This window comes from Sphaeramia orbicularis, chromosome 18 (assembly GCF_902148855.1).
Source record: "Sphaeramia orbicularis chromosome 18, fSphaOr1.1, whole genome shotgun sequence".
Classification (NCBI taxonomy): domain Eukaryota; kingdom Metazoa; phylum Chordata; class Actinopteri; order Kurtiformes; family Apogonidae; genus Sphaeramia; species Sphaeramia orbicularis.
In genome coordinates, this window is record NC_043974.1 from 15018174 (window position 1) to 15090262 (window position 72089).

The window sequence follows — 72089 nt, forward strand, 5'->3', positions numbered from 1 at the left end:
ATGTTTTTTTTTCCATAATTTCTCTCAACACTGATTTTTTTTTTTTTATCCATGACTGATTTTAAATGTCCTACCTCTAAATTTCTAAAATATTTTTCATGCTCTGACTGTAAATAATAATTTTCTACCACATCTAACCATCTACTTTCTTCACGTCTCACTGAGGAAGAAAAATCTCTAGGGATGTCCGATAATATCGGCCCACCGATATTATCGGCCTGATATTGGCATAAAAATGTAATATCGGTGAACATCGTTATCAGTTTTTTTGCCTATCATTAAAACCGATAAAATAATGCCTTGATTTCACCGGCATTTACCGACGTATAAATGAAGCATTGTTTGTAGCTGAAAGAAATGTGCAGTTTTCAAAATTGTACAGTAGAGTTGCCAAAGTGTAATAGACTCATGGAGCGAGGGAGAGAAAATAAATAAATATGGCATTTTTTCCACAACTTCAGTTGAAGTATGTATTCTTTGCACAGACAGTGTTTAAATTTTAAAAGCCTTGTTGCATTTGAGAATGCATCCAATGGGGCATCACAATAAAATGAGGCATGATGTGTTAATTCCATGACAGGAGATATGTGATGTTACCTAAAATTATTTTAATATCCCACATATATCGGCAGCGGTATCGGTAGATATCGGAATCGGAAATTAAGCATTGGATAATATCGGCATATCAGTTTTTGGCAAAAAAAGCCAATATCAGACATCCCTAAAAATCTCCCATTAAACTTTAAGGAAATATTGATGTTTATAAACTATATGGACAAAAATAATGGGACACATCATGGCTACAGCTGTAAGACAGAGATATAAACATCTTTTTTTTTTTTTTATGACTTGCATTTTTCGTTAAATTTTTCCAAACATGTCACATCACACATCAAACACTAACATTAAAGCATTGGTAAATTACCCACCTGTAACCAGAAGAGGTAAGTCAGTATTTTTCAACCTTGGGGTCAGGACCCCACATGGGGTCACCTGGAATTCAAATGGGATCGCCTGAAATTTGTAGTAATTGATGAAAAAAAAAAAAAAAATTACCAATAAAAGATATTTTTTACTGATTCAATATATATATTTCATTATAATTAAAACACCACACTCTTTTCTTGATAAAAATCCAGTTCAAATAAAATGCAGGATATAATATCTGAGAGGGCATATCTTCATTGACCCGATCATGTGACCACGTGTGTTACTACGCTTCAACCTGCCCAGACACAGTCGCAGTCAGAAAACCAGACCGAACAAAGAATAGAAAGATGTCCAAGAGAAACTGAGAAGCAGACACCAAAAAGGTGCATTATATACTGTACATTAGCGGCATTGTACCATTGCCATTGTGTGTGAAAAGTGCCTATACATTATTGTAAATGGACACAGCAAGAGCAGCAGCAATTTTGTAAAAAAACTGTCGTGATGTTATTTGTTCACATTATTGAGGAGTGGATATTTAAGGAATATTTTGAAGACACAATTATGCATTTAGGCAGTTTGCTTATTTCAGTACCATCAGTTTATAGTATTTCATGAATGGCAGCATAACCGCTTCCGAAAATGGAGTATGGCAGCAGAGATGAAGAATTCAAAGTAAAGAGAGGCAAAAATCGCCCAGCATACCTGACAACATTTGAATATGGACATAGTCAGGTAACACTGGTCTACAATTTTTTTGAAATGATTTGCTTCAGACATTGAATGTGCTAAATGTTACGTATTTTAATAAGATTAATTGGAAAATAAATGACAAAAGTGCCGGTTTGCTCATGTTTTCAAGGTATATGATCAAGTGTTATTACACATATATACTGGTTTATGTACATTTATATAATAGTTTTATAAATCTTCCACTAAATAGAACCTGTAAAGTGAATGTATTCTAATGTGCAGACAGTGTTTTGAAGTAGATCTTGTAGCTCTGAGACAAATATTCCTTTTGAGTCAAACCCATTCTCTTGTTAATTCTTGAATTTCACATTTTGACCCAAGGCTGTATCTTGGAAACTTCAGCTAACCAGCATTTTTGACTTGATTTTTCTTTATCAGTGACTCTCATGTGGTAAAATTTCATTACTTTTATTCTGGAAGCATTTTCCTTATAGACCAGTGTAATGTTTCTATTCATTTGGCGAGTTTTGCGGCGATCGGGCCTGTGAAGGCTGAGGAAAATCCATACAAACGCCGTCCTGTGCTTCAACATCAATCGATCGGACATAGAACATGCATTATATAGTAGGATTATATAGCCAAAATGTTGTCTAAAATTAAGATTTATTGCAACATAGTATAGCAAACTAGTACATGATCAAAAATAAATTAAGTTTAGCAAAAAATTTGTCTCCGTTTTGAATGTCTGGGGTCACCAGAAATTTGTGATGTTAAAATGGGGTCATGAGCCAAAAAAGGTTGGGAACCACTGGGGTAAATACTTAAGTTGAGCACTTAATTAATCTAATCCTGTTCTTCCTATACTACCCCCAGGTCTAAACATCAATATTAACCCTCCGGTATCCAGGTGCACCTTTTAGGCACACTTTGCACTTCATGTTAAAAAACTTCATATTATTTTTCACAATTTAAATAAGATTAGAATTCAAAAGTTGTTCATTTTTGCATGATCTTTAAAATTCTGGCCACCAACTAAAATGTGCACATTGTAAACAAAAGAAAATTACCAGACTAGCATCGATCTCCCAAGTGTGCCTAAAACGCACTATTTCTTCCATTTGATATGTATGATCAGGGCTGACCTGGATTTACAAAAGTAAAATCAAATTAGAGCAGAAAAATAAATCAATATATAATATTTAATAGTTTGATTTATAGGTGTGCATTTTACCCACACTTGGTGACAGATGCTAGTATTTTTTGAACATTTGACCTAGCGCCAAAAATAATAATGCAAATTAACCAGTGTTGGAGTTAATCATTGACATATGCCAGGCAGCAAAAATCAAATAATAAGTGATCCACTTTTTATGTAGTATATTGAAAAAAACATAATAATTTTTTTGTTTTTTGCATCCAAAAAAATGGTTTGCTTACATTACAAACACGGCATTTAAAGGGTTAAAAAATGTGACAATTATTGAGTATTTGGTATTTTTATTTACGGCTCAAGTTGATGAAATAGAAAAAAGTGTAAAAGAATTAAAAACAAACTATGAAATTTTTTTTGATATTATGGTGCTTAGTAAGGGCCTTGCTGGACAGTATACCGGAGGGTTAATAATCAATATATTTATCACAATATAAAACTATTGTTTTGTATCCCAGACCCCTGTTAGAAAAGAAACACCTGAATTCAACGTGTCCCAATACTTTTGTCCATTTGTGTATGGCTAATGACATAAGGTTATTTGCGAACATTAGCTGCAGTAATAAATCGCACACTTGCTTCTTCACATTTCACATAGATCACTTTGTTTTACGATTGTGTAATGTTGTTCACTCCCGCCTTCTTTTGTGGGATACGCTGAACGAAACGATCCATTAAATCTATCTGATGCAACAACCGAGTCCTGTCGTAATTCCCTCAGTTGCCCTTTCTCAGCTCCCTGGTTTTCTGCCCCCCCCACCCCACCTCCTCCGACCTTTCCACAGCAGACGTTGTGGCTTGTTAATGCAGGCAGATCCAGGTTCTATGGGTAATGTTAACAATGGCTGGGTTCCACTTAGTTGGACATTCCAATGGACCGCCACGCACAATTCCAAGGCCTCAGACTGACACACCTAAATGGAACGCAGCCACTATTCATCGTACCACTTACATCAGGGGGTTTTGGCCTTAACAAGTCAAAATGTCTGCTGTGAAAAGGTCTGTTTCATTCCCATCGTCATTTTCTACTTTCCTAGGCTCTGCTCTAAAGTCTACCTTTGGATCCTCCACTACTAACAATCACTACATCCATAACACGCCCATTGTTTTTATTTAATAATTTGACTTTTCTTCTTATTTAACAAGTCTAATTAAACAACCGGCACAAGCTGCAAACCACACAAACCATTACAAACTTAACCCATAAAAAAACAAACATCCACTGGTGACCAAAATTACTTGCGGATATAAAAAGGTCAAAACCTGTTGATCCTAAACTAATTTCTCTTTTGTTCCAGATGGACCTTTATGGTAATTTTTCTGCCTGGTTTTTGAAAATTCATAAAAAAAATTCAAAACGACTCTGATTAGCCTCCAATTCGATCCACCTGTAGCTTAGAACAATATCTTGTATCTGGCACAAAATTGTCCCCATCCACTGTGGAATGTGGACTCTGTGGACAGTTACATTTAACACTGAAAATCCCATTTACCACACATTTTTCATTTACATATGTTTCTGTCTGGTTTATATATGTTTCTATGTGGTTACCTCCACCAAGGAGGTTATGTTTTTGCCAGGGTTTGTTTGTTTGTTTGTTTGTTTGTGTGTTAGCAAGATAACTCAAAAAGTTAAGGATGGATTTTCATGAAATTTTCAGGAAATATTGATACTGGCACAAGGACCAAATAATTAAAGTTTGGTGGTAACTGGGTGGGGGGTGGGGGTGGGGGTGCAGATCTGTCTTGGTGGAGGTCTGCATTCTCCAAGTGCTTTTCTAGTCTTTCTTTGTTTCTTAACACTCCAGCAGCAAAACTATTTATTGAATTCATACCAAATTGGGGTTATAGATTGCCAGTGACCCAGAATAGATGTGGTTATATTTTGGGAAAAGTCGGTCAAAATTCAAAAAAATTTATGAATTTAAAAAAAAAAAAAAATTCTCCCATTTATTTATAATGGGCAAATTTCAAATGTCTATAATAATATCAATTTAGTTTCAATTTACTTTAAACTTGGCACATATATAGAGGCAGTTGATATGTTGACATCAGCACATGCATAGACATGATGACATCAGCTGGATCGATGCCAAAATAAGCTACAATACGTGTGAGGGGCGGGGTTTGTTGTGAATGGCACCACTTGTTTTAAAGCTACAATTTGTCTGGTTCAGATCCAAATTTGATTTATAGTTTGCCACTGACCCAGAATAGACGTCATTACATTTTTGGAAGTGTAGGACAAAGTTTACATTTTTCATGACATTTTTTAAAAATCTTTTTTCTTCTCCCATTTGCTTATAATGGGCAAAATTTCAGATGTCTATAAAAACATCAATTTAGTTTCAATTTACTTTAAACTTGGCACATATGTAGAGGCAGTTGATATGCTGACATCAGCACATGCATAGACATGATGACATCAGCTGGATTGACGCCAAAATAAGATACAATACATGCGAGAGGCGGGGTTTGTTGTGAATGGCACCACTTGTTTTAAAGCTACAATTTGTCTGGTTCAGATCTGAACTGGGTTTATAGATTGCCAGTGACCTAGAATAGATGTGGTTACATTTTGGGAAAAGTCAGTCAAAATTTTAAAAAATGTATGAATTTAAAAAAATATAATTAAAAATTTCTCCCATTCACTAATAATGGGGCAAAATTTCAAATGTCTTTTAAAAACATCAATTTTGTTTCAATTTACTTGAAACTTGGCATATATAGAGGACATTGACATGCTAACATCAGTACACACATAGACATGATGACATCAGCTGGATCGATGCCAAAATAAGCTACAATACATGCGAGGGGCGGGGTTTGTTGTGCCTGGAACCACTTGTTTTATTTACTTCTTTTTTTTGTTTGTTTGTTATTTTTCGCCACTTATGGGTAATAAACCAAATATGGTAACATCATTAACCTGGATTTTCTTGAATCTTCTTGTTTGTTGTGCCTTTAGTTTAGTTTCATGCACAGACGACAGATGAAATGCATCAAATATGATCTTTTAAAACTTCACTGAATCGACCTGTCATATGCACGTCAAATTAAATAACGGCACAGTGAAACCAAAGCTAATTTTCCCTTGTGTTTCATTGCTCTTTGAAGTTTCCATTTACTTTTCTTGCTCATAAAACCTGTTCTATATTTCATTCGTTTAAACACCTAGTTTTCACTAAGTACAATAAGCCTGGTTTGAAGTTAAATCCCATGTGATTTAGTGGAATTCACACATGGTAAATAAACAATAAAATATGGCCACCAGCTGTATGCACATCCAAAACTCTGTTTATTTAACCTTGACTTTCAGCAGAAGCACAAAGACTCCCACAAACCATCACTGACAAATAAGTTCATTGTAAAGTTTCTTTCCTCCATTGTTGTCGTCTTTGTGCTCATTTTTTATGCAAAATATAAAACAAACCTTCCTCTCCTTCCAGCCTGGGATTTACACCGTGCAGAGGTCTTTGTTATTATGGAAGGTTAAAGCACCAGTACAAATGCTGAAGCAGGCGTACTAATAAAGCCAGACAGGGAAAAGAGTGTGAGAGTGAATACATTTAAATAATATTTCTGCGCCGCCGATTTTTGAGGCTTAGTTTGTGGAGCCCTTAGGTAGAAGTTTCAGATTTATGACCGCAGCAAAACATCTGTTACTGCTCTTTTCCCATTCATTTACTGTTATTAATAACGTCTTACAAGAAGAGACGCAGCAAGCCAGACAGCAAGAGGAAGTGAAAAGGATAAAATAATACACTGGGACACAATTCAATACAGAAAGTTTGAAAATGAGTGTATGCGTCAAGATAACATGAGGATTTAACAGCAGTTGTTCGCAGATGTCTGCCTGTTTATGGTCTGTGACTCCAGTGGGAGAACAAACCCAGCAGTGGGTCCTTATCTTTAGCAGACGTTTCCACCGCACTGAAGAATTCCAAAAGATGTGTTTGCACGTGGGATTTTAAGGAGAACAGGTAGTCAGCCACGGTCCAGTCTAGGGATGGGAATCAATAAGAATTTAACAATTCTGATTCCGTTATTGATTTTGCTTATTTGCTGATTCTCTTATTGATTCTCATTGGGTGAAGGAATAAAAGAGTACAAACGGGTGTGTTTGCATTAACTGTCTTTTATATTTACATCTCTGCACAGAAAATCTAACATATACAGTATGTACAAATAATAAGAACAGATGACACCGGGGGGGCGTACAGTGAAAGTGAAACTGTTTCCTTTCCCCTACCTTCGGAAACTTGTATTTGAGGGGGTACGATGTTTGTTGCCCGCACCAGAACCAGAACTGGGCCCAGATGACGGCCTGGTGTTCACTCTGATGCTGCATTCACAAGCGCCGCTAAGTAGCATATCAAATACGTGACATTCCTGTAAATCACAGGTGTCAAACATGCGGCCCGGGGGCCAAATCCGGCCCGCCAAAGGGTCCAATCTGGCCCACAGGATGAATTTGTGAAATGCAAAAATTACACTGAAGATATTAACAATCAATGGTGTCAAAATCATTTTAATTCAGGTTCCATAAAGACACATATAAACCAGTTAGATCTCAATTCGGTCAGACCAGAAAAACACTATCATAGTAACCTGTAAATAATGACAACTGCAAATTTTATCTTTTTTTTTTTAGTGTAAAAAAGTGAAATTACATGAAAATGTTTATATTAACAAACTATCCTTTTACAAAAAATGTGAATAACCTGAACAAAAATAAACAACATGAAATGTACTGAGAAAAATAAATGCAATTTTGTGAATATTATACCTGTTACTAAATGTTTTGTGTATTTGTAATTGTAATAGAAGTTGTAACACACATGTGTAAATGATAAACTGATAAACTGAGGTAGAATATTGTTAAAATTGCACTTATTTTTCTTAAGACATTTCAAGTTGTTCACATTTTTCAGATTTTTAACTAAACGTTGTAGATATAAACATGATCATAAAGTAATTTTACTTATTTCACTGGTATTATTTTACTGGTCCAGCCCACTTGAGATCATATTAGGGTTAATGTGGCCCCTGAATTAAAATGAGTTTGACACCCCTGCTGTAAATGAGTCACATGCTGTGGACAAATGTTTGAACAGATTGGAGGGATTCCACCCTTTGGAAGAAATAGAAGCTTTGACAGTGTTTTTGACAGTGTTCCAGTGGACCTGGTGTCGTCCTTGGTGTCGGCTGATATTGGCGATACCGATCCGATACTATGTACAAATACACTTATTGTCTGGAGAAAAAATAAAATAAAATAGTGTATTTCAAATCATAACTTTATAAAGAATACAAGACATGAGAGTAATTGTTTAATTATTAAGAACTATTATCAAAATGAAAGCTTGCGTATTAATTCATGTTACATGAACGTGTTAACATGAAAATACTGAACATATAACACTTCAACAAAAGCATCCTCTAATAGTGGCTTTTCCATTGGACATCTGTACAAAACTTGACCGATATTTACTAAATGTCAAAAAAACAGAGGTGCGTAGTGTCGGTTTTTCCATAAAATCACAAATGCGATGATTTGTTTATTATCACGAGAAAACTGAATGCTAAAACCTGATGTTGAACTTTTTACTGATTATGTCATGCAAAATATCTCATATTGCACATCACAGTCATGCCAACTTTCATTTAAAAAATACTTATCTATCTATCTATCTATCTATCTATCTATCTATCTATCTATCTATCTATCTATCTATCTATCTATCTATCTATCTATCTATCTATCTATCTATCTATCTATCTATCTATCTATCTATCTATCTATCGTAAAATACCTGATTTTTACTGAAAAAAGCTAAATACAGTGGATAATATTAGAATAAATTGTGATAAATAGCTTAAAAAGGTTAAAATAGAGAAAAAAATATATGTGGGAACTGCCACAAAAGAAGTACTGGGCCTTTATGGGTACGTTTTTAACATATTTTAGTATATAGCACATCCATAATTAATTATAGGAAAATACATGATTTACACTGAAAAAGCTCAAACTAAAGAGGATAATATTACAATAAATGGTGATAAATCACTTAAGTAAGGTTAAATAAAGACAGTTTCCTTTAGCCCTTGAGCTCTGTGATGAACTGGTGACATGTCCAGGGTGTACCCCGCCTTCGCCCATAAGTCGCTGGGATAGGCTCCAGTGACCTCTGTGACCCTAGTGAGGATAAAGCAGGTTCCGAAAATGAATGAATGAAAGTTTCATTTAGCAACTGCCACAAAAGTAGCACTGAGTCTTTATGGGCTCGGATTATGAAGCTCACATCCCAAACTCCTGGGGAAAAACACATTTTTATTTTATGAAACAGAAGGGAACACTAGTTTTGAACAGAGTAGCCCCACAGTCGAACACATGATGTCACTTTGGCGTCTGCAGGGTGGATCTCCTCCCTTCTCAGAGTGCAGGTCCTGAGGGGGGACGTTTGGATTTAGCTTTAAAGTCAGTTCCACAGTATCCTCAGGTGGAAAACAACTGCATTCCTGTTGAATGGGACTGGGATCTGGGACTAAGAACCCAAAGTGCTGACAGAAGAGGGGATCTGATTGACTTATTTTTTTAACCCATAAAGACCCAGTGCTACTTTTATGGCAGTTCTCAAATGAATTTTTCTTTCTATTTAATCTTTCTTAAGTGATTTAACACCATTTATTATAATATTATTGTTAGAACTCCTTGACATATGAAATGGAGGACTCAAATGTACGACTCACAAAAAGTTAAGATTTTAACAAAAGTATTTTCATAATAAAAAGTGATTAACAAAAAGGATACAAAAAACGACAAACAAATTACTATGAAAAACTCTTTACAGAAAAACTTGAAACATAAAACTGACAAACATGGAAAAACCTGGTAGATAACTTGACATAAAACACCATGATGGAATCAGACGAACTGGCACAAGACAAAGAGAGACACGACTATTTATACTATTTATACATGAGGTAGGGCCGAACTGGACCTTTTGGCGGGCCGCATTTGGCCCCTGGGCCGCATGTTTGACACCCCTTTAATGTAGAAGATGACGGTGTTTCCACGGTAACTACGGAGCCTCTGAACGTCCAAATGGATCATATTTGATGACCACGAATAATGACAAACTGTATTTTACACTAGTTATTTACATGTATTAATAGCATTAGTGGATCAACAGGTATTCAACAGTTTAGATCAGTAGATTTTTTGGTCACCAGTAGATGTTTGGGTCTTTTTGGGTTAATCTTCACTTTTATCTCTGCCCTTCTGCAATCTGTTACTTTCTCTTTTATTCGGACACTGCGTTTTTTGGCTTATTCCCACAGTTCTTTTATGTCCTCCACTCACTTTTCTCTCGTCTAAGCATAAAGTAAGTCCAAGGTTAGTGTGAATGGGAGTGATACTGTAACACTGTGCTGTAGCTATTTCACCTCCCCACCCACCAAATATGATCACAGTCTGAGAGCTCTCTTCTTATTCTTCAGATTTTTATTTTTTTTCCCATGCATAAGGCAAGGTCGATGCCAGTGAAGCATTCGCCATCTCACTCACACATGAGAGTGATATTTTACTTTGTGCTGTAGCCAAGGTTACCATGCACACATACAGCACATGCTTTCACACATACCGCTGAATATTCCATAGTCAGATCCACCCTGATATAAGCTTTCACAAAATGCAACTCCACACTCTCGTAAAATCGTGGCTCCCAGAGGGCCGAGCCTGTACTGAGGAATGTAAAAGAATGTGCCGCTACGTACGGTTAGGAAGACCCCGAATAAGTAATGATAATAATGACTGAATGAATAGGAAATGTTCTAATAAAAGGAGCGTGTGCACGTGGCGGAGACAGAAAAGCTCCGACTGTACATCTGGCTTGGTAATCAGCTGTGAACCAGATCACTGCTCTTTGTCTTCATCTCTGGGGGAGGACTAGACTCATCTTCTCATCCTCTGTGTTTTCATTCAATATATCAAATGCATAAAGACAGCAACAGTGATTTTTTTCTTCTTCTTCGCTTCGCTTTTTTTTTTTTCGTTTTTTAAAATCGGAGCGCAGCAGTAGGTTTGGTTTCAGATGTTGGGTGGAGACAAGTAGTGAAGGATTGAAAGAAACTGTGCTGTTTCTTCTATACATTTGTATCAAGTCCAAGGCATGTCCTGATGTAGACTAGGTCAAATTCTGCAGTATTAATGCACTAAACCCCCTAGATTTGTGCAGATTTTAACAAGTTAATCTTTAACCCTTCAATGGCAGATCCAGAAACAACTGGGGGGGGTGAAGGGGTGAATTGGGATTGGGCCTTAATTATTATTATTATTATTATTATTATTACCTCCGCCAAGGAGGTTATGTTTTTGCCAGGGTTTGTTTGTCTGTTTGTCTGTCTGTTTGTCTGTCCGTTAGTGTGCAACATAACTCAAAAAGTTATGGACAAATTTGGATGAAATTTTCAGGGTTTGTTGGAAATGGGATAAGGAAGAAATGATTAAATTTTGGTGGTGATCGGGGGTGGGGGGGCCCACGGGGGGGGCACAGACCAGAAAATTTCATCAAAATCTGTCCATAACTTTTTGAGTTATGTTGCACACTAATGGACAGACAAACAGACAGACAGACAAACAAACAAACAAACCCTGGCAAAAACATAACTTCCTTGGCGTGGGGGGGCCCACGGGGGGGGCCACTGATCAGCCTTGGTGGAGGTCTGCACTCTCCGAGTGCTTTTCTAGTTATTATTATTATTATTATTATTATTATTATTATTATTATTATTATTATTATTATTATTATTACCTCCGCCAAGGAGGTTATGTTTTTGCCAGGGTTTGTTTGTCTGTCTGTTTGTCTGTCTGTTTGTCTGTCTGTTTGTCTGTCTGTTTGTCTGTCCGTTAGTGTGCAACATAACTCAAAAAGTTATGGACAGATTTGGATGAAATTTTCAGGGTTTGTTGGAAATGGGATAAGGAAGAAATGATTAAATTTTGGTGGTGATCGGGGGTTGGGGGGCCCACGGGGGGGGCCACTGATCAACCTTGGCGGAGGTCTGCGCTCTCTGAGTGCTTCTAGTTATCTCTTTTTTTGTCGGTGTTGGTTTGTCTGTGTGTAAGATAACTCAAAACATTATGGACGGATTTGGATAAAAATTTCAGGAAATGTTGATACTGGCACAACGAACAAATGATTAAATTTTGGTGTTGATTGGGGTTGGGGGGGGGGGGGGGGGGGGCACTGATCTGCCTTGGCGGAGGTCTGCGCTCTACGAGTGCTTTTCTACAAAAGAGAGTGCAGACCTCTGCCAAGGCAGATCAGTGCCCCCCCCCCAACCCCAGTCAACACCAAAATTTAATCAGCACTAGTGCTGGGCAGCGATTAAAAATTTTAATTGCAATTAATCGAGTGGATTTCTGAAATTGATCACGATTAATTGCATAGTTATACTGGGGAGGTGGGGGGTTGCCGGCATCAACAGTGTGTATTACCTTTCAGTGATATTTCAGACTTGAAGTACTCCGGTGATAAAAAATAATTCCACATTGCAGTGCTTCCAAACAACTGTGTCCTTCTCAACCCCACCATGTGAAGACATTCATTCATTCATTCATTCATTTTCTGAACCGCTTTATCCTCACTAGGGTCACGGGGGTCGCTTGGAGCCTATCCCAGCTACATAGGGGCGAAGGCGGGATACACCCTGGACAAGTCGCCAGTTCATCGCAGGGCTGAACATATAGAGACAAACAGTCACTCTCACATTCACACCTATGGGCAATTTAGATTAACCGATTAACCTATTAGTGCATGTGTTTGGATGGTGGGAGGAAGCCGGAGTACCCGGAGAGAACCCACGCAGACACAGGGAGAACATGCAAACTCCACACAGAAAGGTCCCACCCCCCGTCGACTGGTGTTGGAATCGAACCCAGGACCTTCTTGCTGTGAGGCACGAGTGCTAACCACTGCACCACTGTGTCGCCCCATCTGAAGACATTTAAAATGAAAATGTCCATGGAGCAGACCAGTACTTTTACACATGTTTATGTCCCCACCGGTTTATTTCTGCTTGTGAGTGATTGACAGGAGTCTTAAGCCCACTTATAAGTACTAATACTAATAAGCCCAATAACATGTGATGTTCAGTTGTTAAAAGCAAGCAAAGGGGGCCCTCTAGTGGTCGGAATAAGTTGCACTAACGTATGTTTTGTCCTTTCGGTGTTACCGTAGTTAGTTCGGACATAGGAAGGAACTAACAGACACGTTTCTTTCACTCTGTTTGTATGGCCCCAAAAACGTTTGCCTGTGAGTATTTTATGTTCAGTTGTTGTAAGAATGAATAGTATAAAATATCTCTGATGTGAACTTTTGTTGCTGGATAAAAAGACGTTGTAAATCTTAAGTTAATCTGGAAATGCTAATTGTTAGCGTGTCTATGGATTTTCCCATTCAAGTTAGCATTGAGCTAATCACATCGTAAATAAGTAAAGGTTAGTTCAAAGGCTGGCATATTATACCTAAACACAACCAATGAATTTACATAAACTTAACATGAGCCTGCATAAAGAATTAGCATCCCATCTCCGACTGCTAGCATAAACGAATTAGCTTAACCCTTTCATGCACATGGGTCACTACAGTGGACAGCTATTCTACAGCTGTTCTCTTGTATATTCATGGATTTTGTTGTTCTTTTCGTTGTGGTTATTGTTGTTTAACACAAATCTTTATTAAAGTTTTAAGACACTACATATCTTTTCTGGCATTAATTGGTAACATTATGTCGATCTCTCCTGAGCATAAACCCCCAGAATCACAAGCCCTCCCCATAGTTTTCCACACAATTTATCAGTAAATACATGTTTCTGTGTGTCAAAAATTAAACCTGTGGTGTCCAGCTGAGTGGACATTTTTGCAACTTCATGAAAAATAGGTTCATAAGAATTTTTTTTTTTTTTCATTATTATTTTTTTATGTATTTAAAAAAAAAATTAAATTATTATTGTTATTATTATTATTTTTTTATTATTATTTTCATTTATTTTTCAGAAGAAAATTTTTAATCGCATTGTTTTTTTTTTCCATGCCTAAAGAGGAATAAAAACACTCAGGAAAAAATTTTGATTAAGGCTCTCGTAATTCGTGCATGAAAGGGTTAAACATGTTAATAACACATTCTAATAAACACATCCAAAATAACGTCATAAACATGTTTCTAACGGCACGTTTACATGTGAAATTATTCAGTAAACAACAGAATGACTGAAACATACAGGCGTTGCTTCTGCAGGAGTTACACAAAGTTTGATTCAGCATTTCTCAAAAGTTCGCTCACTTTTCTCCTCTCTCAGCTACGTGCACTGTTCACACAGCACCGGCGTATGGTGCGTGTGGAGAGCCAAAATAAAAGCATGAGTTTCAAAATAAGAGTCCGTATTTATAAATGAACTAAGACTTGCTTGAAAGGCAGAACGGCATTAACGAGAGATAAAAAAAAATTGTCGGCATTATTTAATGAATGCGTTCACGTGGTAATAACATGTTAACTTGCCCAGCCCTAATCAGCACATATTATCCAAACATAGAAAAACAGCACATACAGTCTAATCACACATAATACAACAGCACAGAATCACACTGAATGTGTTCAGTGTCATTTCAGCATTTTACAAGTTCATCCCATGGCCGGATTGGACCCTTTGGTGGGCTGGTTTTGGCCTGTGGGCCCCATGTTGGACACCCCTGCTCTAATACTTCTGCCCTGTCCACACTAACACACTAAACGCCTTCACACACTAGGGAACATCGAATTTCAGACAGATGTTTAAGTCATGAGTACTTTAGCATAGGATGTAAATATTATGCAGTAAAAACAGCAATGATTTAATTTTTTTCTATGTGAATAAATGTATCAGCCAGTCCTTTAGTGTGAAACATGTCATGTGACACAACAGTGATGGAGCCAGTCCTACTGATTTCCAGACTCTAAAGGATGGGGAGGAGTTTCTGTGATGTGAATGTCATATGAATCAAGTACAATTTACAGCATGTGTCTGTTTTTATGCAGGACCAGAGGACACTGGATCAGACAGACTGGAGACACAGGCTCCAGTCGATGTCAAAAACATTACTATTCCTTTTATTGAACAAATGTCGTGACGTGAACTTCGATTGTCTGGACGTGAAATATTAACCAGTGAATATTTTACACTTTCATACTGTTCTTTTTGTTATGTTTGGGTCACGTTGTCTACATTTAAAGACCATTTCACACCTTCCAAAGCAAAGACTCTTACAAATGCTGGTGTGTGTGTGTGTGTGTGTGTGTGTGTGTGTGTGTGTGTGTTATGTGTGTGACCTTGTTGTAAATGACGAGATTATACAATAAATGACATCACACTCCAAGTCAGGCTCATTCATAGTTTCTTTGTCTAATGATCATGCTAAAAAAAAAACAAATATAAATCATATACAGTACTTTTAGTTTTGCTGTTTTTTCAGGGTTGAAATAAAATTTATTCGTTTATCATTCTCTTTTCTTCAGATACAAGAAAATACCGGAAATATGTGCACAACCTTAAAAGACACAAAAAACTGAACTAAATGGGTTTGAAAAGTTAAAGTTTGTTTGTTTATTCCAAATTTAAAACTAAAAACAGCAAAGACTAGAAAAGCACTTGGAGAGTGCAGACCTCCGCCAAGGCAGATCAGTGACCCCCTGATCACCACCAAAATTTAATCATTTGTTCCTTATGCCAGTATCAACATTTCATCCAAATCCGTCCATAACTTTTTGAGTTATCTTGCACACAGACAGACAGACAAACCAACGCTGTCAAAAACATCACCTCCTTGGTGGAGGTAAAAAACAAAAGAAAAAGACAAAATAACATTCGAAATGGAGCGGGATGAAGTGCAACTTATATACTCCCGCCCCCTTACCCCATCTTTGTCTACTGACTGCACAGTCAGACTGTTATATTATTTATGTCATATTAGAAACACAGTGTTTAAAATTCATAAATGAATACATTTTCATTTACCATGATTCAGAATCGATTTAAAATGTCCAAAAATTGATTTTAAAGAACAAAACAAATCCACCAGCAGTCTGCACGCCATTAGCACAATTAGCAGCTGGCATGATTAGCAGTTATGGTTAGTGATTAGCATGATTATCAGCTAGCTCAATTAGTGGTTAGAGTTAGGTTTAGAGTTAGCAATTAGCGTGACTAGCAGGTAGCATGATTAGCAGTTAGGGTTAGCAATTAGCAGCTAGCGCAATTAGCCATTAGGTTTAGGGTTAGCAATTAGCAGCTAGTGCAATTAGCAGTTAGAGTTGGGTTTAGGGTTAGCGATTAGTGCGATTAGCGGCTAGTGCAATTAGCGGTTAGGGTTAGGTTTAGGGTTAGCGATTAGAGCAATTAGCGGCTAGTGCATTGACATGCTATCAAATGGCGTTAAATAACACGCGAAACAATGAAAACACATACGAATAGCATGCCTAATGCAATAAACTGGCGTCACATACAACGCGATTTCCTGAGCTCAGTCTGTCAGCTGCATCACCCACAGCTGAAGGACACGGTGCAGAGTCAGCCACCAGCAGCAAACCAACACACACTGCTGTGCCTCACCAAACTCCTGCCAAACATGGATAAATGTTTACAACTGAATAATGTGAAAAAGACATTTGAATGTCTGCATTTGTCATCCTGTCTTGTAAAGCAGACTGGAGTAGATCATGAGGATCCTTTTTACACCTATAGATTGAAGCAGAAATCATTATGAATCAAATTGTTTTGAATCAAAAATCGTTTTGAATCGAAAATCGTTTTCGAATCGAATCATAGCCCCAAAAATCGGAACTGAATTGAATTGTGAGACAGTAAAACATTCCCACCCCTAAGTAAGATAAGAGAGTACGTCTGTCAGACTCTGATGCTGCTTTTAAAGCTTTTAATGCTGTGAAGGCAATATAAGACACAGATGAACCAATAACCATTAAACCATTCTAATGATAGTTACTGCACTTCACTAGTCCAGGCTAAAAGGTCTCGAGTGGGTGCTTATTAACTTTAGAGAAATGTATTTAATTTTCATACATTCTTTGATTTTATTTTAATGTCCGTTAATAGACACAACAACATGAGCTCTCAGAGTGGTGGAAAAACACAACCCCCTCCAGGTTTCTGCATTCGGGTCCTTATTCCTCTGTACATGTGCATGAATTATAAAAAATGTTCATTACAAAAAAACACTTAAAAATAATTCTTAAAGAAAAGGTTTCAGAAAGGAAACATCAGCATCAGATAACCCTTTAACAATGGCAGTCTCTCCGGTGCTACATTTTGAACTTTACAGCGTTCAAATTACTGTAACTCCTGAACTGTTTGCACTATCTACAAAATTCAAATGCATGGGAAAGCTGAGATCCTGACCTTTCTGACACTATATAACACTTTACAGCAGCAATGTGGGACTCTACTAAAAGGAGAAATTAACAGAGACGTCCACACAGGCTGAAAAACAGCTGGAAATAACCAAAAATATGAATGTTCAAAACCAAAAAACATGTCTGAGCAGATGTAAAATAGTTGACAGTTTATTTTTAATCTCAAAAAGTCTTGTTATGGACATTTACAGTTGTTTCTGATAATGAATATGCTAAAAACTTACCCATAAAGACTCAGTGCTACTTTTGTGGCAGTTCCCAAATACATTTTTGAATTAAGCCAAAAAAAAATCTTCAATTAAGTTAAAAAAAAAAAAAATCTTGAAGTAAGCCAAAAAAAAAAAAAAAAAATCAATTAAATAGAAAAAATCTTGAATTGAGCAAAAAATAAATAAAAAAAAAATCTCCAATTAAGTAAAAAAAAATCTTGAATTAAGCCAAAACAAAAACATCAGTTAAGTTAAAAAAAAATCTTGAATTAAGCCAAAAAAAAAAAAAAAAAAAAAAAAATCTTCAATTAAGCCAAAAAAAACCCATCTTTAATTAAGTTAAAAAAAAAAAAAAAATCCTCAATTAAGCCAAAAAAAATCTCAAATTTGGCAAAAAATATTGAATTAAGCCAAAAAAGTCTTCAATTAAGTAAAAGAAAATCTTGAATTAAGAAAAAAAAAAAAAAAAATCTTCAATTAAGCCAAAAAAGCCATCCTCATTTAAGTAAAAAAAAAAAAAAAAAAAGAAAAAAATCTTCAATTAAGCAAAAAATCTTCAATTAAGTAAAAAAAACTCTTCAATTAAGCAAAAAAAGAAATCTAGAATTAACAACTTAAATTTTTTTCTTTGTTTTAGTGCAACAAATAACACTAAATTATGAAAATGTTTACATTTACAAACTATCCTGTAACAATTCAATCTGAATAACCTGAACAAATATGAACAACCTGAAATGTCTAAAGAAAATTAAACGCAATTTTAACCATTTTCTGCCTGTTACTAATTGTTTAGTGTCTTTGTAGATCTGATCCATAATGCGCATGTAGAAATGGTAAATTGAGGCAGAATATTGTTAAAATTGCACTAAATTTTCTTACGTTTTTTTTTTACTTAAATTTCAGTTTTTTCAGTTTTTTTTTTTTTTTTTAATAGTTTATAAAAGTAAGTATTTTCATAATTCAATGTTGTTGTTTTTTTACACTTAAACAAAGATATAGGTTATTATGTTATTATTTTTCTGGTCCGGCCCACTGCAGATCAAATTTAACTGAATGTGGCCCTTGAACTAAAATGAGTTTGACACCCCTGGTTTAGTTCTTTCTAAAAACAAAGGTGGAAAAGAATTGGCAAAAAGACGTTTATTGACACTTTTATTACAAAGAGAACATGAAGACACCTCGGCGGCCTGTTATAATGGCAGTCTGAAAAGGGTTAAAGACAAAAAATACAGGCCCAACCCCCAAAGTTTGACCACGTCTTAGGATCTGCAGAATAAATTACTTGACAGTTTTACGACCAACTCTGGTATTTACACTTTTTGAGTTAAGGCACCCACTGGAATCGAAATTCCCATCCCATTTTCTCTGCTTTAAAAGAGCAGTATCAAATCTCCAGGAGCTGGTGTGAGTGCTTCATGTCCTGATCTTCAAAGCAATAAGGTGGCAGCACTTTGAGTCAGTTTAGTGTCCTCCCTCCCTCCATCCATCCGTCCATCCACCACACATCCTGTACTGTACCATCACCCAAATCTGATTTAACAGAATACATGAATATCTGATCTGTGCAAGTATCCACTTAGGCTTGTCAATCACCCAAAACACCAAGAAGTCGGAGCATATTTCACTCTCATAGACTTTTCCAGACTTTTCGCTAGTGTTCCAACCTGCAGAGGAATCAGCAGATATATTACTTTTTATCCTGTCAGTCGATTTGAAAAAATGCATTAAAAATGACAGATCGTGGAATTTACTTTGGCTCTTTTTTCATTAGACAGTCTGCTATTTATACGTACAGAGTGGAGAATTCTAAAACCTGGATGAAAATGTGTAGTTTAGAGGCTTTATTAACTGTTAAACCCGTGCAAACATACCATGTTAGTTTCCATCGTTGCTATGGTACAGAAAAGAAAAAAAGGGAAGAAATGCAGGTTATTTGAAACAGTGAAACATTGTAGTTCACAGGTGTCAAACATGTGGTCCAGGGACCAAATCTGGCCCGCCAAAGGTTCCAATCCGGCCCTGCAGGATGAAAGTGCAAAAATAAACCTGAACAGTCCAGGTTGTCCAAATGATTTTGCTTCAGGTTCCACATACAGACTAATGTGATCTACAGTAAAAATAACAACACAATAACCCATAAATAATGACAACAACAAATTTTCTTTGTGAAAAATCTAAGTGAAAAAAATGAGATTACACAGTGAAAATATTTACATTTACAAAATTATTTTTTCTCAATAAAATACAAATAAATACATAAATAAAAAAAAAAAAAAAGATGAACAACCTGAAATGTGCAATTTGAACAATATTCTGCTGTTACTAAATGTTTGGTGCATTTATGGATCCACTGTGATCTGTAGCTGTGTTAAGAATAAGAGATGGAATATTGTAGAAATTGTTCACATTTTAGTTCCAAACTCCAAAATTTTAACAATATTATACCTGTTACCAAATGTTTATGGAACACTGTGTCTAATGTACATGTGTAAATAATAAGTCGAGGCCTAATATTGTTAAAATTGCGCTAATGTTTCAAATGAAATTTCTGTTTTTTCAGGTTATTCACATCTTTTTTGTAAAATGTAAATATTTTCATAATTCAATTGGGGTTTTTTGTACTAAAACAAAATGAAAAACTTGGATTTGTCATTATTTATAGGTTATTAAGTCATTATTTTACTGGTCTGGCCCACTTGAGATCAATTTGGGCTAAATATGGCCCCTGAACCAAAATGAGTTTGACACCCCTGTTGTAGTTCTATGCCACTGGTTCTGTGTTTTTACAGTAGTAATCCTGCTCAGTATGAGTCGAACTGCAGGTTTAGACATTAGTTCAGACCTGGCCATTGTACGGCCCATGGACCACATGCAGCCCGATAGCTGACCCTAACTGGGCCGCATGAGGTTATTGGCAAATTAAAAGTCAATGCAAATATATATAATTGTAATAGATGCAACTATTACAATGCCACTGCTTTTATTTTGAAGGATGTGCTAAATTAACATTTTTTCACATGTACTTTCTATCCTTAACATAAGGCCTATGCACTGATCGGTTAGTTCACAGGTGTCAAACATGCGGCCCAGGGGCCAAATCTGGCCTGCCACAGGTTCCATTCTGACCCTTGGGATGAAAGTGTAAAAATGAACCTGATCAGTCCAGGTTGTCCAAACCCTTTTGGTTCAGGTTCCACATACAGACCAATGTGATCTACAGTAAAAATAACAACACAATAACCCATAAATAATGACAACGACAAATTTTCTGTGTGAAAAATTGTGTGGAAAAAATTTAAGTGAAAAAAATAACATTACACTGTGAAAATATTAACATTTACAAAACTATTCTTCCACAATAAAATGCAAATAAATCCATAAATAAAAACAAAGATGAACAACCCGAAATGTGCAATTTGAACAATATTCTGCTGTTACTAAATGTTTGGTGCATTTATGGATCCACTGTGATCTGTAGTTGTGTTAATAATAACAGATGTAATATTGTAGAAATTGTTCAAATTTTAGTTCCAAACTCCAAAATTTTAACAATATTCTGCCTGTTACCAAATGTTTATGTAACATCGTATGTAAATGTACATGTATAAATAATAAGTTGAGGTATAATTTTGTTAAAATTGCACTAATTTTTCAAATGAAATTTCTGTTTTTCCAGGTTATTCACATCTTTTCTGTAAAATATAAATATTTTCATAATTTAATTGGGGTTTTTTGTACTAAAACAAAAATAAAAACTTGGATTTGTCATTATTTATAGGTTATTAAGTCATTATTTTACTGGTCTGGCCCGCTTGAGATCAAATTGGGCTAAATATGGCCCCTGAACCCAAATGAGTTTGACAGCCCTGGGTTAGTTGGTCAGTTTCAGCCCATGACGATGTCAGCTAATGCCCAAAATAGAAAGACTGATACAGAATGCAGAGTTTTTAACAAGACATGGACTTCTAAGTATTTCTTTTCTTCAGCCTTCACAGGCCCGATCACCGCCAAACTCACCAAATGAATAGAAACATTACCTGACTATCTACTAGGCACAATTTTATGTACATAATCAAATGTTGGTAGGTATTCTGGGTGATTTTGTCCATCCTGGCTCGCTCAGTCAGGCACGAGAGATGTGACGTTTGTGGATGACTTGAGTCTTTTGAACGTCTCTTTTCAGTGAACGATAAGAACCGATTCGTTGCGAGCCGTTTGTTTACGAGCCGTTCTTATATTCAAATTGTCCACACTGCCTTCATGCTTCACCTGTGTGTCCATGAGTCTGAGTTGTCCACGCTGCCTTCACCTGAACGACTAATGACATCTGCGAGTTTCAGTTGTCCCAGCACACCCCATGCACTTGAACGCAGCTAAGCGCGCAGTTTAATTTAGGGGAGGAGTTATCAGTGAGTCTGACTGACTGGACTGAAGACATTTACAGCTGGATCAGGGAGGAGCGACTGAAAAAAGTGGAGATGTGGGATTAACTGGAGGAGCATCTTCTTCCTATAAATGCACATATGCACTTATGTGGTGGAAAAGCTGAGCCCTAGTGGACCCCAGCCGGGCCCTGGTGGACCCCAGCCGGGCCCTGGTGGACCCCAGCCAGGCCCTGGTGGACCCCGGCCTCACCACAGTCATGGTATTCAGTACCTGTCTGCTGTTCTACTCTATGCAACGGGCCGTGAAACACACTCCAAAATCTGTTTCCTTTTACATTTTTGAAGGTTTTTCAAAAAAGTAACGCAATAATTACTTTCCCTGGTAACTAATTACATTTATGAAGGAGTTATTCCATTACTAATTCGATTACTTTTTTTGACAAGTAATTAGTAACTATAAATGATTACTTTTCAACGTAATTTGCCCAACACTTGTGGTTATGCTGCCGTTCATGACATTTCTACTGCTAGCTGATGATGCTACAATGTGAAGGCTACAGTTCACTGCTGCTGTATGAATGTAATCATGCCTGACAGGCCAAACACATACATGCTCTTCCCTTCATGCCTCACATGTTGGCTCAAATTATTACCTGCACAATGCATGATTAAATGGTCGTTTACAAATGGATAGTGGTGGCAGACAAGTTCTACTTATCATGCTATCATACAATGGCACCACGGGTACAATACCGCTAGTGTCTATAAAACATAAATTTTGTTTCAATTTACTTCAAACTTGGCACATATACAGAGGCAGTTGATATGTTGACATCAGCTGGATCGATGCCAAAATAAGATACAATATGTGCGAGGGGCAGGTTTTTTTGTGCCTGGAACCACTTTGTTGAAATTGTTGAAGGTGTTTAATAAAAACCTTAAGTGTATAAATATTCCCTTCTTTCTTGAGTCTGTTTGCTCATGCAAAATGAAACGCGATTAATATAGATTAAAAATTAATGATATTTAAATATGATTCATCAAAATTAATCCACAGCAACCTTGTGAATAATCTAATTAAAAGTTTTAATCGTTTTACAGCCCTACAGATTACTTGTTACTGTTATTTAAAAGTAATTTCTTACATTACAATATTACTGTCTAAGAACTGTAATGCGTTACATGACACCTGTGTTATTATTGCACAGTAGAACCCAAACCTTAAGTCAATTAAGAGAGTCTTGGGATGCATTAATTTACAGCCCAAAGTACATGTGGATGGATGTCCAAATAAATAAATAGATCCAAGATTCAAGAAATGTATTTTCCATTTGTGCATATACACATAAGAACTGTTGTGTGGTCATTCAGAGTCAGATAAAAGACATACACACACACACACACACACACACACACACACACACACACACACACACACACACACACACACATATATATATATATATATATATATATATATATATATATATATATATGTATATATGTACACATTATACACACATACACATCCATTATATTGCACTATACCCAAATTATTTTTGCATTGGCCCAGAGCCTCACTGTGAGGGAAGAAGCTGTTGAAGTGTGTTCTGTGTGTGATGATGCTGTCCGCTCGTTTGTGTGAGGTCATGTGTGCAGTGTGTGTGTTTGTGCAGTGAGCTGCTTGTGTGTCTCTGATGATCGTCTCTGCTCTTTTTTGGCAGCGCTGTGTGTAGATTATGTTCATGGAGGGAAGTTCAGTTCAAATAAACAGTTACAGAAAGCCATCACCTGATATGGGCTTCATCCCAGTGCTATTTTTGTGGCAGTTCCCACATTTTTCTCTATTTTTAACTTTTCTTAAGTGATTTATCAACATTTATTTGAATATTATCCTCTATATTTAGTTTTTTGTGTGAAAATCAAGTATTAACCTATATTTAATTCACTGATCATGTCCTATGTTCATAAAAGCTAAGATTAAAGTTAAAGGTTATTATATCAGAGACAGAGAAAACTGAAGAAAAACTGACTTTTTTAACAAAATATATCATTAAATGAACATAAAGTAAGCATTTCCATTCACTGTCATTGATCCAACTCCATGGGTTTTACTAGTAAATCAACAGTCACTTTTCCATTGGATGTCTGTGCAAAACTTTACTGATATTTACTAAATGTCGAAAAAACAGAAGTGCATAATGTAGGTTTTTTCCATTAAATAACAAATGCGATGAGTTATTTATTTATTATAGCGAGATGACATGACATTATGATGAACATAAATATGGTATTGATTTCCAGATATATTCATTATTAATATATATGACCCCTCTATCTCGTACTAAATTAAAAAATGATTTAGTTTCCTGGTGTGTCCACGCATACTGTGACATGTTTCTTTTTAAACTCTTCTTCTTCTTCGCTTGTTGTAACGTCCGTCAACATTCGTTTTTTTTTATTCTCATGACTCTAGTTACGAAAAAGATCTTTCCATTGCAGTTTTGCGTGATATACCATTTGTGCTACACCCAAAAAACCACCTCTTGCCAGCGTGAAAACTTACTTGAAAAACAAGAGTTTTGGCAAAATTGTTGTTTTTTCCATTAGGTAAATTTTTATGCAGAAGTTATATTTGTGCAATTTCAGCATCAATGGAAAAGTGACTAATGTTGTATAACACAGGTGTCAAACATGTGGCCTGGGGGCCAAATCTGGCCTGCCAAAGGGTCCAGTCCGGCCCCTGGGATGAATTTGTGAAATGTAAAAATTACACTGAAGATACTGATCATTTTAGTTCAGATTCCACATTCAGACCAATTTAATCTCAAGTGGGTCGGATCAGTAAACTACTATCATAATAACCTATAAATACTCACAACTCCAAATGTTTCTCTTCTAAATGTAAATATTTTTGTGTCATTTTACTGTATTTACACTAAAACAAATAATCATTTCACAAAAAAAACACGAATAACCTGAACAAATATGACAAATTTTAAATATCTGAAGTGTAAGTTTACCAATATTCTGCCTCTTTATTAAATATTTTGTGTTTGTTGATCCACTGTGATCTGTAAGTTGTAATTTACATGTGTAAATGATAAACTGAGACATAATATTGTTGAAACTGCACTTAGTTTTCTCAAGAATTTCAGTTTGTTCATGTTATTCACATAGATAGTTGGTAGATGCAAATATTGTCATTGCATAATTTTACTTTTTTCGCTCTAAAACATTGTAGAAAATTTGGAGTTGACATTATTTATATATTATTATGTTATTATTTCACTGGTCCGGCCCACTTCAGATCAAATTTGTCTTAATGTGGCCCCTGAACTAAAATAAGTTTGACACCCCTGTTGTAGAAGATGACGGTGTTTCCATAGTAACTACAGAGCCTCTAAATGTGCAAATGGGTCATATCTGATGACCATGAAAAGATGAAAAACTGTATTTTACATCAATTATTTCCATGTATTGATAGGATTAGTGGATCAACATGTATTGAATACTTTATAACAGTAGATGGTTTTGGTCGACAGTGGTTGTTTGGGTCTTTATGGGTTAAAATTGGCTGTGAATCTGAGACAGAAAAAATGCAGTCAGTTCCTTTATGCTAATTATTTCAATTCTTCGTGTATTTTACAGTGAACTCAGGCCTTTGAGGCTAAATCGTATAAATATAAATGTAAAATATCCCCCTTTGTCAGACCGGGCATTCACATTCCTTTTGCCTTTCAGTAAATATTTATATGAGACAGGCTTTTTTATTGTGACACACTTTGAATCCTCCTCTGTGTGTCTGCCTCTCACACATCCCACATGATTCCATCTCATTATTTCACACAAGAAAATCTCCCCCTGACGATAAGAGGAATATTTATTTTGGTCATTAACCGCTGACAGTGGCATAAGACATAGTTACATCCCAGTTTTTTACTTGACTCCTTTTTTGTCTTGCCATATGTTTTATTTATTTTGGAAGGTGAATCTCAGAAATTTACAGATAATGAACAAATGAAGGTACAAAAGGTTATGAGCCTATGCTATAAACTAGTGTGAAGACTAAGTCCATCCTCCTCATCTGGTTTCAGATCCAGTGTTTGGGATGATACGGAGATTAAAAGATTTGTGTGTTATGTTTTAACATAAAATCCATATATGTACATAGAAAACACATTCTGACGTTATACTCAGGTTTTTTCTTTCACATTCAAAGTCTGTAATCTAGGTTTAATTTTAGTGTTTTTCAGTGTTTTATGAAGAAAAACACAAAAATGGAATTAGATTTTTGATTTTTTCTACATTTTAGAATAGACTAGAATAGAATAGCCTTAATTGTCATTGTGCTACTCCAGTCAGTGCAGTAATATTGACAAAACACCAGTATTTCAGAAAATAAGAATAGAGCGAATAAAAATGACAAAAATTAAAAAAAAAAAAAATAGAATGTGAATTTTTATAATTTTACAAAGTAACATAAGACCAGAGCTAAGCAGAATAAAAAAGAAAAATGGACAAAACATGAATAGATGCAGATTTACAGTATTAACAGTACATGACAATATGTATATCTATTAACAATATTAGCAATATATATTACCCATGAAAACAGTATGTATATCTATGAACAATATTAACAATATATATTGCCTATGAGAACAGTATGTATATATATATTTTGATAAATACTGAATAAATACTGCATTTTTATTGTGGAGCAGAATATTTAAATCAGGGGTGTCAAACATGTGGCCCGGGGGCCAGATGCAGCCCGCCACAGGGTCCAGTTCGGCCCCTGGGATATTTTTGCCAAGTGCAAAAATTCCATAGTCTTGAATTGAATTAAGCAAAAAAAAAAAAAAAAAAAAAAAAAAAAAAAAAAAAAAAAAAAAAAAAGCTTGAATTTGTAACAGGCTAAGTACAAAGGCTGAACCCAAAAGCAAGACCACGAAAAACCAGTAAGGTTTAGTGTTTTTATTAAACACTTTAACAGGGATAGATATACAACACAGAGATAATATAACTTCTGTGAAGCCACCGGATCCGGGGATAAACGTCTGGGCTGCGGGTGAATACGGCAGACGACCGGCTTGGCCGAGCCAGGAAAACCCCAACAGAATCCCCACTAGGGACAAACAGAGGATGGTCAAAAAACAAGCCAAGTCATACACGGAAAAGCAGTCACACAAGCAACGGTACATGGGGGACAGGCAGACTCACGGTAGTAATCCAGGTGAATGGTCGAAGTACAGGTAAACGGTGGAGGCTGAGGTAACAAGGGGAACAGGCAGAATCAGAGTCGGGTACACGAACCAGGTCGTAGACGAAAAGGCAGAACAGGAACAGGCAGAATCAGAGTCGGGTACACGAACCAGGTCGTAGACGAAAAGGCAGAACAGGAACGGGCAGAATCGGTGGTCGAAGGATGAAACGGGTCGAAACGGGCAGACAGACTGACAGGATCCAAAACGCTGGTGAGTGAGCACAACAAGTTGTAGAACACAAACTGGCAACTAAACAGGGGAAGACTGAGGGTTTAAATACACAGGAGGGCGGGAAGACAATTGGACACAGGTGGAGAAAATCAGGGAGGAGTCAGGTAATCAGGGAAAAGGTGAACACGATCAGGGAGAGGAAGTAAAGACAACAGACAAGACACATGAGGAAAACTTAACAAAATAAAACAGGAAATGACAGACAAAACAGAAAAGACAGACAGACTGGGAGCAGACATGACAGAATTAAGGAAAAAAAATCTTGAATTAAGCCAAAATAAAAAAAATCTTCAATTAAGTAGAAAAAAAAAATCAGTTAAGTAAAAAAATAAATAAATTTGGCAAAAAAAAAAATCTTGAATTAAGCAAAAAAAATCTTCAATTAAGCAAAAAAAATAATAATAATAAATCTAGAATTAACAACTTAAATTTTTTTTCTTTCTTTTAGTGCAACAAATAACATTAAATTATGAAAATATTTACATTTACAAACTATCCTGTAACACTAAAATCCGAATAACCTGAACAAATATGAACAACCTTAAATGTCTAAAGAAAATTCAGCACAATTTTAACTATTTTTCTGCCTGTTCCTCAGTGTTTAGTGTCTTTGTAGATCTGATCCATAATGCACATGAAGAAATGATAAGTTGAGGAATAATATTGTTAAAATTGCACTACATTTTCTTACATTTTTTAAATTTAAATTTCAGTTTTGTTTTTTTTTTGTTTTTTTTTTTTTTTGATAATTTATAAAAGTAAGTATTTTCATAATTTAATGTTTTGTTTTGTTTTTACACTAAAACAAAGACAAAAGTTTGGAGTTGTCATTATTTATAGTTTATTATGTTATTATTTTTCTGGTCTGGCCCACTTCAGATCAAATTTAGCTGAATATGGAACTGAACTAAAATGAGTTTGACACCCCTGATTTAAACTGTTATTACAGTGTTAAAACATGCAGTAAATTGTAAGTGACTGCTAGATATCAAAAGTTCTAAGTGTTGTGGATAAATAGGTAAAAGGACTTACTCAAAGCCTATTTTCAAAACTTTATATGGTTAAAATAAGAAAAAAAATAGTCCAGGCGGACCATTTTAGACTTAGGTGTTAAAGGGTTAAAAAAGAAAACAGAACAGAGGAGGACAGGAGGATGTTGCCAGATGACATGTATGTATTTTTCATCCTGCCCCCCCCCCCCCATGTCAGAGGGTTGTTGAAGTCAGAGGTGCAGACACTTGAGGGGTTTGTTTGGTAAAGTCTCCTCACTCTTCAGACGGTGTGACTGCAGCTGGTCCAGTACAGACCACAGTCACAAAGGAGGTCATTAGGTCCACACATCAAACAGGAGTGGGACTGAGCTCTTATCTTCTCCACGGGTGGGATTGTGTGAGCTTCTGGATCCACTCACATTCAAAGACATCTGGCCTTTTCACTGTGATTCTGCATTATTACCCCTCCTGTTCTGTTCATTCCCCTGGAAGTTGTAAGGAACCTCAGCACCAGCGTCATTTATGACAGCGTATTCAACATTCAGTGCACTGGGCTCCAACATTTCTTACATTATAGGACCAATCACTTGTCTTTTTTGCACCAAATATGTCTTCGAACTGCTTTTTAAGTACATTATAAAGAAAAAAATACATTTGTTTTACTGCATTATTGTTGTTTTTGACACTGGAAACAGCTCTAAATGAAAACTAGAAGCACTCGGAGAGCGCAGACCTCCGCCAAGGCTGATCAGTGGCCCCCCCCGTGGGCCCCCCACCCCCGATCACCACCAAAATTTAATCATTTCTTCCTTATCCCATTTCCAACAAACCCTGAAAATTTCATCCAAATCTGTCCATAACTTTTTGAGTTATGTTGCACACTAACGAACAGACAAACAAACAAACCCTGGCAAAAACATAACCTCCTTGGCGGAGGTAACAATGGAGTTTGATGTTATATTCTCCAGAGACTGAGGAAAGTGAAATTTTGCTTTTTTACATGAACAGTTGTCCTGAGTGGAAACTGCATAATGCAACAGTTTTTTAGACACATTTTAAACTAGAAGCACTCGGAGAGCGCAGACCTCCGCCAAGGCTGATCAGTGCCCCCCCCCCCCGTGGGCCCCCCCACGCCAAGGAGGTTATGTTTTTGCCAGGGTTTGTTTGTTTGTTTGTCTGTCTGTCTGTCTGTCTGTCCATTAGTGTGCAACATAACTCAAAAAGTTATGGACAGATTTTGATGAAATTTTCTGGTCTGCGCCCCCCCCGTGGGCCCCCCCACCCCCGATCACCACCAAAATTTAATAATTTCTTCCTTATCCCATTTCCAACAATCCCTGAAAATTTCATCCAAATCTGTCCATAACTTTTTGAGTTATGTTGCACACTAACGGACAAACAAACAGACAAACAAACAAACAGACAAACCCTGGCAAAAACATAACCTCCTTGGCGGAGGTAAAAATTATTTGTATTTATTTTTTAATGGAATGTCCTTTGCAATGGACAGCATTTTTTTTAAGTAAAACTGTAAAACTGAGGATATCACAGTGTTTCTTCTACATGACTGAGTTTGATTATGAATTTCATGAAAGTATAAAGTTATTATCTGATGTTATGTTGAATCTGTGACAGTTCTGATCTTGTTTAAATGAGTCCAAACACATCTTTAGTGCAGCTATTGAAAACAAAAACAGAGGTAATTGCCGACTCTAAGATTCTCTCTCTCTTTTTTTTTTTTTTTTTTAACATTAAGATTCTTTATTTGTCAGTATTAGGGCTGCATGATATTGGAAAAAACTGACATTGCCATTTTTTTAACTCTGCGACATATATATATATATATATATATATATATATATATATATATATATATATATATATATATATATATATATATATATATATACATATATATATATATATATATGGTGCGAAAAAAATACTCAGGAGGATAGAATAGCTGTGTGGTGCCAATGTAAATGGTCAAACAAATTAGTTGTGTTTTCTCTTGTTGTGGCAACTGGTGCAAGACACTGTCGACACAGAACACGTGTTTCAGTATCATCCTTCTTATAACTGAAATAATTCCAGATAAGATGTTGCTTTTCTTTGTGGCACCAAGTCTTCATTTACAGTGATAATCTCTTGTTTGTTGCTCATTACCTTCGCCAAGGAGGTTATGTTTTTATCGGCATCGGTTTGTCTCTCTGTCTGTGTACAAGATAACTCAAAAAGTTAAGGACGGATTTGGATGAAAATTTCAGGAAATGTTGATACTGGCACAAGGAACAAATGATTAAATTTTGGTGGTGATCGGGGTGGGGGGGCCCACTGATCTGCCTTGGCAGAGGTCTGCGCTCTTCGAGTGCTTTTCTAGAAAAGACAGCGCAGACCTCTGCCAAGGACCCTTTGGCGGGCTGGATTTGGCCCCCGGGCCACATGTTTCACACCTGTGATGTAGTGGAAACGAGGCATTAGTAGATCCAGCCCTGAGTGTAAGACAGTCTACTCTCGTTATACCGCCAACTTCCGTTCACGGCCAAATTGGCAGTATAGCGAAAATGGCGTTACAACAGGTTGCGTCCATAATGTGCATGTCTTTACTATATGATGTCTATGCTGCCTCCGTTAACCCGTTCTAATTGCGTTTCTAGATAAATCTTGATTCTGTTATGTTGTAAGGGATCATTTAAAGTGGGGAAACATTTTAAGCGTTATTATACCGTGTTGGGAAATGACACCCCATCATCTTGAGGCTTTGGCTTAATCCCACGTCCTCTTCCCGACATCCTGACCTACTGAGTGTTCTGCGATAAATGAACGGTGGCCGTTCCGTAGACCTACTCGTAGCTTGTCGCGATCAGCGTCTGGCGCGTTTGTTTCAGTGCATTGTTAAACTTTATGTGTACTCGATGGCAATCACGCTGGCGGTATAACGGTCGGGAAATCAATGGTATAAGTGTTGTTTGTGCATGGAACTGGGCTGGCGGATGGCGATAGGCGGAAATGGCGGTAGCTAATGGAATAATGCATTGGGGATTTTTGTGCAATGGTTTTGGTCGGCGGTGAGCGAAAATGGCGGTATAACGGCGGGCGGTTTAACGAGAGTAGACTGTAACATCATCTCTATCAGTAAGATGGACTGTTGTTGTGTTTCTGTAATTCATGGTTACAGTGATAATCCTGAGCCTGTTTTCATGCCCCATCCAGCACTCAGTGACTTCTGCACAGATTGTACAGCACATAATGGGAGCAATTACACTTTACAGCTACTCGCTTTTGTCATAAACTCCATGCTTTACACTTATCGTAGTAGTCATACATGTCATCCAACAGCTATCACCCTCTTGGACACGTCCTCCCTTTGCCAGTGCTGTAACTTAAACCAAACTACGGTGGTTTTCCCCCAACATAAGTCATGTATATAAATGACTGACCCTGCAAAATGTAAGATCTGACTCAAGGGCTTCAACTCCCAGTTACATCACCGACTAAAAACTCTGTAGGCTTAGCGAGAAGATAAATAGGAAAGGCAGCAGGTCAAATATGGAGACGCGCTTTAATGTGCCATTGATAAAACAGAGGTCTTGGCTTCGGTAAGGTCGTCCTCCATCACTGAGAGAAGATGGAGATAAGAGTTATCGGAGTTTTTCCCACAGTCCCCGAGCATAAGTTTATCCTTTCTGCCCGCCTCAGCTAGTCTGCAGTTCAAATCCAACCGTTTACATTCAGTCATTTCTAAGCGGTGAAAATACCCACAGACCACACACACCATTTACTTTGAGAAAAGATGGATAACCGGACTGTGCAGCTACTTACGACTAAAAGAAACACTGAGCAGAGCTACTGCACAGGCCTCCTCCACTGTGGACGATTGTTTCTTTCACAGTTGAACGGTGATGTGTGATTATGTTGTTATGTGAGGCCGGCCTGGTCACACCGGCTTCTCGTGGGAATGAGTGTGTGTGTGTGTGTGTAGTCGTTAAGTTGTCTGTCAAATCTCAGGCCTGCCTAAAGTCTGGTCACTGTTGTGTTTAGACTACCAAACCTCAGAACGTTCCCTGAAGAACTGAAACAGCATGAAGGAACAAGTGCGCTCTTTGTGTTTATGGCAAAAGAAAAACCTTGATTAAACGGTTCTATCGTCACATCAACAAAGTACGACGGCACAACAATAAATCACAAAGAATACAAGAGAAAACAACAAATCGTAAAGAACGTGAGAAAAAGAAAAGCACAACAAATCGCAGATCCATTTCAGAATACTACCGACTTTACAGTACCTGGACGTTATAGCGATGCGGCGCGTTACTTCCGTGTCGTCTGCTCAGAGTTGCTGATAAACTCGCTCGTTACGTGTTGACTCTAGTTATAAAAGCATGAACATCTGTAGAAGTACATTTAACCCCTAGCGGTGAGTGTGGTGTACAGGGGTTGGACAAAATAATGGAAAACCCTTCACCTCAAGATGATAATGCCCCAATCCATACAGCTAGAATTGTTAAAGAATGGCATGAGGAACATTCTAATGAAGTTGAGCATCTCGTATGGCCGGCACAGTCCCCAGACCTCAACATTATTGAGCATTTATGGTCAGTTTTAGAGATTCAAGTAAGACGTCGATTTCCACCGCCATCGTCTCTAAAAGAGTTGGAGGGTATTCTAACTGAAGAATGGCTTAAAATTCCTTTGGAAACAATTCACAAGTTGTATGAATCAATACCTCGGAGAATTGAGGCTGTAATTGCCGCAAAAGGTGGACCTACACCATATTAAATTATATTTTGTTGATTTTTTAAGGTGTTTCCATTATTTTGTCCAACCCCTGTACATGACTATATAGAGCAAAGGTCAAATTAAGTCGGCAGCTCAGATCTGTTTGTTGTTGTAAATTCATCACCGATTTAGATCAGGATCAGCTCAGGATTTCCCCTGACTGACCCCAGTAAATCTTTTTGATATTAATCTGTAACTGTCCACAGCATCCACAAGAAGGTCAGTGATTTATATGTGGCTTTAATTGCATATTTTCAACACAAAGCCGACAATGTTTTTTTATATTAAATTGAAGCCTCTAGAATAGGGGTGTCAAACTCATTTTAGTTCAGGGGCCAGATTCAGCTAAATTTGATCTGAAATGGGCCGAACCAGCAAAATAATAACATAATAATATATAAATAATGTCAACTCCAAACTTTTCTCTATGTCGCAAAAAAAGTTAATTTACATTTTGAACAGGTTTACATCTACAAACTATCCTTTCAAAAGATATGACTAACATGAACAAACTGAAAAAATAAGTGTAATTTTAACAATATTATGCCTCAGTTTATCATTTACACATGTACATTATAATTGACAGATCACAGTGGATCTACAAATACACAAAACATTGACTAACAGGCAGAATATTGTTAAAATTGTACTTGCTTCTCTTAAGACATTTCAGGTTATTCACATTTTTTGCAAAACTATACTTTGTTTTAGTGTAAATACATGAAAATATTTGCATTTACAAAGAGAAACATTTGGAGTTGTCATTATTTATATGTTATTATGATTGTATTTTACTGGTCCTGCCCACTTGAAATTGAATTGGTCTGAATGTGGAACCTGAACTAAAAGGATTGTTAATATCTTAGTGTAATTTGTGCATTTCACAAATTCATCCCAAGGGCCGGAGTGGACCCTTTGGCGGGTCGGATTTGGCCCCCGGGCCGCATGTTTGACACCTGTGCTCTAGAATGTTTTCAGTACAGCAGGGGTGTCAAACTCATTTTAGTTCAGGGGCCACATTCAGCTACATTTGATCTGCAGTGGGCCGAACCAGTAAAATAATAACATAATAATATATAAATAATGTCAACTCCAAACTTTTCTCAATGTTTTAGAGCGAAAAAAGTAAATTTACGTTATGAAAAGGTTTACATCTGCAAACTATCTTTTCAAAAACTGTGAATATCATCAACAAACTGAAAAAATAAGTGTAATTTTAACAATATTATGCCTCAGTTTATCATTTACATACTGTACATTATATTTCATTACATTTACATTATAACTTACAGATCACAGTGGATCTACAAATAGGGCCACGTATCGGCAAGAATCTGGTGATATGATACAAATCACAAAACCAGGATCTCAGTACGATATATCACGATACTGTTGAAAAAAGCAATTTTTTGTTTGTTTCTTTTTTAAAAATGATTATTTCCTGGAAGAACTGAATTACACCAGAAATCTGCACAAATACTAAACACATTTTTATTTGATCCCAACAGGATCTAATGTTATATCACAAAATTTTCCTGTGTTAAAACTTAAATTATGTTTTATAGACATTACAGTTTAAGATATATAACATTAAAATAATAATAAATAAGTTATAAAAAAAAATAAATAAATACAACCAAAAAACAAAAATGAACTTCTGTCATATCTGCATTTGAATAAATACCTAAAAATATCGATACAGTACTTTTTAATATCGATACAGTATTGTGAAATGAACTATCGCGATATATTGCAGAACTGATATTTTCTAACAGCCCTATCTACAAATACACAAAACATTTAGTAACAGGTGGAATATTGTTAAAATTGTACTTCTCTTAAGACATTTCAGGTTGTTTATATTTGTTCAGGTTATTCACTTTTTTTTTTTTTTTTTTTGCAAAACTATACTTTGTTTTAGTGTAAATACATGAAAATATTTACATTTACATAGAGAAAAATTTGGAGTTGTCATTATTTATATGTTATTATGATTGTATTTTACTGGTCCTGCCCACTTGAAATTGAATTGGTCTGAATGTGGAACCTGAACTAAAAGGATTGTTAATATCTTAGTGTAATTTGTGCATTTCACAAATTCATCCCAAGGGCCGGACTGGACCCTTTGGCGGGCCAGATTTGGCCCCCGGGCCGCATGTTTGACACCTGTGCAGTACAGTGTGCTCATGCTGAATTTTTGCGTCGGCCACCAAAGACTGAACCTCCTCGACGGACCTTGGTGTAGTTTTCAGCTTTCAGTGATACCAAAAAACTAGTACCGGGATTCCAGGTCCTTTTTCGTAATGGAAACTCAAAAAGGCAGAGTCGAGTCGAGTTGAGCCGGTACCACGTAGGAAACGCGGTATCAGAATACCAATCAGGTGGAATTGGATAATCTTCCATGACACACTTGATGATTTCTCATGGCACACTTATATGCTGTGGCACAGTTGGGAAACACTTGTGGTGGAAAAATTTACTTTTTATATTTTATACTCTTTATATTTCATTCATTCATTCATTTTCTGAACCCGCTTTATCCTCACTAGGGTCACGGGGGTCGCTTGGAGCCTATCCCAGCTACATAGGGGCGAAGGCGGGGTACACCCTGGACAAGTCGCCAGTTCATCGCAGGGCTGACATATAGAGACAAACAATCACTCTCACATTCACACCTATGGGCAATTTAGATTAACCAGTTAACCTATCAGTGCATGTCTTTGGATGGTGGGAGGAAGCCGGAGTACCCGGAGAGAACCCACCTACTTTTAATATTTTATACTGTTAGTACATCTTCTTTTAATGCTGAGTCATTCTTCATGCATATGCTTATGTGTGATGGTTACCACTCTGTAACACCCCCGACTCGGGAACGGAGTTCTTACCTTGAGTTAAAACCCAAACACCTAAATGCTTGGATATGTGATGGCGCCTGCATGCTAGATATTATTTAAACAAGGTAAGGGGGAAGGAACCGGAAGGACTGGTATGGAGTGGTATGATTAACATATGGGGTTGTCATTGGGGTGTCACCATTGGGGGGTTGGATTTTTGGTCTATATAATCTTTAATATTTTCATGGTTAATCAGACTTCACTTACAGAGTTTCTCTGTGATTGACTTCTCAATAAATGCATTTATCTATTTTAACTCTAACTTTCTCTCCTCCTCTTTGTGTGTGTTTTATCAGTTGAACATTTCTACAGCACACTACATTAAACAGCACTTACCCAGCCGTGCAAGTGCAGTTGGTCTGTCAGTACAGAGTTGGTTGACTTGTCAATTATCGCCCACATCTTGTAAAACTGTATTTTATGTACTTGTCGCTGACTAGGCAGCATGTCAGTCCTCAACACACGGAAACTATCAGACAAATCTCGGTATTCGATATCCTGGACATGACTGCAAAGTACAAAGTTAGAGGCACGGAGGGGTTTGTCTGCCTGGAGCTTTTCTTTTTTTTTTTGTTTTGTTTTTTAATTAGTGATAGTTAACAAGACAATGTGGACAGTAAAAGAAAAACAACAACACATAAACAAAAGGAAAATCAAACAAATAAACAAACAAACCAAAAACAACTACAACGACAGAGTATTGACAAACAACGACAACATTGTATTACAATGAAAAAGATCGTAAATGTAAATAGCAACTAAACAATATAGCTTGGTTAGCCTTGAGCTTCTCTTTTGTGTAAACACTGGGTAAACAGACGTCAGTCCACTGTAGCTTGGTCCATTTGGAAAGAGAGAATGGATCAGGAAACCTCACCTCGCTGCTAATGGTCAACTTATCTTTGTAAGACACCTCGTCTCTCATTGACAGACCATTGAAATAATCGGAGAAGGCCTCTGTATCTTCCATTACTCTGTTTCGGTCCTGATTTTCATGCTCCTGACACCAGTGTCCATGTACTGTTGACACCACAACTGTCACATTATGCCACCAGTTAAGCCCCGCCCACAAAATACATCATCACTGTTTACCAACATCGAAATGGCCTAGTAATAAACTTTATTATTATTATTATTATTATTATTATTATTATTATTATTATTATTATTATTATTATTATTGTGTCCACACTAATGTCAGGTTTAATCTCAGAATATCCAGTGTTGCATTGTAATGACATTCACCGCCTGAATGTATCTTCAGTCTGATTTGTTGAGCCTCTTTCACATCAATAATGACTAAATTACAAGTGATTCTTTTGGGTTTTTTTCTGTATCTGTCTGCAGTCGTGGTGCAGTAAAGTTCTGTTTTTATCATGATGCTACTGTTAATATCCAGTGGTGTTGTAAATCCTTAAGATTGATTGAATGAATGAATGAATGAATGAATGAATGAATGAAATCTTTATTTCGAGCATGTAGACAGTGAAAAAAAAAACAAAAGCAAAAATCAACCAGCAAAATATAAGTCCTGGTACATAAATAGTTGATAAGCAAACAAACCACAAACAAACAAACAAACAAACAATAAATAATAATAATAATAATAATAATAATAATAATAATAATAATAATAATAATAATAATAATAATAAAATAAATGAAATGGAATTATACATGCTCGAAAAGGCGTAGGAAGAAGTAAAAACTTATGTACTCCTACCCCCAATTTCTATTCCTTATGATTACTATATAGCAATTATTATTTTGTATGAATATCAATATAATAATAATAATAATAATAATAATAATAATAATAATAATAATAATAATAATAATATCACACTTCCTTTTTCCTATATACACTAATATGATAATACCAATTTACTACTTATCCTACCAGATATTAATAAGAACTAAAAAAACAAAACAGAAACAGACAAAACAAACAAAAACACATATACATATATAATATAAATACATATAATTTTCTATATTGTCCTATATAGTAATATAGTAATACTATATTCATATATCCATATTTAAACTAGATATTATCAGCACATATTGTCATATCAGTACTTGGACTCTTGTATGTTTTGTCTGTCTTGTGTGTCATTTCCTGTTTTATTTTGTTAATCCTCCTCTTGTGTCATGTCTGGTGTCTTTGCTTCCTCTCCCTGATTGTTTCACCTGTGTTGATTACCTGTCTCCGCCCTGATTTGTTCCACCTGTGTCTCATTGTCTTCCCTCCCTTCTGTGTATATAAGCCCTGTGTTTTCCCCTGTCCTGTGCCAGTTCGTATTCCTTCCTTGTGTTGTGTATACTTACCAGCGATTCTCTGAACCTGTTCGTCTGCCTGTCTGTTCGTTCCTGACCCAGTTTTTTCCTCATCTTCTGAGCCTGCCTGATCCCTGCCTGTACCTGCCTCACTGGTTTTCGACTTTTGCCTGGACTCACGGTTAGTGCTTTGCTTTATCCCCATGTACCATTGCCTGTTTTCTGGATCCTCTGTGTATGACCTGGTCTGTCCCCTGACTCTCCTCTGTTTCCTCCTAGTCGGGTTACTCTCGTGTGCTCCCGACCCGGGCAGAGAGTTTCCCTTGCTGGTCTCGGACGCCGTGACGAATTCACACAGTCTGACCTGCGAAGACTCCTTAACGAAACCTTTTTGTGAACTGTTAATTTTGTCCGTGTTTAATAAACACTCTTTAACTTTATTCCTGTCTGTTGGTTGTGCATTTGGGTCCAAGTCTTGTGTCACTGGTTCTAACACATATGTGTCAAAGCCCCACTAGGAAAAACAACCAGATTCCCCCTCAGGCCCTTTCCTCTCTGTATTTAGTAAAAATCATTTGTTTGTATTTGTTTTTAAACTGTCTGATGTTTGGACATTGTTTCAGCTCCACACTTGTTCTATAGTCTTACACTATTATTTGATAAACAGAATCTTTTTGTCATGGTTCAACATCTTTGTATCTTAAAATTTGTCATTTCCCTTAATTTATGCCCTCCCTGTCAAGACTGTGTGAAATGCGTTTCCATCGTGTTAGAACTGAGATTATTTCTAGAACTTTGCAAAGTCGTAGTTTGAATTTTAAAATAATGGAGCTGTCCGTAGAGTAACTGAGTGGAAGTTCACCATCCTGATGATCAAACAGAACTGTCATTTTGATTCATTTATTCAGTCTGCTGTTGCATGTTTTTTTTTTTTTTTTTTTTTTACTAACAATCTGTTTCGGCCAGTTTTGTTAAATGTTTGTTGTGCAAACATCAGATTGGTAGTGGACATAAGGTGTGGTGGATACTCTTTGGAGTAAACATTTGTAGGTGTTATTTCTGTAAATCGGCTGTGACTGTACAGCTGCACTGATATTGTACCACCCTTTTTCTGTTAGTCTCTCGTGAGACTTAGACTATGTAAAAAGATAATAATCTCTTTTTTTTCCACAGCTATTGGCCTGGACAACTGTGTATGTCTGGAAGGAGATGTTTTTACATCATCAAATGTATCAACATCCAGGTTTACAAATTTCTCTAACTCATCTGCTACGAAAATATACGGTGTGATGACTGCAGTCGTATATCCAAAAAACCATATGCGATCACTTTCAGTCTCTGGGGACACTGTAAATGTGGAATGTGAAATTGGAGGGAGGGAAGGAGGGATCTGGAAGATGAAACCGATTATGGGTCCACTGGAAATCACCAAAGGGGTCTGGTGGGTTTGGTTTGAGGTTTTTCAGGACCTCGGGGTGGAGCTAAGCTCTGGGGACGGACTGCACCAGGCTCTGGCTGTGATAAGGTCGTCTAAAAGAACCCTGTTTTCAGTACTTTGTAAATGGCTGATAAGTGAAAGCTGGGTGCAGGCCATTTCCAACTTATCCATTAAACAAGATTAAACTGATAAACAGGCTAAAGATATTCACTAATGATGTTATTAACCCAAAAAGACCCAGTATTATAATATTATCCTCCGTTTTTAAGTGCATATCAGGTATTTTCTGATATTTAATTCACTCATCATGTTGATGTTCATTAAAACTCAGATTAAAGTTGAAGGTTATTATGTCAGAAGCAGAGAAAACTGAAGAAAAAAGTGACTTTTTCAGCAAAATCTGTCATTAACTGAACATAAAAGCCAGTGTGTCCATCCACTGTCATTGATCCAACTCCATGGGTTTTACTGATGAATCAATATTGTAGAAGATGACGGTGTTTCCATGGTAACTACAAAGCTTCTGAACGTCCAAATGGGTCATATCTGATGACCATGAAAACAAGACAAACTGTATTTTACACCAATTATTCAACCGATATTACACAGTAGATGATTTTGATCAGTGATTGATGTTTGGGTCTTTATGGGTTAAACTGATAAACAGGCGAAGGAATGATGTTATTAACTCATGAGGACTCAGTGCTATTTTTATATTAATTCCTAAATGAACTTTTCTCTTTAATTAACCGTTCTTAAGTGATTTATCACCATTTATTATAATATTATCCTCTGTGTTAAAGTGTATATCAAGTATTTTCCTATATTTAATTCACTCATCATGTTGATGTTCGTTAAAACTCAGATTAAAGTTAAGGGTTATTATATCAGAAGCAGAGAAAACTGAAGAAAAAGTGACTTTTTCAGCAAAGGTATTAATAACTAAATGTAAAAACAAGCATCTCCATCTACTGCCATTGATCCAACTCCATGGGTTTTACTGTTGAATCAATGTTGTAGAAGATGACAGTGTTGCCATGGTAACTACAAAGCCTCTGAACACCTAAATGGGTCATATCTGATGACTATGAACAGATGAAAAACTGCATTTTACACCAATTATTTACATGTATTGATAGGATTAGTGGATCAATAGGAATTAAACGGTTTAGATCAGTAGGTGGTTTTAGTCGTCGGTGGCTGTTTGGGTCTTTATGGGTTAAATACGAGGGCCTGATTGCCCACATTTCTGAAGTTAACACGGCGATAACCTTAACTTATCTGAAGTCATGTATATGCTAGATAAGCTTCAACTTCAAGAAGCTGCCTCTTGGTTTTAGAACACTTCAGCCCAGATATGGACACCCTTTGTAAATCTAAGCCCAGGTCATCCTGCTCATGTTTTATCCCTGCTCCTTTGAGACAACAAGTCTGCTCTTGGAAATGATGTTCAGCCAATGATGAAGGTTATGTGTACATTGGATTTTCTGTTCTGCGCTTGTAAGTTTTGACCAACCGATGTTTTGATATCAGGATTGAAAATAAAAGTAATGTTCATGTTTGTAACAGATTTTGTAGACCCAGTTTAGGTGTACAGAAGCAGGTAGAGCAGTGTTTTTCAACCACGGGGTCAGATATCCTGCGTGGGGTCGCCTGGAATTCAAATGGGGTCACCTAAAATTCCTAGTAATTGATAAAATAAAAATTAAAACTTACCTGTAAAAAAAATACATGGTGAGTTGACAGAGACAATCCCAATCCATAAAAGACATGACAAACTGTGAAGCTGAAACTGCAGCACTGTGGTTCTGTTTATCTGTCAAATGTTCATTGTGGTCGGTTTCAGATGCTGCAGCTCTTTCATAATTCGTAGTTTGAGTTCTTGTTTGTTCAGTATTAATTGTCAGCCTTGTAAATCCAAGCTGGACTGACTGTACATATCCTGACCAAGGAAAATCAAATTTCTTAATCTACACTGGGCTTTCTTCCTCCGCCCATAATAATATACATTATATAGACTAAATGTCGTCTAAAATTAACATTTATTTGCAACATAGTATAGCAAACTATTACATGATCAAAAACAAATTAATTTTAGCAAAATGATGATGAAAAGGGGCATTTGTTCTAAAGCGGTTGAGAAACACTGATCTGTGAGTTGATGTTTACCTGCATTTGTTTGTGTCCAATGTACTAATTTATATTTGTATGACAGATTTCCTAATGACAGTGACAACAGATGATTAAATACAACCATTATAGGTCAAAGTTTAAAGCCAGGGAAATTCCTAATATTCTTAACCCTTTACACTTAGGGCCGAATCTATCAAAGGTTTGCATGTATTAAAACGTGTGCAAACTCATTGCACATGCAAAAAAAAATGTACAAACTGATTTACTAACAGTGCGCACTAAGGGTTGCGTCTTTCAAAGGTGCAAAATAGCGCGTCTGCATCCAGTTAGTACATTTACCACAATAAATATGCAATATGGGGTGTTTACACGCAGATGTGCGTGTGGTGGGAGGAGAAAATGTAAACATATTATTTTAGCGCACGCAGAGTGATTTATCAAACCAGAAAACAATTTTGCTGATAGAAACTGCATCTATATTTAATACGTCTCAAAAGGAAGTGCAAACTGTTTGTATGTGTAATTGAGCACACATGGAAATGGTTAGGAGACAAAGAAATGATGAAACGAGATGCTGAAAACATTTTTCACTCTTGTGTGGACATTTTTGGAGGGATCGAGGAAAAAATAATTGAGACACATGCACCCCACCACCACCACCACCACCACACACACACACACACACACACACACACACACACACACACACACACACACACACACACACACACACACAGACCTTTAAAATGAAAAATAGGACCAATGGCCCTGTAGCTTACCGGCCAAATTAAAAATTTTGGGAAATGTATCCAGATGCCATTTATTATCACCCAGTTCTGTGTATTTATTCTATTACAGAAATAGCCCATGTTTTGGTCATATTCCAATCAGATCTGTAAAAAATTCAAATTCCAACTTGATATCATTGATACTGATTTATTGGATCAATCCACTTCTTATCTCTTATGATGGGAAAATTTTTCAAAGTCACACCAAATCCAGAATCAGATCCAGATCGAAATAATTGCAATACCTTGTGTTGACATCATCATACAGAAGCTGTATACCAAGTTTGAAGTCAATCAGAACTGGAGTTTGGGAGAAAAAGACAATTGAAATTTTTTCCCCATAAGAGCCCATGTTAAATTTTCCGTAAGTTCCTGGATCCAGAAGAAGATCCTGATCAGCATGTGGACATTATGTTTAGGTCATCTCCCCATCAGGGCTGGACTGTAGAAATTTACACTGGATATCATTTATATTTACTGAGTTATTGCATCGATCCACTTCCTATCTCTTATAATGGGGAAATTTTTCAAAGTCGCACCAAATCCAGAATGAGATTCAGACCCAAATAATTTCACTAACTTTTGTTGACATCATCATAAAGAAGCTGTATACCAAGTTTCAAGTCAATCGGAATTGTAGTTTCGGAGAAGAAGACGATTGAAATTTGTAACGGATGACAGACGACAACAGATGACGCATGACGACAATAGCTTACGGCCTGTCGGCCGGTAAGCTAAAAATGAATGAACGAATGAATCACGTAATACCCTCTATGACTAAACTCCTCCAATGTCACATTTTCTTTCGTCTGGATCATTCAGTCACTGTTTCCATTAGTGCTGGTGAATCCCACAGCAGTTTTTCCAGTGTATTTTCTCCAGTAGCGCACGCAAAACCCTAATTTAAATAGGGGGTCTGCAAGACTTCGCACCTGTTGTAATTTGCGCAAGCAATCTTTGTAAATCACCCGCAAACCGTGGTCACACCCCACATGCAAAATTCTTGATTGCGCATGCAAATTACTACACGCAAACTGGGATCTTAGTACATCCGGCCCTTGGTGTGTTGTTGGAGGACATTTTTCTAAATTTTTACTGTCATGTAGAAAAATCAAAGTCACTGAAGTTGCCTTATTTGGTTCCTTGCACATATGTGGCAAAAAAAAAAAAAAAAAATTATCCAAGTATACACAGGGTGGGGAAGCAAAATTTACAATGAACATTTAGTTGTTTTTTCTCAGCAGGCACTACGTCAATTGTTTTGAAACCAAACATATATTGATGTCATAATCATACCTAACACTATTATCCATACTGTTTCAGAAACTTTTGCCCATATGAGTAATCAGGAAAGCAAACGTCAAAGAGTGTGTGATTTGCTGAATGCACTCGTCACACCAAAGGAGATTTCAAAAATAGTTGGAGTGTCCATAAAGACTGTTTATAATGGAAAGAAGAGAATGACTATGAGCAAAACTATTACGAGAAAGTCTGGAAGATACTATTAAAGAAGAATGGGAGAAGTTGTCACCTGAATATTTGAGGAACACTTGAGCAAGTTTCAGGAAGTGTGTGAAGGCAGTTATTGAGAAAGAAGGAGGACACATAGAATAAAAACATTTTCTATTATGTACATTTTCTTGTGGCAAATAAATTCTCATGACTTTCAATAAACTAATTGGTCATACACCGTCTTTCAATCCCTGCCTCAAAATATTGTAAATTTTGTTTCCCCACCCTGTATATATGAAAATACAAGAAAAACACATGTAAGGTGAAAGAACCAAGTATTTTAGAACATTAGAACATCCCTTTTTTAACATTAAAACCCCTGTCCACATCCACATTCTCCCTTTGAACATCATTCCTTCCATTAGTACCATTACTTCATGGTACCTAACAAAGCAGGTCCACTCACTGTTCATGCAGAGGTGGACCTTACAGACCCTGGAGACCACATTGGACCTCAGATTGTTGACTCACTGGAACTGGTGCTGTCACTGTCTTGTAATGTGTGTGGAAATGACCAAAACTAGTCGCCTCCCTTTGAGGTTTCGTTCAAAGCTTATCAGATTTAATTCTAACATTATTATACATTTTTTTGTTTGTTTGTTTGTTTTTGTTTGGTTTATTTTGAATATGAAACAAGACAAAGTAATCTTACTTAGTCCTTAGAAATAAAACAGGTAGTAAGAAGTAATGGAAGAAAAAAAAAAAAAAAAAAGAAAACTTATACTTATACATGACTTCATTTGCAGATTCGAAAAGGAGTGGGAGAAAGCATAACTTGTTTAAATTAAATAAATATATTTATAAGTCTAGAGCCACAAATGTTGATGTATATGTGGATGACTTTCTAAATATACTTATTTCATATTATAAATGAGGAGTCTTTGGACCATTGTCTTCTTGAAGCCAAAACTAAAAATCAACTTTTAGAGTGAATTTGCATAAATCTGCATAACCCTGCTGGAGACAGTATGCTGTTTTGGAGAATTTCACTTCCTTAGTGGAAGTTGGAACCCTCTGAGTAACTTTCTAATAGAATAAAAGTATTAAATAAAGGGCTGGGATAAGCTGCATGTTATTGCCAATTAAAATCTATAATCCTTTGAATGTTGTTATTGTGCACCAGTGTGGTATAAATGTTCCACAGTGGAGTTATTCTCATACACCACAGCAGAGACCTGGGCTTGGGTTCTGGTTGTGTGGGTGGGAAACCAGATAATACACTGTTTCCTTATTGTTGAACTATAGGTTTACAACAGGATGAGCCTCCAACACATCACCTCCTCCCAGTCAACAAACAAACACATTCTGTAAAGCCCTGTGAGACGACCTTGGGCTCTACAAATAAAACTGAACTGAACTGAATCAACGCTGTGACTAATATGGGCTAACTAATAAACAAATCATTTCTGCGTAATTTGGAAAAACCTATTATTTGTTCTTTTTTCAACTTGTGTTAGGATTTTACTCCACCACAAATACTACAGATTTATCGTCATGAGAAAAAGAAAGTACGCCATCTTTGATTTTTCTTGTTAGGACGTAATAAACAAGAATCTGTTCCTTAACCCTTAGGGGTCTGAGCCTATTTTGGCCGTTTTTGAGTACTTTTGATTTTGCCTGTCTTTACTGTGACACGTAGCCCAATAATCTAAAAAAAACACAATTATGTTCGTTAGATGGATCATTGTTCCAGATTTTTCTGTTTATTACACCAGAAAAGTGACTTTGCTGATTCCTGGACAACGTCTACGTGTTTGCAAAGTACCAAAATCGGTGTCTCTGGACTACTCCATTTAGGCTGCTTACCAGAGGGGGGGTCACGTAAGTTAAATTAACTCACCAGTTACGTTTCGGATGGACGGACCAAACCAGGAGAAATGGAAGAACTCACCAAAAAAGAAGGTTTGAGGTTTTAAAAAGTTAAAACAATAGCTTTGTTTATTGCTTAAAAAGTTACAAAAAGAATCTAGCATCAAACACACATTTTGTCACAGAGAGAAAAAGAAAAAACCCGCCAAAAAAAGACTTTCCTTTATTACTTTTTATAGTCTTTAGTGATTCTTGGAGACTCCCATTATTCAATGACCTCATTTGTCGTATGCTTATTATTAGTTAATGCTAGTTACCGGGCAGAACATGTCAGTCACTCCATAAGCTAATTCTAAGAAAAGCACATGCTTTTGCATGTGCACAGCTCTTGCTTAACACCTGCACTGTTAGGCTAGCATGTCTTGACCACAAAAATTTCCCCAGGTTCAAAATCTGTTTTTTCTGCTCGACTTTCTTTACCACAACTACCTTCTAAAGCTATAAAATTAGGTATTTTCGGTAGAATCTAACCTTTTCCCTAAGTTCAGTACAGACAGGTGTGAGTTCAATCAAAACCACACACACACACAAATCAAACCTGACACTTCAGTACCTCTAAAATAAAAAATATTACTATTATATAAGAATATTACTCCGAATATCACTTAGACTTGCAAAAATAAAAAGACTCTTGAAGCAAAAGACCTTGTAATGTAAAGATTAAACAGACAATTTATAACATTACATTTCCTCTTCTTCCCCATTTTGGTTCATGATGTACGATTTACGATGTCCATCCGACATTTTAGAACTAGTAAAAGTCACATTCAACTTCCATTTAATGTAAGATACATACAACAGCTGAAAAGCTAAGAAACCATTATTTATAGTGATGGGACTTTTTGCTCTTTGAAGGGAGCCGTTCACTGAAAAGAGCCGTTCAAAAGACTGGCTCTTTTATGTTTTTTGCATTATTTTGAAACACCAATGTTTTAATGACTAAATAGGCTACATGTGATGATTGACATTACATTTTAAAGGTGTTTAATTGGCGCGGCAGTAAATATTATCTTACCGTAAAAAAGAATAGTTAGTTCAAATGTGTGGGCTAAATACATGACATGAGAGGTGGCATTAGGCAAATGCTGGAATTTGACCAAAAACATCACGGTACATTATGTGGACTAGTCTGTAGCCTAAAAATGAAGAAGAAAATAAAACATTTTCTAATGAAACAACATTTTATTCTCCTCAAAACAAGAACAATAAATGTGTGTAAGCATACGTCAAAAATGCATAAAACACAAAAGCGATTTATCATTGCAATTACTTAAATACCTTAACAACTGTAGTGCATTTTCCCTCAGAACAAGAACAATAAATGTGTGTGAACATTTGGAAAAAATTGCATTAAACACAACAGTGATTAATCACTGCAATCACTTAAATATCTGAACTATAGTGCAATTCTCCTCAGAACAAGAACAATAAATGGCGCTCAATTGACAGGCAATCGGACACTCCCCTCTAAAAAAACAAAAAAAAAACAAACCCATGGTCTGGCATCGAAATGTGGTTCAACAAAACTCATAACAAACACAGTAGAATATCAAAGGGCACTTCATTTACTTTATGAAGTTACCCTTGGCAAAGCAAATTTGTTCAGCACCAAAACGAACCAAACTACCATTCTGCTGTTAGGACGCTGGACGAGACAAGTAGGAAAAAAAAAAAAAATAGTGTGAGATACTCCATGGTAAAATGTCCAAATAAAAGAGGATACACAAGCAAAGGTGTTAGAAAAATGGGCAATGATGACTGGGAGTACAGTTGGTGTCGGCTGCTGCCTTATCGGTACAGACAGCTGTCTGTCAGCCAGCTGAGCCCATAGAAAAAAGAGAATAAAAACAAAGAAAAAAAAAAAAAATGAACGGCTCTTTACAAAGACTCGATTCAAAAAATTCAGTTCCTTCATGAACATCACATCATTAGTTATTTTACCTGAATATTTACATGTAATAATATAATTCGTGTTTCGATTATTATTTCACATTTCAGATCAGTAGCTTTGGTCGCCGGTGGCTGTTGAGGGTTCAGCAGAATGAACATAAGGACGTGCAGGATGTATGAATAAGAATAATACAAAACTAATCAAAGCACCAATTATGGTTAAAAATAGATCAGCGTTGAAAATGCAGCAAATGAGCAGAACAAGGCTGACAAAAGAGCATGGTGTAATTAAAAGTACGGCATGTAGCAGAAGTGTCCGGGTCAGAGATGACAGGGTCAGACAGGGTTGTCATGGTAATAATCTGCTTGAGGCTGAAGGACGGGACTGAGCATCTGATTTAATTATGCAGCTCTGCATTTGTCAAACAGACCTAAAGCAGACGGACAGCTTTCAACTGCAAATCTACTGGCTTCAAAGACTTTTTTTTTCTTTTTTCTTTTTTCCACAGCAGTTTGCATTATGATCCACGGCTGCTCCATGAATATCTGAATGGAGGACGTGGACGGACTCACTTTGTTGTTCGAATATAATGAAGGCAAAGGGCTAAAAAGAAATAGATGAAAATGGAAACAAGTCGTCATCAGAAGTTGCCTTTGTGCCTGTTTGCGATAAGATACAGTACCGGTTCAAATAGCTACTCACATATTCAGAAAAATAAATTAAACCTTACACTAATACACTTTGGAAACATAATTGCTGTGCGACTTACATTACCGTGGTGGTCTTTTATATCACAGCAGGTTTTAAATTTCTATTTGTAGACGTCTTAATAAGGAAAGCAATAAAAACGATCCCGCGGTTACAGCATTTAGTTTTTATTAAATATATTTCCTTTGTTTTATTGAATGAGTGAGGGTTTGAGTGTATTAAATTCAACATTCATGTGTTATGTTAGCATTATTTCTTTAACCCAGGGGTGTCAAACATGTGGGCCAAATGCGGCCCACCAAAGGTTCCAGTCCGGCCCCTGGGATGTTTTTGCCAAGTGCAAAAATTCCACAGTCTTGAATTGAATTAAGCAAAAAAAAAAAAAAAATAGCTTGAATTAAGGAAAAAATCTTGAATTAAACCAAAAAAAATCTTCACTTAAGTAAAAGAAATTTTGAATTAAGCCAAAAAAAAACAACTTCAATTAAGTAAAAAAAAAAAAAAAAAAATCTTGAATTAAGCAAAAAAAAAAGATCTTCAATTAAGTAAAAAAAAAACTTCAATTAAGCCAAAAAAATTCTCAAATTTAGCAAAAAATCTTGAATTAACCCAAAAATATCTTCAATTAAGTAAAAAAAAAAATCTTGAATTAAGCCTTAAAAAAAAACTTAAATTAATAAAAAAAAAAATCTTGAACCAAAAAACAAACAAAAATAACAATATTCAATTAAGTAAAAAAAAAAAATCTTGAATTAAGCAAAAAAAAAAAAATCTTCAATTAAGTAAAAAAAACTTCAATTAAGCCAAAAAAATCTCAAATTTTGCCCCCCAAAAAATCTTCAATTCAATAAAAAATCTTGAATTAAGCAAAAAAAAAAAAAAAAAAACTTCAATTAAGTAAAAAAATCTTGATCTAAGCTAAAAAAAAATTCTAGAATTAACAACTTAAAAAAAAAAATTCTTTCTTTTATTGCAAAAAATAACATTAAATTATGAAAATATTTACATTTACAAACTTTTTTTTTTTTTTTTTTTTCAGTTTTTTTGTTTTTTGTTCTTTTTTTAAATCAATTACTAGAAATTTCAGGCGACCCAATTTCAATTCCAGGCGACCCCATGTGGGGTCCCGACCCCAAGGTTGAAAACCACTGGGTTAAAGGGTTAAAAACAATTATTAAAAATCGATCTTCAAATCTATTCCAGTTACTCATCCATGTTCAGCTCATATACAGTTCCAGATAATATTACACCCCCACACAGACGTACACATATTGACCGTATCAATAAATAATAATGACTGTTGTGTTTTCAATTCTGGACTTTTATGGCCCCACACATCTACTGAACATCATAAATTGTCTTCCATATCTTGTGAAAGTGTCTCTGGTGCTGTCCTCCAACACTGTCCTTCCACTATATTTAAACAGTAGAAGTACTGTAGGTGCTTCTTTATTGCCTCCTCATTATAATTTGTCATCCAGGAGAGTGGATTACTGTCGCTTATTATCTCATGCGGCGGCAATATCAGTGTTAACGTTTGATTCATGTTGGGTTTCAGTTCATAGTGGAGGTCTGGAACATTATGGTGATAACTTATCAACTGTCAGCACACGGTGGAGGTTAAGATGGGGGTAAAAAGCACAGCAGGAAAGCAATCTTTACCTTCTAAGGAGCTATTTTTTACAGAACGTGACCAAGAAATTTACATATTCTTTACATGTTTTACCTCAAGGTGGTTGTTCTATGATAAGATATTTAGGTAAAGAACATGTATAGAATAAGGCTATACGGATTAGACTTTCAATTTATACAATGACAAAGACATTCTATTCTATTCTATTCTATTCTATTCTATTCTACGTTCAGACTGCAGGCAAATGTGGCTCAAATCCGATTTTTTTGCCCATCTGTGACCTGCATCCGATTTGTTAAAGACAGTTTGAACCAAGATTATTATCGTTAACGAAAACTAACGAAGTGACGAAAACTACAAAAAACATTTTTGTTAACTGAAAAAAAAAAAACTATAATTAAAAGAAAAAAGCGATAACTAACTCAAATTGTATTGTGTGTTTACAAAACTAACTAAAACGTGTAGAAATTATGGATAATATTCCCTTAGTTTTCGTCTTTGTCGACATCATATTGATATGAAAGTGATTTATTTCATTCTAGCAGTTTTAGCTAGCGGCACCATACGACACTTAACGGTCCGTCACTTGTGTTCACTTGTGGTTTCCAGTCGTCTTCTGGTCCCCACTCTGCCTGGAAACATGGAGACTAAAGTTGGAAGAAAGCAGCAGAGTCCTGTCTGGGATTTATTTGAATACGACGAAGAAGAAGAAGAGAAAAGATATTAAAAAAAACCTAAAACTAAACTAAAACTAAGCATTTAGAAAAGAATGAAAACTAATAAAAACTAGCAAACCTCCTCTAAAAACAAATTAAAACTAACTGACTTAGAGAAAAAAAGTCAAAACTAAGCAAAACTAAACTATAACGAAAAATCAAAAACTCTTAGAACCTTGGTTTGAACAGCATAAATCCGTCCCAGACCACTTTCATGTGTGGTCTTAATCCGATATGCATCTGAAATTTTGCAATGCGACATCACTCTGAACGGCCAGGTCACATTAACCCGACCTTTACATCATTGAAATGCGACAAATGTCACAATTCTGCATCCCAGGAGTGTTACTTCCGTAATCACAGTGGGTGTCTGTGTGGTCACGTCTTACGTCAGGACCTCTTTTATGCATGTGGGTCACTTCAGGGTCGCATTCAGTTCATACTCAAAACTGATAGAAGTCGCATTTAATGTGTAATATGGACGAGCACAAAAAAAAAAAAAAAAAAAAAAAAAAATCGGATTTCACCAAAACGTCCAAATTGTGGCCAGTTTTGACATTTAACCCTTTATCAGTCACTCATAGAAATACTCTGAAATACTAAATTTCAACCATAGTGTGTTATTGGAGGACATAACAAGAATGGGTAACACTTTATAATAAGTACACACTATGAAGCATTAGTTAAGCATTAGCAAATACTGAATTCATTATTTATAAAGCATATTTCTGACATGAATACTCATTAGTGTATGGTTTATAAGCACAGTTATAAATGTTTTTTTCTCATCATTCATAATCATAATCATTCAATCCTGCAGTTTGTTTTAATAATTCCATGTGCTTTGTCTTTCCTTTGTTAGAATGACTGAGACTTTTGTGAGTCTTTAGACATTGCCAACCTTTAAATCTAACCCTAACCCTAACCCACTGATCTGCCTTGACGGAGGTCTGTGCTCTCCGAGTGCTTTTCTAGTTTTGTAAATGAATCATTTGTCTGTTAAAGTGCACAACCTGCGTCCTGGGGGTTTCTCTGTGGCTTGGGAGGGAGGAAGGGGGTCTGATTATTCATGCTACGCCCTAGGGTCTCCTAGCTGGGGCGTAATAACCCGTAAGTGGCCAAAAATAAAATTTAAAAAATATATATGTACATAAGAAAAACACACATAAAGTGATAAGAACGTCACTTTTAGACCATTAGACCAACATAAGTGCTGCTCCAGACCCCTGTGCACATCCACATTAGACACTGGGACACTGTCGGAGAGCGTTTGGAACAAAAAAAGCTGAAAGGGGGGTGTTGAGACTGAAATGGGGGGGGCATTAGTCTGTATAAGTATCAATATCAAGCAGTATGTTATGGCAATGGCAAATTTGCGTGCCCCCCACCACTCCTCCGCAATAAGATACGTCGGTCACAAGAGGGCCACTATCTACACTGAAAAAAAAAAAAAAAACATTAAAAATGGTATTATTTCGGAAGCAGGGGCACCGAAAAAATACTGTTAAATAATAGAAAATAACCATATCATAAAAATATGGTAATTTTCCATACAGTTTTTTGCCCTAACTTTACACGAGATTTTGCTTTTTTTTTTTTTTTTTTTTTTTTTTTGCTTTTTAATGTTTAATAAAGAATATTTACATGTATTAAAACAATGAAATTACCTATAAATAAATATAAATAATGTTCAATGAAACTAAGTTGTACAATCCACTGATTAAACTGTATTTGGACAGTTTATCAGTGCTTATACATGTTATACACTCACAAAAATACATTTATTCAACATTTTTGTTGTAATTACACAAAATATTTGTCAATGAACAAACAAGTCTTGTTAAACTTACAGAACAAATACTTCTTTTATGGTTAATTGTCAGTAATTTATCTGTTTTTGTTTTGTTTTGTTTTGTTTTTTACAGTATTAAACTTTAAATTAACAGTTTAATCTCATAAATAGAAACGAAATATTTGTGAAATTATGATACATTTGCAAATGTATTTCAGCTGTATTTTTCTGTGAAAAGAGAAAAAAAAATCTTTTAAAAAATTGAAATTTTTTGGTTATTCAGTTACAGTTTTTTGTGTTATTTTACATTTGACGTGTAAAATCAGTCTGTTTTTGTAATTTCATTGATATTTTCCTGTATCTTAAAAATACAGGAAAAATCTGTAAAATAAACAGTGAAAATTCTGTTAAATTACAGGGTTTTTTTTACAGTGTGTGCAACATACATAAGGTCCGTCAGACCGATTCCCTCCCTACTTCGAAAAGTTGTAACCCCTACTTGTTACAGAGCACAACAATGGCCCAACCCCCCACCCCACCCGCCGGTTGCTTTTTTGGGGGGTGGGGTGGGGTGGGGCAGGAGGCTCATGATGATGAAATTCTTAATATTCTTAACCCTTTACACTTAGTGTGTTATTGGAGGACATAACAAGACTTTATTACTTTTGTGAAATTTTTCTAATTTTTTTTACTGTCGTGTAGAAAAATCAAGGTCACTGAAGTTACCATATTTAGTTCCTTGTGCATATGTGGCAAAAAAAAAAGGCAAAAATTATCCAAGTAATTATATGTAAATGAAAATACAAGAAAAACACATGTAAGGTGACAGGAACATGTATTTTAGAACATTAGAACATCACTTTTGGAACATTAAAACCCCTGTCCACATCCACATTCTCCCTTTGAACATCATTCCTTCCATTAGTACCATTACTTCATGGTACCTAACAAAGCAGGTCCACTCACTGTTCATGCAGAGGTGGACCTTACAGACCCTGGAGACCACATTGGACCTGAGATTGTTGACTCTTGGCCTTCACTGGACCTGTTGCTGTCAAAAATATAGGTGGAAATGATCAAAAATAGTCACTTGCCAGATAAAGGGTTACTATATGAGACATTTTCATCAATATCAATGTGAAATATTCCAAAGGAAATGTGCAAAAACATTTGGAATTTCAGAGGAAAGTATTCAGAAAGACCTACAATATGCATTTGAGAGCTACATTCACTATGTCCAAGAGCTTTTTCTAGAGTCACTGGTGTTTCCAGTCCTTGGGGTACCCCTTAAACATCAATTTTCATGCCTGGTGCTGGACAGAAGTCAGTGTCTTCAGATGTCTAAACTTGACAACATGGGCCAGGTGCTGTGTTCAAGTAGCTAAAAAACCATAGTAGGAGGTGGTCCACAACATTAAAGTTTGTGGACTTAACTGCAGGACACCAGGGCTCATGTTCCATTTCATGCTGTGTTTGTTTTTGTATTTTCTCTCTTATCTTTCGTATTTTACCCGTTTCCCTGACCCTATTTTCCAACCCCAAGCAAGTTGTTTTTATGCCATAAGTGTGAGTGAGAAGTTTTAGGTTTTGCTCTATGGATTTTTTACTCAAAAAAGGAGTGTTTTAAAAAAGAAAGGTGATGGTTTTATTTTAATACACGACTTTTTTTTTGGATTTGGTAGTCAATAAAGGATGAGACGATTAACCCTCTGGTATCCTGTCCAGCAAAGCCTTTACTAAGCACCAAGTGTGCCTTTTTGGCACACTTGTGGAATAATGTCAAAAAAAAAAAATTCATACAGTTTGTTTTTAATTCTTTTACACTTTTTTCTATTTCATCAACTTCAGCCGTAAATAAAAATACCAAATACTCAATAATTGTCACAGTTTTTAACCCTTTAAATACCGTGTTTGTAATGTAAACAAACCTTTTTTTTTGGATGAAAAAAAACACAAAAAAATATTTTTTTTCCATATACTACATAAAAAGTGGATCACATATTATTTTATTTTTTGCAGCCTGGCATATGTCAGTGATTAACTCCAACATTGGTTAATTTGCATTATTATTTTTGGCACTAGGTCAAATGTTCAAAAATACTAGCATCTGTCACCAAGTGTGCCAAAAAGGCACACCTATAAATCAAACTATTAAATATTGATTTATTTTTCTGCACTAATTGGATTTTATTTTTGTAAATCAAGGTCAGCCCTAATCATACATATCAAATAGAAGAAATAGTGCGTTTTAGGCACACTTGGGAGACAGATGCTAGTCTTGTAATTTTCTTTTGTTTACAATGTGCACATTTTAGTTGGTGGCCAGAATTTTAAAGATCATGCAAAAATGAACAACTTTTGAATTCAAACCTTATTTAAATTGTGAAAAATAATATGAAGTTTTTTAAAACGAAGTCCAAAGTGTGCCTAAAAGGTACACCCAGATACCAGAGGGTTAACATTGTATTTTACATTTTATTTTACAGAAAAAGACCATGACTAAAATCACATCATGTTTGGATTCTAAATGCTGAAGAGATGAAGGCAGGATGTTTGCTTTTTGAGAGTTGAAGAGTGCAGAATGTGCTTTTAATTTTAACATATCGTCGCTGTCGGGTGGAAACCTTGTAAGTTGATTTGTGGTCTTTTTTTTTTTTTTGTCGTAGAACAGTTTTATTGGTCAGTTGGCCTGAGAAATTTAGAAATAATTAACCATTTAAAATTGTTGTCACTACATTTCTTAACTCCATTAATTTTTTACACTATAAATCAGTTTTCCAGTTTTGTGTGAAATGACCGTTATGGACATAAGAGCTTTCCACTCGACAGTAATGATAAACCTAGAGCAGCAGCAGCAGCAGCAGCAGCAGCAGCACATAATCACCAGATAACATCAGATGAACAGGTAAGGCATTGGTTGGTCTACTGCTCACAGTGTACATTAACCCTGTAACACCAAACGTATCATATTTGACACGAGTTTTGAAGCCCTCTACCTGATCAGTGTGATATTTTTTTTCTTGGAAAAATCTGATGTATACAATTACCCTACCCGTCAAACGTTTGGACTCACCTTCTCATTTAAATGACATGAGATGGACCACAGATGGCCAACAAGTGCTCAGCATCACTGGGAACTCCTTCAAGACTTTTGGAAAACATTTCATGAAGTTCATCTAGAGAATGCCAAGAATGTGCAAAGCAGTAATAAAAGCAAAATGTGGCCATTTTGAAGAATCTAAAATATAAAACATGCTTTGAGTTATGTCACACTTCTTTAGACTACAAGATTCAATATGTGTTCATTCATAATTTTGATGCCTTCAGTGGGAATCTACAATGTAAATAGTCATGAAAACAAAGAAAAACCAGATGAATCCAAACTTTTGACGGTTAGTGTAGATACATGCAGTACACAGATAATCCACCAGGGGGGAGGGATTAATTCACCAGAGGCTTTTCCAGTGACGCTACAAGACTGTCATTAATGTGGAAGGAGGAAGAACTTTGACAGTTTTGTAAAGGAATTACCAATTTGTTAGACATGTTTGTGTTATATCATGTTTTTGTTTGTTCAAAAATAATAATATTTGAGCATTGAGACCTGATGTATCAAATATGATACAAAATTGAAACTCAAACATAGAAATTGATGTTTGAAAGCAGAACAGCTTGATGTAGAGACACACAGGATGGAGAGAGAGACAGAGAACAGCTGACTGACAGGGTTTCAAACAACTGTGGGAACAAATTGAAGTTATGGCGTAGCGCGGTCATGTGACTTTTATTTGATTCTATTTGTCACTAGTCTGTTGTCTATAAACGCTGCCCCCTGCAGGTTTGGAGCACTTCTGTTGTAGTGATTGCAGATGTTTTCTTGGTTTGCATCGTTTCTTTATTTGCAGAGCATTTGATGATGATGATGATTTTTTTTTTTTTTTTCATTTGCACCACATTCTTCTTTTTGTACCCCGTTTAGATTTGTGTTTGAGTGTGTGAATTTGTATCGTTTTTGTACTTGCAGCTGTTTTCTCTAACTGACACACATTGGGCCATTGCAATGTGTTTGGCCCTTGTCAGCCACCGTAACAAACAGTGAAAGTGTTCCAGTCATCCAAACTGCATATGAGCAGGGTGTGTCAGCGATGACACGTCAGGTTTTAAAGAGTTAAAGCTGATTTTTAGTGATATATGCAAAATGCAAAGGATAATAGTACAATAAACGGCGATAATTCACTTAGGGATGGTTAAATGTAGAGGACAAAATAATTTGGAAGTCACCACAAAAATGGTTCTAGCTCTTTAAGGGTTAAACTGGACCCAGTTATTTTTGTTTCTGTTTTCTAAAGATTATTTAGATTATTTATTCATGTTTTCTTACTTATTCTTTATCTTACAAAATAGCTGAACATTTCCTTTTGCCTTAGAGGTCTGGTCTTTGACTCACCCCTCCCAGACTCTGCATTACATTCATCACACCCTAAAGCTTGTGGAGAGAGAATGATCTTCCTTCACAATCTGTTCCGACTTTCTTCAAGGTGACACAGCAATTCCATCTCATGATTGTTCGCTGCTCTGCTCAAATCATTACAGATTGCTCTGGTGTGACATTATGAAATCTTTCCGGTACTGTTTCTCCTCTGAAACCAGGAAGAGTAAGGAGTGGTGAGGTGAGGTGAGGTGAGGTGAGTGAGGATTTGTGAGAGTAACCTTAAACAAAAACAAAATAATAACAAGTGGTTCCAGGCACAACAAACCCCGCCCCTCGCATGTATTGTAACTTATTTTGGCATCGATCCAGCTGATGTCATCATATCTATGCATGTGGTGATGTCAGCATATCAATTGTTTCTATATATGTGGCAAGTTTGAAGTAAATTGAAACAAAATTGATGTTGTTATAGACGTGAAATTTTGCCCATTATAAGTAAATGGGAAAAAAAAGATACAAAAAAATTCATAAAATTTTAAACTTTGACCTATGTTTCCCAAAATGTGATGACATCTATTCTGGGTCACTGGCAATCGATAAACCCAATTTGGTATGAATTCAACCAATAATTTTGCTGCTACAGACATGTGAAAATTTGCCCTATATATGTAAATGAGGAAAAAGAGATATTAAAAAATTCATTAAAAATTTTAAACTTTGACCTACTTTTCCCAAAATGTGATCCCATCTATTCTGGGTCACTGGCAATCTATAAGACAAATTTGACATGAATTCAACCAATAATTTTGCTGCTACAGACATGTGAAATTTTGCCCATTATAACTAGATGGGGAAAAAAAGATACTAAAAATTTCATTAAAAAATTTATACTTTGACCTACTTTTCCCAAAATGTAATGACATCTTTTCTGTGTCACTGGCAATCTATAAACCAAATTTGTCATGAATTCCACCAATACTTTTGCTGCTACAGACATGAAAATTTCGCCCATTATGAGTAAATGGGGGATAAAAAAGATACAAAAAAATTCATAAAAAATTTTAAACTTCGACCTATGTTTCCCAAAATGTATTGACATCTATTTTTGGTCACTGGCAACCTATAAGCCCAATTTGGTATGAATTCAACCCATAGTTTTGCTGCTACAGACATGTGAAATTTTACCCATTATAAGTAAATGGGGAAAAAAAAGATACAAAAAAAATCATAAAAAATTTAAACTTTGACGTATTTTTCCCAAAATGTAATGATATCTATTCTGGGTCACTGGCAATGTATAAACCTAATTTGGTATGAATTAAACCGATAGTTTTGCTGCTACAGACATGTGAAACTTTGCCCATTATAAGTAAATGGGAAAAAAAAAGATTAAAAAATTTATAAAAAATTTTAACTTTCACTTATGTTTCCCAAAATATATTGACATCTATTCTGGGTCACTGGAAATCTATAAACCCAATTTGTCATGAATTCAACCAATACTTTTGCTGCTACAGACATGTGAAATTTCACTCGTTATAAGTAAATGGGGAAAAAAAAGACAAAAAAAAAATCATTAAAAAATTTAACTTTGGCCTATGTTTCACAAAATATATTGACATCTATTTTGGGTCACTGACAATCTATAAATCCAGTTTGGTATGAATTCAACCAATAGTTTTGCTGCCACAGTGACAACCAAAAAAACAAACCAAAACAAAAACGATACCCCTTGCCTCCCTTTGGGGGGGCGGGGTAAATAAAACCCCACATCCCTGTACTGTAATCAAACAGATGTGTGAGTCAGGACAATGCCTGGATTCAGACCCAGACATGAAACAGAACCAGACCTTGCTGGAGGGATAGTACAGTTTATTACATCTGACCTGAACACGTGTTGGGGTTCCTCCAGCAGTAACACTAAACAACATGTTGAAAGACATAACGTTCAGACAGGACTTTCCTTCAGCTCAAACGGGTGATGAATCCAAGCTAAAACCTAGTCTTCTGTAGGATGACAGTGTTCTTATTCACAGGGCACGAGGGCTCGCTGGATGATTTGATGAGTATGAATATGATGTGAATCATATGCTTCACAGTCACCAGATCTCAGCCTAAGTAAACCTCCACTGTCCAAACACCAAATGAGCTCATGTTTTGGACTAATAGTATTCATCCCTTCAGCAGAGTTCGTACGGACTGTGGACTGAAGCAATTCTGGAGGCATGCGCTGGTTGAAAATAACTCCTTTTATACTTAAGGTGCATGTACTTGACTTGAAAATTACCATTTAATGCAACGTTATATTTATTCCATCACATTTCACAAGCAAATATTATTATTATCCCTCCACCAAATGTACTGTAGCTACTTTAAAGACACAAATTTTGACCCTCTTTCTTTACAACGAATGAATGAAATGTCATCCTCTTTGTTGAGCTAAATAGACTCTTTAAAAAAATTCGATTTGCTGAAAAATGCAGTGTCACAAAGCTGAAAACAGAATTGTTAGAGATGATGGTTCTATGATTCTCGCTGAACCAAGGGAATAATTTTACTGACACTAACACTAGTATATGAAGTATGAGCTCAGGCTGAAATATCTAAAAGACACCACTCGAAAGTCTGGTTTCAACCGGTTCTATATGTAAAGTGTCACGAGCTAACTTTTGTTATGATTTGGTGCTGTAAAAATAAAATTTGATTTGATTTGAACATGCACATTAATGCAGAAAAATATGAATCTAAAAACTTAAATCACAGTAAAACACTGATGGGGTCATATTACTTTACACAGAATTTATTGTGGAGTATTTCACAGAGTGGTGTTAGCTATAGCACCTGGAGTTAGCTATAGTGGTATTAGCTATAGTGCCTACTGTTAGCTATAGTGGTATTAGCTATAGTGCCTAGTGTTAGCTATAGCACCTGGTGTTAGCTATAATGGTATTAGCTATAGTGCCTGATGTTAGCTAGTGGTATTAGCTATAGTGCCTGGTGTTAGCTATAGTGGTACTAACTATAGTGCCTTGTGTTAGCTATAGTGGTATTAGCTAGAGTGCCTAGTATTAGCTATAATGATATTATCTATAGTGCCTGGTGTTAGCTATAATGGTATTAGGTATAGTGCCTAGCGTTAGCTAAAGTGGTATTAGCTATAGTGGCTGGTGTTAGCTATAGTGGTATTAGCTCTAGTGCCTGGTATTAGCTATAGTGGTATTAGCTATATAGCCTGGTGCTAACTATAGTGGTGCTAGCTAAAGTGCCTGGTGTTAGCTACGGTGCCTGGTTTTAACTAAAGTAGTGTTAGCAATAGTGCCTGGTGTTAGCTAGTGGTATTAGCTATAGTGCCTAGTGTTAGCTATAGCACCTGGTGTTAGCTATAATGGTATTAGCTATAGTGCCTGATGTTAGCTAGTGGTATTAGCTATAGTGCCTGGTGTTAGCTATGGTGGTGTTAGCTATAGTGCCTGGTGTTAGCTATAGCAGTATTAGCTATAGTGCCTGGTGTTAGCTATAGTGGTATTAGCTATAGTGCCTGGTGTTAGCTATAGTGGTATTAGCTATAGTGCCTGGTGTTAGCTATGGCGGTATTAGCTATAGTGCCTGGTGTTAGCTACAGTGGCATTAGCTATAGTGCCTGGTGTTAGCTATGATGGTGTTAGCTAGAATGGTGTTAGCTATAGTGCCTGGTAGAAGCCATAGTGGTTGTCATGGGACGATTTGAGTGGCGCATGCATAGAAGAATTTTTCTCTGTCGGCCATCTTTTACGACTCGCTACAACAACCTCACTAGGACAAATCACTGTTGTCTGAGTCTAAATTATGTAAAAGTACAGAGACTTTACCTTCAAGGAGTATCTTTCTAGTGATCAGAAGTGATGTCGAGACTCAAAATATATATGTTTACTTTCGGTTTCTGTCACAGCTGATAGCCTATCCAGCTGGCAAACGTTGTGATCTAAATCTGGGGGGAAACTGAGCAGTGAAGGTATCTAAGCTCTATACCAATGATGCGATCTTCATGTTGTCCTAGTAGCTAGAGCTAACACCACTATAGCTCCTAATTTCATTTTACACACAATGACAATAAAGGCTATTCTGTTCTATTCTATTCTGTTCTATTCAGTTCAATTCTATTCTATTCTATTCTATTCTATCTATTCTACAGTTCTATTCTATTCAGTTCTATTCTGTTCTATCTATTCTATTCTATTCTGTTCAGTTCAATTCTGTTCTGTTCAATTCTGTTCACTTCAATTCTATTCTGTTCTATTCGATTCTATTTGATTCTGTTCAATTCAATTCTGTTCTATCTATTTATTCTATTCTATTCAGTTCTATTCTATTCTATTCTGTTCTATTCTATTCTGTTTTATTCTATTCTATTCAGTTCAGTTCTATTCTATTCTAGTCTAGTCTAGTCTATACAGTTCTATTCTATTCTGTTCTATTCTGTTCAGTTCAATTCTGTTCTGTGCTATTCTATTCTATTCTATTCTATTCTATTCTATTCTATTCTATTCTATTCTATTCTATTCTATATGAGCAGATGTCTGTACATGTCTTGCTCTGCACCCCCAGCCTCATTCAGCCCTTGCCACCACTGGTTATTAGTACTTCTGTTTTTAAAGCTAAGGATCTGAAATCACCAGCAGCGACATGCGTTGGTCCAAGACATCGTTAAAACAACCTCCGCTGGTCCTTTAATGTGTCATGTGTCTGTATCTGCCAAGTCGCACTAGTGTCAACGCTTATTGTGTTTAATCCAAACCACAGACTCCAGACCCAGGGCTCGATAATAAGATTCCATCTGACACTTCTGGCAATGTAATAGAGAAAACAATAATAAAAACACAAACGGCTGAAGTTCACAGTAAACACAGACCAAAGGCAGAGTGGGTTTCGTGCTGTGGTCAGGCTGTTGATGACCGCTTTGGAGGCGGTATCTGTGTTCAGAGCTCCGAGCCCAGGTACACACAGAGTCACTGCTATAATAAGGCAGAGCAGTCGACTGTCACTGCGATATTTCAGCGCCAGGGCAGTTCTAATTGCGATGTTGTTATTCTCTGCGCTCACTCATTATGTGCTCCTGTATTAATTACAAAAACAAATTTGACTTTGCTCAGTGAAATATGTGCAGTACCTTTGACTATTTTCTGTGGTGGATGAATCCAAATTTAGTGCTTGAGTGAGTCCCGCTGCAGGGTGTACATGCAACGGCGGTGTTTGTGCATTCATGGTAATGAAAGAGCGTGTCACCGACTGAAGCAGCGTGGTTGATTAATGTGTGTGTGATAAGCCAGTGCACTACTTTATTGAAAAATGTGCTTTTAATAACGTTCATTTCTTTACAGAGGCTGTGTTTATATGAACAAAATACTCAGTTTTAGCTTTAACCCTTAAAGATCCAGTGCTGTTTGTGGCAGTTCCCAAACTGATTTTTTTTAAAAAATGATTTTTAACCTTTTTTAGCACATAAAGACCCAAACATTCACCAGTGACCAAAACGATCTACAGATGGAAACAGTTTAATACCTGAAAATCACTCGTGTTTGTCACAAAAGTAGCTCTCCTCAACATCAACCTTCATATTTTTCTCTCTATTTAACCTTTCTTAAGTGATTTATCCCCATTTATTGCAATATTATCATCTGTATTTTGCATTTTTTGTGTAAATCTTGTGTTTTTCTTGATTTAATTCACTGATCGTGTAGGTGTTCATTAACCCATAAAGACCCAAACATTCACCAGTGATGAAAACGATCTATGTAAACAGTTTAATACCTGAAAAACACTTTTGTTAGTCACAAAAGTAGTTCTCCTCAACATCAACCTTAATATTTTTCTCTGTATTTAACATTTTTTAAGTGATTTATCACCATTTATTGCAATATTATCATCTGTATTTTGCTTTTTTTTTTTTTGTGTAAATGTTGTATTTTTCTCTAATTCACTTATCGTGTAGAAATGGGTGTCAAACTCATTTTAGTTCAGGGGCCACATTCAGCCCAATTCGATCTCAAGTGGGCCAAACCATTAAAATTATTGCATAAAAACCTATAAATAATGACAACTCTTTATTTTAGTGCAATAAAAAACATAAAATTACGAAAATATTTACATTTACACACTATCTTTTCACAAAAAGATGTGAATAACCAGAAAAAAAAATAATTTCTTAAGAAAAATAAGCTACATTTTAAAAATAATATGCCTCAACTTATCACTTTGTACATGTGCATTACACACAATGTTACACAAACATAATGTTGTTGAAATTTTGAAGTTTGGAATGTGTAACTAAAATAAGAATGTCTACAATATTATGTGTCAACTCATTAACACAACTTTCAAATCAGATCTACAAATCCACAAAACATTTAATAACAGACAGAATATTGTTAAAATTGTGCTTAATTTTCAGGTTGTTCACATTTTATTGTAAGGGTTATTAAACTGTTATTTTACTTTAGATCACATCGGGCTAAAACCAGTTCCACACCTTTGACTGTTCATACCTTCAGTGTAATTTTTGCACTCCATAAAATAATGTTGTGGGCTGGATTGGAACCTTTGGTGGGCCGGATTAGGCCCCCAGGCCACATGTTTGACACCTGTGGTGTAGACGTTCATTAACCCATAAAGACCCAAAACATCCCTCCTTGACCAAAACCATCTACTGATCTAAACTGTTTCATACCTGTTGATCCACTAATCCTATCAATCCATGTAAATAATTGGTGTAAAATACAGTTTGTCATCTTTTCATGGTCATCAGATGTGACCCATTTGGACGTTCAGAGGCTCTGTAGTGAACGTGGAAACACTGTCATCTTCTGCAACACTGATTCACCAAATATTGATGTACATTCTGAGTGCCTTATCTAGTAAAAGAAAGTAATTAATGAAAGAACCACCTTTAAAGTGATCAAGCTAATCAGACTGTCTACCTGTTGGGTGGACATGAGGTCACATAATTCCCAAAAAAAAACAAAAAACAACAGTTTCAGCTAAATTTAACCTGATGTAGTTCAGGTTGTATTTTAGCCACATAGTTAAAAAAAAAAGGTACATTTCTGAAACTGATCATTCTTATTTTTCAAATGAGGTGCCATTGTTTTATTTTGGCCTTCAGTTATAAGTTATAGAACTTTTAAAAAACTTGCGCATAAAATTTTTCCTAATGGAAAAACGACAATTTCGCCAAAAGTCTCATTTTTTAATCAAAAGTTTTTGCGCTGGCAAGAGGTGGTTTTTCGTCGTAGTGCAAATGGTATATCGAGCGAAACTGCAATGGAAAGACCTTTTATCGCAACTAGAGTCAGGTGAATTTAAAAAACGGATGTTGACGGACGTTACAACAAGCGAAGAAGAAGAAGAAACATGTCGTGGTATGTGTGGACCAGCGATTTCTCATAGACTGCAAGGGAAGCTCGGCTTCCCCTAAAATTACGAAAATTAAATGGTCAAATATGTACAGTTGTGTTGACATTTCATTGACTACAAATGTGTTAGAACACGTTCATCTCACAGATGAGTTCGTTCAGAATCAGCTTTATCACAAATCAAAAGACTTGATGTTGTTCACTTCTCATACATTCCCATTGTTCTGTTTTCTCATACATCTCTGCTCAGTGCATTTGTCTGTAGACGCTCAGCGTCCATGCACTTCAGTGGGACTGAGTGGAACAGTTTTTTTTCATTGCCTCAAAACTGGACGGTAATTGGATAAATGCCATGATGTCGTCCCGCCCCCGGACGCTCGGCGTCTCTGGGGGTGAATGGAGCTGTGGGCGGAGCTCGGCTGGGCTTCCACGTGCTGATTGGAGGATCAGTCGAAAGGCTGAATCCCGTTTGACTGACAGCTGTTTTGAGATCTCCTCCTTCACTGACATAGTTCAGTTTAATACCGTTGCGCATTCTGCTGTGAAATGGAGAGAGAAACCACTATGAAATTACTTGTTCATTTCTTGTACTGTAAATAAAACACACTCATTGTACTTCCTTGTTTCAATTTAACATAATTTCAGCGTTTTCTTGTTTACTTGGTACAATAAGGTCACTGACCATTTTCTTAAAAAGGAACGGAGGGACGAATTTATGTTTAAATAACTTGACTTTTGTTTTTTTTTATGTCAGCCGACAATGAGCTTCTGCTCTCTGAAAGACAAGACAACACACCAGGAAACCCGATCATTTTTTAATTTAGTACGAGATAGAGGGGTAATATACAATAATAATGAATATATCTGCAAATCAACACCATATTTACATTCGTCACCATGTTTATGAAATGTCTTCTCATGTCATCTCATGATAATAAATAAACAAATCAACGCATTTGTGATTTAATGGAAAAAAAGACATTATGCACTTCTGTTTTTTCAACATTTAGTAAATATTGTTAAAGTTTTGCGCAGATGTCCAATGGAAAAGTGACTCATGACAGTGGATGGACACACTCGTTTTATGTTCAGTTCATACACAACGGCACAAAAATGACCACATCTAGAACCCATGGGCCAACAAGCTAATTAGGATATAACAAGAAAAGACTGGAATTTTGCAACGATTTAAGGACCTTTCTCGCTCCATCAGTTTATTTCCCTGCCGTCATCCAGGCACATGGGTCTCATGTGGACAACCATGTTTACCCATTCTTCTCTGACCAGCGCCTTAACCATTTCCAATAAATTACATGAAAGTCGAATGTTTGAAGCCAAGATGAATTCTGCTCTCCGTGGGTTCCTTTTCCATTATTTATTGTTCCTGCTAACTCAAAGTATAAAATGATCCCATGACTCACATGTTACCTGAAATCCTGTTTGATCTCTGGGGAGAAGAGTGTGTTGGTTATTTATATGCACGCAATGTGATTCCATCCTTGTCTGAAGCTATTTGCACAACGTAATGAGAAAGTCCGTAAACAAATGCAGCCCATTACTGATAGGAGCGGGTGTGTTTGTCATGTACTAATGGCTACAAAGTAAAACAATGACTTGAAGCAATCAAAGGATTTGCTTGCAGGCACAAAGCCGTCATCGATTAGTCCTTTACGCTTGTTTTTTTTTAAGTCTAGCTCTTTTTGTGTTTTGTGTCACATGATTAAATGAAAATAAATTGCTTAGTACTCACTGCACAAAACACTTAAACAGTCTGAAATAATCAGAAAGCTTTATTTAATGTGGGTGTGGAGTGGAACTGAACTCAGTAGGAGGGAATTACATCTTTTGAGGAAAAGAAATTGTAGCATTGGGTTGAAAAATACAGGCCTGGTGTCCGACATTTGAGAAATAAAAGTAGTGGTTGTCACTTTTCGGGGTACACTGTAGGGATGTAACGATTACTGGTATAATGATAAACTGCAGTACAGTTCCCGATGGTTAGAATTACCGTTTAAATTCTAATTATCATGATAAATGTGAGTGATTATCGCACTTTAAAAAAGAAAGAGTGAGAGAGACTATCTATCTATCTATGAAAAAGAAACTAAAACAACTCAAACTTGATGTGGAAAATGGTCAAACAATGGCCATAAGGTGCCATCTTTTGTGGCGATTTCTCACAGACTGCAAGGGAAGCCCGGCCTCCCCTAAAATTACGAAAATTAAATGGTTAAATACGTACGGTTGTGTTGACATTTCATTGACTACAAATGTGTTAGAACACGTTCATCTCACAGACGAGTTCGTTCAGAATCAGCTTTATCACAAATTAACGGACGCGATGTTGTTCACTTCTCATACATTCCCGTTGCGCTGTTTTCTCATCCATCTCTGCTCAGTGCATTTGTCCGTAGACTGCGGGCATCTCTGGGCTTCAATGGGACTGAGTGGAACAGTTTTTTTTCATTGCGTCAAAACTGGACGGTAATTGGATAAATGCCACGATGTTGTCCCGCCCCCGGACGCCGGACATCTCTGGGGGTAAATGGAGCTGTAGGCGGAGCTCGGCCGGGCTGGGCGCCAGAATCCCACGTGCTGATTGGAGGATCAGTCGAAAGGCTGAACCCCGTTTGATTGACAGCTGTTTTCAGATCTACTCCTTCACTGACACAGTTCAGTTTAATACTGTCGCACATTCTGCTGTGAAATCAGAGAAACCACTACGAAATTACTCGTTCATTTCTTGCACTGTAAATACAACACTCATTGGACTTCCTTGTTTCAGTTTAACATAATTACAGCGCTTTCTTGTTTCAGTTACATAATTTAATCATTTCTTGTTCAAGTTGAATATCGTTTTGTAGATAGTTAAATCAATCAAACTGTCGGCTAGGTCGCAGTGAAAGGAGCATCTGTAGTTTAAAAAGGCTGAAGTCTGACACCCACAACACACTGGGCCAAGGCAATCTAAGCAGAGAGGACACTGGTCCAGTCCCTGGAAAAGACGCCTACTTGGTACAATAAGGTCACTGAGCATTTTCTTAAAAAGGAACAGAGGGCCGAATGTATGTTTAAATAACTTGACAATTTTTTTTAATTTATTTATTTTTTTTATGTAAGCTGACAATGAGCTTCCCCTGTCTGAAAGACGTACGACTGTACATTATGCTTACTGTTACCTGCACCAGGAGGTATTGTGATCATTTTGCTTTGTGTCTTTGTTTGTTTGTTTGTTTGTTTGTTTGTTAGCAACTTTACAGGAAAACTATTCCAACCATCTTTAACAAATTGTACCCACAGATAGGCCTAGGCCCTGGGACCAACCCATTAAATTTTGGGCCAAGTAGGCCAACGTTCAAGGTCACAGCAAGGTCACAAAATCTACAATTTTCCTATCTCTCATCATTGAGCAATTTTCGAAAATTCATAAAAATTCAAAACGACTCTGATTAGCCTCCAATTTGATCCACCTGTAGCTTAGAACAAAATCTTGTATCTGGCACAAAATTGTCCACATCCACTGTGGAATGTGGACTCTGTTGATGTTTCAGTTTAACATTGAAAATCCCATTTACCACACATTTTTTATTATAACTCAACAAATATTGATTGGAATTTAATATAATTTGACATACACATGACTGGTACCAAGCTTCAACTTTTTCTACTGTATGGAACAACATTGAAACTGTTTAATTTAAAAAGAAATAGTCGATCCACACATGAACACCGTTCAGGGTGGTGGGTGGAGGTTTGCGTTCTCTGAACACTAGTTTTACTTGTTTTTTTTTTTGTTCTCAAAATACAACTTGGTTAAATTATTCCAGTGTGTGTAAAAGTACTTTTTGAACATTTTGAGCACATTTCAACAATACCACGATAATAATGATAACCATGATAATTTTGGTCACAATAACCCTGATATGAAATTTTCATATCGTTACATCCCCAGTACACTGTAAGCCCGGACTTTGTATTTACTAAAATGCTTTAATTACAATATACTTAAATGATTTAAGTTTTATTACATTACTATAAAATGTTCAGTATATTCTACTAATTCGTAGACATAGTCGAAAGTACGAAAAAGTTTAAGTTGAATGGATTTAAATCACTAAGTTTTAGTCATGACCACACCTTTTTAGCTCCACACTGCATTGTGGGTATTGGGCATGTTGCTGAAAATGTGTTCTTTTTCTGTGCAGGGGTTCAGCGGGGTTGTGGTGTTAGTGTTAATTTGGACTTAATGTGTGTATGGCAGTGTTTACTGGCCTTTTTGTGTTTGTTTTTGTATTTTTGTAGAATAGAGTCAGAGCCAGAGGACGAACAATGGATTAACTGTTCATCTATATTTGTTCTTGTTCTGTGTGAATCTTTAGGCCTTACCAAATTAAAAGCACTTCCTGTACTGGCAAATTACACTGAGCTTACTTCCTGTCTAACTTGCATCCACACTTAAATATATTAAGTTGCATGATTATACAAAGCCATTTATATTGCAAAAGATTTTAATTTAAATCAACTTGGAAATGAGTAAAATGAACTGATGATATTAAGTCTGATCATTATACAAGGCAATTGAGCAAATTTCAAGTTAATTTAACTTAGTATTTAGTGTGTTGTACTGAAAATATTGATTCCATTCAAATCAAGCATTTAAGTTTAATACACTCAAGTTTTCATTACTCATTACTCACATTTTTTAAGACAACCGGTTTCCTTAAATTTTTAAAGTAAATTCAACTCATCCGGTCTTATAATGTGCAATGAAATATATCTGGTGATTGCATTATGGTTTTTATTTCATTACAGTAAACACACACACACACACACAGAGGTTAGGGTTGGGGAAGGGTCGGTGCAAAACTTCAAAGTGAGTTACCCGATAAGATTCAGACGTGGCACAGGCGCTTTTATTTCACATTTATTAATTAAGTATAATAATATCGATACCTTATTAGTGAAATTGATCCTCAGATGAGTAGCGTGTGAGTATCGATATGTATCAGTACCACAGAATCGATACGCTCACCACTACTACCCACTCCCCCTTCCATCCTAATTAGACGAGTGGAATCCTGGTGACTGACAGCTGCTGGAAACCATATGTGTGCACTCCATGAAAATACACCCCAGAAGAAGACATTCGACAAACAGGGACTAGCAGGTTTCCAAAATAAAAGCAGAATATAATTAGAAAAGCATGCTCCCCCACCCCATCGCCACCAAAATGTAATCATTTGTTCCTTGTGCCAGGATCAACATTTCCTGAAAATTTCATCCATATCCATCCATAATTGTTTGAGTTATCTTGCTAACAGACAAACAAGCAAATAGAAAAGTACAAAGTTGAAGCTTGGTACCAGTCATGTGTATGTCAAATTATATTAAATTCCGATCAATATTTGTTGAGTTATAATGAAAAATGTGTGGTAAATGGGATTTTCAATGTTAAATGTAAATGTCCACAGAGTCCACATTCCACAGTGGATGTGGACAATTTTGTGCCAGATACAAGATATTGTTATAAGCTACGGGTGGATCAAATTGGAGGCTAATCAGAGTGGTTTTGAATTTTTTATGAATTGCTTAATGATGAGAGATAGGAAAATTGTAGATTTTGTGACCTTGCTGTGACCTTGAACTTTGGCCTACTTGGCCCAAAATTTAATGGGTTGGTCCCAGGGCCTAGGCCTATCTGTGGGTACAATTTGGTAAAGATAGTTGGAATAGTTTTCCTGCAAAGTTGCTAGGTTGACAGTAATGTGTATGTTAACCCATTTACTCCCGAGCTTAAAATGGTCCAACTGGATTTATTTATTTATTTATTTTTATTTTGACCATAAAAAGGTCAGAAAATATGCTTTGAATAAATCCTTTTGCTCATATTTCCAGAACACTTTGAACTTTCAATATCTAGTAGTCATCTATAATTTACTGCATGCTTTAATACTGTAATAAATGTTAAAAATGAAGAAAAACTAGGGCTGGGATGGGTTAGGGGTTAGGATTAGAGGGTTAGGGTTAGGGTTTTGGGTTAGGGTGGGTTAGGGGTTGGGGTTAGGGATAGGGTTTTGGGTTAGGATTAGGGTTGGTTCGGGTTAGCGGTTAGGGTTGGGTTAGGGGGTTAGGGTTGGGGTTAGGATTTTGGGTTAGGGTTAGGGGTTGGGATTAGGGTGGGTTAGGGGTTAGGGTTGGGGTTCGGGATAGGGTTTTGAGTTAGGATTAGCGTTGGTTAGGGTTAGGGGGTTAGGGTTAGGGGTTAGGATTTTGGGTTAGGGGTTGGGGTTAGGGTTAGAGGGTTAGGGTGGGTTAGGGGTTAGGGTTGGGGTTCGGGATTGGGTTTTGAGTTAGGATTAGCGTTGGTTAGGGTAAGCGGTTAGGGTTAGGGTTGGGTTAGGGTTGGGGTTGGGGTTAGGATTTTGGGTTGGGGTTAGAGGGTTAGGGTGGGTTAGGGTTGGGGTTCGGGATAGGGTTTTGAGTTAGGATTAGCGTTGGTTAGGGTTAGCGGTTAGGGTTAGGGTTGGGTTAGGATTTTGGGTTAGGGTGGGTTAGGGTTGGGGTTTTTTTGGATAGGGTTTTGAGTTAGGATTAGTGTTGGTTGGGGTTAGGGAAAGGGGTTAGGGTTAGAGGTTTAGGGTTAACGGGTTAGGGTTAGGGGGTTAGGGTTAGGATTGGGGTTTTGGAAGAGGGTTAGGGTGGGTTAGGGGTTAGAGGTAGAGAGTTAGGGTTAGGAAATTAGATTTTTGGAGTTTTAAAACTTAAATTAATGTCAGATGCCAATTGCAGTTAAAAAAAAAACAAAAAAACAAAACAGAAGAATCTGCCTTGAGTTCCTTTGTACTGTGTATTGAAGTCTGAGAATATATTTGACTCCTTTTTTAGATAGAAACAGCTCAGGAACATTTCCTATTCTCAGGTTGTTATACTCTAATGAAACTGTAATTATGAATATTATTTTCCTTTTCTGCTAATAGATCTCTCTAAGTCCCACACACGGAGCCTATAACTGATGTATAAAGTAGTTCTCTGCTTATTTATGCCTCTTTTTGCTGCAAGAAAAAGGATTTTTTTTTTTCAGGTTTTATTATCATAGGTATTGTGAAGATAAAGAGGAGTCCAAATTATTAGTTTTTTAATTGGTTTCTCAAACAGACCAGTATGGCTTTCATCAAATTAAAGGCTGCACAACATAGTCACATGCATTTTAATATAAGACGAGATGAGACTTTAATTTAAGTATATGGTAAGTTACTTTAGTTATTTCATTTTACAGAAAGAAAAAATGAAGTACGTGTTAACAGTGTTCAGTCACATCTTTGAATCAGCATATATTTAATTATGCAAATTTATGAAAACACCTTAAATACAACACAACAGATCATCATCATCATCATTATAACCTTTATTTAAACTCTGAGATATATTTAGGACGCAACCTCATTTA

At 36.3% G+C, this 72089-nt stretch overlaps 1 long non-coding RNA gene across 1 annotated transcript; it reads right to left on the reverse strand.

Moving 5' to 3' along the window:
• Nucleotides 1-21384: 21384 nt before the first annotated feature.
• On the reverse strand, nt 21385-48684 carry LOC115438189 (uncharacterized). Its single transcript, XR_003938043.1, has 3 exons — nt 48672-48684; nt 34125-34131; nt 21385-21491 (listed from the first exon to the last, which is right to left on the reverse strand). It is a non-coding gene; the product is annotated as an uncharacterized LOC115438189 (long non-coding RNA).
• Between the last annotated feature and the right edge of the window lie 23405 nt (nt 48685-72089).